This window comes from Leuciscus leuciscus (assembly GCF_965113295.1).
Source record: "Leuciscus leuciscus genome assembly, chromosome: 6".
Taxonomy (NCBI): domain Eukaryota; kingdom Metazoa; phylum Chordata; class Actinopteri; order Cypriniformes; family Leuciscidae; genus Leuciscus; species Leuciscus leuciscus.
This window is the reverse complement of record NC_138730.1, coordinates 12001255-12071305: the sequence shown is the minus strand read 5'-3', so window position 1 is coordinate 12071305 and position 70051 is coordinate 12001255. Positions and strand designations below refer to the sequence as shown.

At 39.1% G+C, this 70051-nt stretch overlaps 3 protein-coding genes across 3 annotated transcripts; 2 read left to right on the top strand and 1 right to left on the bottom strand.

The window, feature by feature from the left end:
• Nucleotides 1–11557: 11557 nt before the first annotated feature.
• LOC309501359 (putative inhibitor of apoptosis) lies at nt 11558–13741 on the bottom strand (the record flags this gene model as incomplete). The annotated part of the gene is made up of 2 exons (XM_082173407.1): nt 11558–11589; nt 11672–13741. One exon carries the CDS (start codon nt 13739–13741, stop codon nt 12176–12178), a length of 1566 nt encoding a protein of 521 aa, XP_082029533.1. The 3' UTR covers nt 11558–11589; nt 11672–12175.
• Nucleotides 13742–19947: 6206 nt separating this feature from the next.
• Nucleotides 19948–22686, top strand: LOC309500237 (putative inhibitor of apoptosis). Its single transcript, XM_082171802.1, has one exon. The coding sequence runs from the start codon at nt 20504–20506 to the stop codon at nt 22067–22069; it is 1566 nt and encodes a 521-aa protein (XP_082027928.1). The 5' UTR covers nt 19948–20503; the 3' UTR covers nt 22070–22686.
• An 8373-nt stretch (nt 22687–31059) lies between these two features.
• LOC309501784 (uncharacterized protein) lies at nt 31060–42864 on the top strand. Its single transcript, XM_082174046.1, has 2 exons — nt 31060–31266; nt 41424–42864. The coding sequence occupies exons 1-2, from the start codon at nt 31221–31223 to the stop codon at nt 42686–42688; spliced, it is 1311 nt and encodes a 436-aa protein (XP_082030172.1). The 5' UTR covers nt 31060–31220; the 3' UTR covers nt 42689–42864.
• Nucleotides 42865–70051: the final 27187 nt, after the last annotated feature.

Sequence of the window (70051 nt, the reverse complement as noted above, 5' to 3'; positions counted from 1 at the left end):
AAGGGTTTGTTACCCAGGTTCGAGAAGTTGCTCAACTCATTTTTGGAAATAAGAAAATGTCTCACGTTAAAAAATGGGAATTATTTAAGTTTAAAGTTAGACAGTCAGCTGTTTATTTTAGTAAGAAAGTTAAAAATAAAAATTTGAATAAGGAAAAGGCTCTTATGACAGAATTAGACTTTCTTTTGAAAAAAGTTAATCTTACAGAAGTAGAAAAAGTCAGATTGGAGACAATACAAACTGAAACTGATCTTATATATATTAATATAGCAAAAGGGGCATTCATTCGTTCAAGAGCCAAGTGGTTAGAAAAGGGGGAAAAGAATACTAGTTTTTTTTTTTCTCTAGAAAAACGAAATTATAAAAGACAAATGATCTCCTCTCTTAAAATTAATGATGTACTAACTTCAAATCCAAAATTGATTACAAATTATGTGGAATCATTCTACACTAAGTTATATGAATCAGTTTTTGAAACTGATAAGTGTTCCGACTTTTTTGTGTCAGTTAAGCAATCTGTCTCATCTATTTCTATTCAGTTTCGAGACCTTTGTGATGAAGAACTAAGGAAACAAGAGTTGTTTACAGCTATTCGTTCAATGAAGAAGAAAAAATCGCCAGGCACAGATGGTCTCTCAGTTGAATTTTATCTCTGCTTCTGGGATATTATTGAAAACCCCTTACTCGAAATGTATAAGGAATGTATTGATTCGAATGAGTTATCGACTTCGATGAAACAGGGATTAATAACCCTCCTTCCGAAACCCGATAAAGATCCATTGATCCTGGATAATTGGCGCCCTATAACATTATTAAATGTAGATTATAAATTGTTATCTCTTGTTTATGCAGTTCGTTTGAAAAAAGGTCTAGACGAAATAATTAATGAGTGTCAAACTGGATTTATGGCTGGACGGCACATAAGTTGGAACATTAGACTAATTTTGGACTTATTAGACTACTCAAATTTAGTAGATTCAGAGGCTTTAATTGTTTTCTTAGACTTCCACAAAGCGTTTGATACGATTGAGCATCAGTTTATGTATAGGGCTTTTGAATCCTTTGGTTTTGGGGAAAGATTTATTTCTATAATTAAAATGTTCCATAAAGGTATTAATAGCTCGATTAATTTATATCCTAACACCTCTAAACGATTCCCCATCTGTAGAGGAGTGCGCCAAGGTTGTCCTATAGCCCCTTTCTTGTTCCTCATTGTAGTTGAGTTTCTTTCTATAAAAGTCTTAAATTCTCCAAATATTCAAGGACTTACCATCTTCAATAAACAGCTTAGACTAACTCAGCTTGCAGATGATACTGTTCTTTTTTTGAAAGATAAAGAACAGTTGCCCGCAGTACTGCAGCTAGTAGGTGCATTTTCTGATGCCTCAGGATTAAAGCTAAATGTAAATAAATGTGAAATAATGTGTCTCTATGACTCAAAAGAAAAAAATATATGTAATATCCCAGTAAAAAACAAGGTTAAGTATTTAGGAATAAATGTAACAAAAGATATAGCGGAAAGACAAGAATTAAATTTTTCCCCCAAACTTAAAAAAACTCAAAACATCTTTAATAATTGGCTTCAAAGAGACTTGACTATCATAGGCAGAGTCCTATTAACCAAAGCAGAAGGGGTATCTAGATTTGTTTATCCAGCTTTATCTCTTGCTGTTCAAGATTCGATTTGTAAAAAAATCAATGACTTATTTACAAAATTTGTTTGGAAGAATAAACATCATCATTTAAGAAAGGAGGTTCTTCATGGTCCAAGAAATGAAGGTGGTTTTGAGCTTTTGGATTTTTTCGATTTAAATTATACTTTCAAAGTAAAATGGCTCAGAAACTGTCTTCTTAAATCAGACTCAATATGGTTTTTTATTCCATATAATATTTTTAAAAAGATTGGAGGTCTAAATTTTTTGTTAGTATGTGATTACTCTATTAGCAAACTGCCTGTGACATTATCCAACTTTTACCAACAAGCTCTTAAGGCCTGGAAGTTATGTTATGTACATAACTTTTCCCCACATAAAGCAATCTTGTGGAATAATACTTATATTACAGTAAACCGGAAATCTCTTTATTTACAGAGTTGGAAAGATAAAGGAATTTACTTCTTATCTGACCTTTTAGATCAGTCAGCTCAGTTTCTTTCTTATGAAAATTTCATGAATAAGTGGGCATTTCCTATTAAATATAAAGAGTATTTTTCTGTAATAAAAGCCATTCCTACTGGTTTAATGATGTTAATGAGAAGTCATATGATGTCCCTTAACATTTGTAGAATTGATCCCATTCTTTATTTAAATGGTGTAGACTTTACCAGTAAAAAGTGCTCAAATAAATTCATTAGAAATATATTTTATAAAAATACATTTGTTCAGCCTAGAGGGAACATTTTCTGGAATATTTGCTTCTCAGAGATTATCTGGAAAAAAGCTTGGTTGCTTCCCTTTCGGTTTTGTATATTTAACAAACTTAGAGAAGTACATTTGAAAATTCTCCATAATATTTATGTTAGTAATTATACTTTATCAAAATTTATGGATATTGATGAAAATTGTACTTTTTGTTTGGATCAGCCAGAAAAAATTCTACATCTTTTCTTTGAATGTTATCATTCTAAAAAATGTTGGGATGATCTTTCTAGGCACTTTCAACAGAAGTCTGGTCATAATTGTGAACTTGCATCCAAAGGTGTTATCATTTATTTTGAGTCGAAAATTGCTTCTGTTAATTTTATGATGAATCTTATGATATTGTTAGGTAAATTTCATATTCATAAGAGTAAATGGAGTAATTCTAAACCATGTTTGAAGGTTTTTTTGAGTGAATTTGAATTGTATATTGAGTCTCTCAAATGTATTGATAACAAAATATGTAGTGATACAATTATATTTGCTAAAGAATTGAAGCTAATTGAAAATTGATTTAATGTTTTTTTTTTTTTTTTTGTAAGTAGTACAAATTATTGGTTTCTATACATAACAGATTGGTTTTATCCCCTTACTTTTTTTTTTTTTCTTTTCTTTTTTTTTGGATTTTTTCTTCGAAAAAAATTGTTTTTGGATGTCTTGTTATTGTGTTTTTTGATGTTTGTTATGTCTAATGTCTAATAAAAATAAATAAATAAATAAATTTAAAAAAAGGCGTGAGACAGATTTCAACAATCACCAGTCAGAGACAGCTGCAAAGCTAAAGCACAATGAAATAAGGCAACTTATGATTTCGGGGGTTTACATAGGCTATTGTCTGGATTCATTTTTGTCAGTCAATTTTTCAAAAAACATTCAAAATGGTTGCCAGTAATGACTCACGTGTGCGACCTGGCCGGTCGCTGGTGCATGCGCAAATAACAGCTGTCTACAATCTCCTCAGACACTGAATGAATCACTGCTGCGGGTAGAAACGTTGCCCACGGGACAAAAACGCTTTCCATTCATGGAAATTCCGCTGATATTTTGTTTTCAAAGAAGAAAATGCAAGCAACATGGTTGTACCATTATGTCCTTTCTTAATCTCTTCTCACTTAAAGGGATGTTCGCTGCCTAGGTAACGTAGGGGAACTCCCACTGCCAACGCCCCAAGTTTAGTCAGGCAAATTAAGAAAGATCACGGCTTTAGTCAACATGTAGCCTAGGCCTATTTTAAAATAAACGAATATTTAGATTGTGTAGAAATTTAAAATGTTGTGTTTTTTGTTTGTTCCTTGTACATGTTAGTTAAAAATAAAACAAAAATAATCTGTAATACCATACAGTAGCCACTAGATGTCTGTATAGCCCTTTACATAAATATTCAGGGCTGTCAAGTCAAGTATATTTGTATAGCGCTTTTCACAATACAGATTGTATCAAAGCAGCTTCACAGTATTAAATTAAAATAATACAACAAGGTTTGTTTCTAGTGGAATTTATTGATTGATAAAATTAAATTCAATATCCCCAAAATATCCCCATTTTTGGCTGTGTGTTCCCAAGTTGTGGAAATGAGACATGATTGCTTAGTTTTAATAGGTTTTTAGCTACAACATAGTTACTTACAGCTATATGACATTTTCTTAAATAGTTTATATTTTGCAAATATTTTACACCGGACCAAATTCTTAAAGGGTAACTAAACCCTAAACCAACTTTTTTTAGTTAATGATCTGTAAGAATGGGGCTTTATTAGTGCTGTTCATTGATTCAAGTAGTTTTTTTGACATTTGTGTTTAAAGTGTTTTAATTTTACAAAATATGGTGTAAAAACGTCTGAGTGCTGCCCTCTTCAGGTTGAACAGTGGCTACTGCAGACTTTATTTATATAGGCCTATGTGACCTTGAATTAATCCAAAAGTAATCAGATTACATTATTTTCATATTGTGGTACTTGGATTACGTTACTGAATACTTTTTTCATGAATTAATTTGTAACTGTAACAGAATACATTTTTAAAGTAACCCTCCCAAGCCTGCATATTATACAGTGCTCTACTGGCTGAAGTAGTGAGCGTTAAAGAAGCGGGTCAAGTCTTCGAATTGTTGTTAACCTCTATATTGCTATGTTTTCTCCAGGTCATTTTGAATGGACAGCTTTGTTGCTGAAAAGCTAACTGAGTGGCGGCTGTCTGAACTGATAGATCATTTTAGAGGTGAGCATTTTACTATTACTGCCCTTATATCATCTCTCTAACAGTTATACCTAAACATTTTTCTTTAATAAGGCTTAAATGTGTCAGTGCAAGATTTTGTGAAAGTAACGTTACAACTTCTTCGATAGTGGGGTATGCATATATAACCCTAAAAGATACTTGTGCCTTGTCTTTAAGCTGTTATGCATATGAATGGGCCAGATATTCACCTTTGCATTAATGTCATTACACTTGTTAATGAAAGAAATGATGGACAGTATAGACTGTCATTCACACAAAATGGGCAATGCTGCAAAAGAACCACATTAGTTAACTGGCAATTTGGGACACCTAAAAAAATAAAATAAAAATAAAAAGCCACAGCATTCCCTTAAAAGTGATTATTTGTTAGCTTGATAATGAAAGAGTGTCTGGTGAGTGGTTCACAATTGTCTCGACTTATTAACAATACTCATGGTTGTCTTGTTTTCTGTCTTTCAGATGAAGACATAGATGAGGAGGCATTTCTTCTCTTTGATGAGGACACAGGAGGACTCATTCCTCTGAGGCTCTTCAGAAAATTGTTGTTTATTTTTCTATTTTTTATTTTAATATTGTTATTGCAGTGTAACCTAAAATAAATAGGAAAATAAACATGTCCAAGTGTGTGTTTTTTCATATAGCCTATATTTGAATTTAATGCAATAAAAATGTAAAAGTGCTTGAAGTGTGTAATATAATATAAAACAAAGTTTTATTTTCTGAAATAAGGCATACTGGGATAGTAACCCAAGTTAGGTTATTTTTGACCCAACTTCTGGGTTAAAAAAGGATCAACTCATTTTTGGGTTATTTCTACCCAGATGTTGGGTTTTTTAAACCCAATATTTGGGTCAGGTATTTAACCCAGAATTTGGGTCAAAAAGAATAACCCAATTTTCTGGGTTGAAATTACCCAGAAATTAGTTGGTCTCTTTTTGACCCAGGAGTTTTTAGTGTGTTTGGACCATGAAGCTGCATGTGCCGAGTCAGGTTGGACTTCACAGAGAAACTGCCACATAGTGTACACTCGTGTCCCTCCAAATCCATGCTTTTTATCTGTTGTAATAAAACAGAAACAGATTCAGATTAGTTTCTTCTTTTCAAACTGTACAGGGGACTAAACACTGGAAGACCAGGAGATGCAAAATGTACATGTACACAAGTAACAGTACTGCTATTACTATTACTTAAAGTAGAAGTAAAAAGGGATTTTGTAAAATAATAATAATAAAAATAAAATACTACACAAGTACTGAGTAATCTTTACGGATGTTATCCGATTTACCTTTTAATGTGACATTTCATATGATTAGCTGAAAGTTCAAAAGGTAATGGTTTTATAATTTTAGACTATATTTTTGCTTGCCTTGTGTTTTCAATGTTTTAACATGTTATTGACTGTTAATGGCTTATCAGTTACTATGAGACAAAATTGTTTCGATTAGTGGAGATAGCTGGACAAAACAGGCCTAAACTATTTAAATGTACAGTATGTAGTCAGTCAATTCCAACAGGACAAACTGGCAAGTGACAGTAGTGGGTAACACTTAACTTGAAGGGGTGTGCATAAGACTGACATGACGCCTTCATAATCATGACATGACACATGTCATGAATATGAAGGAGGTTTTATGCATGTTAATGACAACTGTCATTAAGTTTAATTCACTCAATAAAACTAATTTTTAATGCAAAGATGACATTGTTTGAGATGTCTTTGTTATGACAACTTGACATAAACCAATACATCATAACCTGTCAGTGTCTTTGTCATGACAACTTGACATTACCAAGACAACATCAAACTTAAGAAACTACTTAGCTTTATGGGTTAAGATTACATTATATCACTGACCACTTTTTTTCCAGTGGTACAAATTTAATTTGTCATTAAAATGTCATTAAGTGTTAATACTGTCAAATTATTTGGGGGGAATGGTCAGAAATATATTCATGACACAGTTATAATGACCTCATGACAGCCAATGTCAAAACCAACAACATGACAGTTTAATGTAATGTTAACCCATAAAGCTAAGTAGTTTCTTAAGTTTGATAATTATTCTGCTATGTCATGTTGATGACACATTTATGACAGGTTATGATATATTGGTTTATGTCAAGTTGTCATAATAAAGACATCTCAAACAATGTCATATTTGCATTAAAAAAATCATAATTGAGCGATTGACACTTAATAACAGTTATCATAAACATGCATAAAACCTCCTTCATATTCATGACATGTGTCATGTCATGATTATGAAGGTCTCATGTCAGTCTTATGCACACCCCTTCAAGTAAAGTGTTACCCAGTAGTGTTACTAACCATAAGTAAAATCTACCTGTATTTGGATAGTAGGTTAGTCCTAATGTCCAGTCCTGATTATGTTTGGGTATTTCCAAAGTATTTACTTTTTAGTAAAACATTAGACTATCAAGAATTACTGCAGTTTACGATTCATGTTAGTAGTTAGATGGGCGATTATATTTTCCCTATTAATGCTTTTAAAACTTTAACAGTTAATAACTTTGTAATTAACGTTACTGCACGTAAATCCATGCAGAAAAAAACTGTTAGAAAGCATTTATATGAATATTGGAGAATATACAGGACTTACCTCTTGTTTGCTGTCACTGATCTCAGTCCATTGATGATAGTAGTGTTGTTTACGCTTGTCACTCACATGATGCACTTGACCCGGTCAGTCAATCAAAGCAATGGGGCCATCTGATTGGTGGGTTGAGGAAGCAGCCTGCTCAACAGAGCTCAGTGATTGGTAGATTGAGCTGCTCAACGGCGCTCAATGATTGGTCAATAATTGGTCAGTATAGGTACTTAGAGGAGAGTGCGCCTGGGAATACCAGGTGCTGTAAGCTTTTTAGTTTACTTCACTAATGTTCTAACCTTTTAAATAGCCTGTTTTTCCAGCAGATTTCACTTACGGCCATACCACCTTGAGGGCGCTAGCGAGTTGCACGTTCCAGGAAGTGTTTGGCTGTAGTGGGTGAGAGAGGCTCACCAAACGTGTGTGTGTGTGTGTGTGTGTGTGTGTGTGTGTGTGTGTGTGTGTGTGTGTGTGTGTGTGTGTGTGTGTGTGTGTGTGTGTGTGTGTGTTTAACTAAGTCTTTATTTTCATCAGTGGTTGGTTTGTTTTTTTGTTTAGTTTATGATCTTCCTCCCAGCAGCTTGCACTGTTTGGCAGGAACTTCTGTGTTTTTTGCATCTTTGTTTTATTTGTATTTTTGAAGGAAGCGACGGTGGAAGTAGGACAAGTGAAAGATGTGAGGGCAGCAGATATTATCAAAGCAGTGACGGAGCGGATTGGTGAAGGAAGGATACTAGCGGTCAGACCCAAACAAACTAAGGAGTACGAGGTGACGCTGGAACATGAAAACGACACAGAGATTTTAATGGATGGATTGACAATTAATGAAGTTAACTTGGAGGTAAAGAGACTGCAAAACCAAGACTACGTTGTCTCCTTCATGCATCTGCCCGTCTACATTGCTGATGAGGAGATTGCTGATAAATTGGAAGGATGGGGAGTTTTCCCAATATCTAAAATAAAAAGACGAGTGTATCCGGGCACCAACATCGAGGATGGGACAAGGTTTGTCAAAACACGTTTCCCAAAAGAAGTTGTCTCCCTCCCATACAGTACAAGAATGGAAACGGCAGAGGGCCCACAATATTTCCAGGTGATGCACAGCCACCAGGTGAAGACCTGTCGGCTGTGCATGAGCCCGGACCATGTGGTGAAGGATTGCCTGGAGTTCAAGTGTTTTAAGTGTGAGGAGAGGGGGCACTTCGCGAGGGACTGCAATGCAGTAAGGTCCCCGGATTGTAATTTGGTTTTAAATAAGTGTGAGTGTTGGTTTAGAACTGAATCAAAGAATGGGAATGGGTTTAATGAAGTTGATCTACAAGCGAAAAGGGGAAAAGAGAGTTTAAGAACTACAGACCAATTACGATGCTAAATACTGATTTAAAGATCTTATCTAAAATTTTTGCCAACAGATTGAAGGAAGTAATGCCGAGTATAATTAAAACTAACCAAGTGTACGGATTGAAAGGAAGAGACATACAGGAAGAGATACAACAATCAGTATAAAAGATACAATAAGATACATACATTAAAAGAACAAAGATGGGTTTATAATCAGTTTAGATTTTGAGAAAGCGTTTGACAGGGTAGAACATAGTTTTTTTAATTTGATGTTTTAAAGAATTTTGGTTTCGGAGAGAATTTTATTATATGGTTTAGGATTTTATACAAAGGTGCAGTAACACAAATTAAATGTAATGGGTTTTTAACAGAATGTTTTAAAATAACCAGATCAATAAGACAAGGATGTCCGTTGTCAGTTCTTTTATATTTTCTAGTTGCGGAACCATTGGGACTCACTATAAAACAAGAGGAGGGAATAAAAGGGATATGCATCGAGGGAGAAGAGAAAAAAAATGTATACGTGGATGATACGACGTTATTGGTAAAAGATCTGGAGAGTGTAAAAAAAGCAATGCAAATTATATGAAAATTTTGTATGATTGTCCTACTACGTGGGAGGAAATTTTAGTAGGGATTGAAAGAAGATTGACTTTTGGAAAATGAGAACATTAACTTTGAAAGGGAAGGTTTTAGTTCTGAATGTTTCTAAACTATGAGTAGTTGATATGACGGACCACCTGTCAAAAAATGATTGATTGACAGGTGCCCCGCCCCTTCCGGTGACAGGTGTCCTGCCCCTTTTGGCATAGGATAAAAGGGATCAAAGGGCTTTTGACAGCTAGTTTTGACTTTTGATTGACTGGTTGACAGTTAGTATGACTTTTGATCACGTTTTGACAGCTAGTTTTGACTTTTGATTGACAGTTTGACAGCTTTTGATCATGTTTTGACAGCTAGTTTTGACTTTTGATGTCTTTTGAAGGCTTTTGAAGGCTTTTGATATTGACAGAAAGTGTTATAACAATATGTCATGGTATCTGACAGCTAGTTTGATGTCTTTTGAACATGACAGTTAGTGTTTTTGAAGCCTTTTGATCGTTTGAAGACACTGTGATTAAATAATACGTCATGGCTATATGACAGCTAGTTTTAATTGTTTGAAGTCATTTAAAGCCTTTTGAACATGACAGTTAGTGTCTGTGTGTGTGTGTTTTTGAAGTTGGTATCACACACACGATCCTCCCTACATATTCCTGAGCGTATCCGGGCTGTACTGTGAAACTGATAAGGGGAAAACTGTGGAAGTTTATCTCACACACACACAAAAACATTCTATCCTTTAAAATAATGATCTTGCTCATTTAACTAAAGTTGAAAAAACATACTGTTCTAATGATCATTTAACTAAGGTTGAAAAACTGTGGAAGTTTATCTCACACAAACGTTGAAAAACCATTCGGTTCTTTTAAAAGAATATAAATGAAATGCTTATAAAATATATCTTACTAAAACCTCACACCAAAAGTTTGAATAAAATGAGAGTCACAAAAATTGCAATCAGTTAAATGTTTATATAGTTAAACAAGTATATGAATGGGTTCAAAATTGTTTTACACAACTTGTTTACTGAATTCATATAGTCATTCCTGAATGACCTCACACTGTCTCAAAACATAGGGAGTCATAGCGTGTCTCTCTCTCTCTTTGTGCGTGTGTGTGTGTGTGTGTGTGTGTGTGTGTGTGTGTGTGTGTGTGTGTGTCAGAGAGTCACACAAATTCAGTGATCAGGATATCAGGTGCTGAGTTTATTTATAAGAAGTATAATAAAGTTTCAATGATATATTTTAAAAACAAAAGACTGTTTAAATAAAATCTTTAAAGTTTGAATACATACACATCTTCTATTTATCTTTTAGAAGATTACTGTGACCTAAAGTATTATTGTTACTAAACAATGTCTGTTGAAAAACCGTACTTAGTCGTCTTAAATCTCATTTCAATTCAATCATTCAATGAATCATTTCAAGATTCAATCAGCATTTTTGTCCATGCGGAGTCTCATTTTTTGTGGCTTTCCACAGCCATTATGATTTTTGTACCGTAACTGCATATTCTATCATCCCTTACACCTAAACACGCTGATCTTTCTGAATTTATTTCTAAGCATAATCGTAAAAGTTTAAATATGATATTTTAAAAATGAAAGATTGTTTTAGTTTGAAGTTTAAAGTTCTTAACTTTCTTGCTTGAAAAAATCTTTAAAGTTTGAATACATTCATATCTTCTATTTATCTTTTAGAAGATTACTGTAATGATTTTGTTTAAATTGAACCTAAGGTATAATTGTTATTAAACAATGTCTGTTCAAAAACTTTAGATGGTTGAAAAACTGTACTTAGTCGTCTTAAATCTCATTTATATGAAAAGATTCAATCATAATTTTTGTCCATGCGGGGTTTCAATTTTTATGGCTTTCCATAGCCATTATGATTTTTGTACCGTAACTGCAAATTCAGCAATCAGGATATCAGGTGCTTAATTTATTTCAAAGTATAATCTTACAAGTTTAAAGGATTTCTTTTAAAGATTGTTTAAATAAAATCTTTAAAGTTTGAATACATACACATCTTCTATTTATCTTTTAGAAGATTACTGTGACCTAAAGTATTATTGTTATTAATTAAACAATGTCTGTTCAAAAACTTTAGATGGTTGAAAAACTGTACTTAGTCGTCTTAAATCTCATTTATATGTAAAGATTCAATCATAATTTTTTGTCCATGCGGGGTTTCAATTTTTATGGCTTTCCATAGCCATAATGATTTTTGTACCATAACTGCATATTCTATCCCTTACACCTAAACACGACCATCACAGAAAACTACATTTTCAAAAATGAAATAAATAAATAAATAAATAAATAAATAATTAAATAAAATGTAAAAAAAAGTTTTAGCTAAATAAATATATAAATAAAAACACCTTACATTTCCAGAGAGGTGAAGTAGTTCTTTATGCAACGATAAAAAACAATCCAAAAAGCAAATAGTTTAAGTTGTCAAACAAAACACCCCCAGATCCTTCAGAGATAAACTACAGTGTGAACTGAAGCTTCAGGATATAGGGTAACAGACCAGATGAGTCTCGGGGGACAATGTCACAGTAAATCTAGTCCGCGTTCCAGAGTACATCCAGAGTTTTATACTAAATTCATTTAAAAGCATAACCTTAAAAGTTTAAATTAGATATTTATATATGTCAATAAAAGTTTTATTAAAATCATATCTTCTATTTATCTTCTTAGAAGACTTATGTATTATTTTTACTAAACAGCGTCTGTTCAAAAACTTTAGATGGTTGAAAAACTGTACTTAGGCGTCTTAGATCTTATTTATACAAAAATATTTCAAACAGTATTTTGTCCATACAACATGTTGTCAAAGTTTGTCACAATGTTTTGTTGTTGCGTTATTTTTAAGAAATCCGAGGACTCTACGTTGCTCTTATTTAGACTAAGTTGTATCATCAAGTTAAATGTAAATTTGCAAATCCAAATGATAGGAAAACTTTATGATAGGAAAGTACGGACAGCGCCTTTGACCAAGCCTCTACATATGGGGCACTTGCGTAGAGAAGGCGCACATTCTTGGCACACAACTAGGTGACCACAGGGGATGAAGACAATGTTCACTTCCTTATCCATGCAAACTTTGCATGTGCGCTCCTCTTGAAGTCTTCTTAACTGTTCCTCCATAGGCAAGTCTGAAAGATCTTGACTCGGTGATGCAGCTTCATTTGTCTGGGCCATCAGTTCTCTCAGCAGGCAGACATCATTCTTCTTGATCCAGTTGCGGAAGACCTCTGCTGCTGCATTTCCTTTCGACAGGACTAACTCAATGAGCTGCCCTGTCTGCTGCTTGACTGTAGTGTAGTTACGAATAATGTCATACTCTTTCTGTGAGATGACGTTCTCCTCTAGAAGATGGTCCATTAAGCACTGCACACTTTTTAGCCGCTGTGACACGGCAAGATGATGTTTCTTAAGAAAAGTAAGAAACTTACTTTCTCGCTCCTCCTCTCTCTTCTCATCTTCCGCACGTAGTAAATCAGACACCAATTCTTGAACGGTTTTGTAATTTTCTCCACTTGCGAGAATTTTGCTTTGAACGGTTTGCTTCACCACAGGATTGTTCATCATCACTGCATCTTCTCCAGGACCCAGGTGTACAACAGCTGGATCAACAAATTCTCTTGAGTCGCTGTCTCCATTAGTCAATAGCTGTTCAAATAGTCTTGGAAATCTTGCTTGAATCTGATGAACAAACTCTTGGCCCTTTTCTTGCAACAGGTATTCACATCTTGGAAACCACTTAGCATGTTCTCTCCATGGATCATCACCAGACTCCCAACATCTGAGTCCACCATCACAACAAAAGCACTTCACGTCATCATTACGACCAACATAGTAAAAACCAGCCTTAGCCAATTGGTCTGGTCGAACAGTTATTCTTGAGGGCCAGTTGACAAATGTGAGCAACCTTTCTTCACACTGTTGCATTGCCGATCCATTGGAAAGGCCGCCACCAGATAAAGGTACATTATCTGCACGGTCACCTTGAACAAAGCGGCAGTTGGGGTAATGCCTCTGGTGCTCTGATGCTGCCCGATCTCCCGGTTCCCAGTTGCTAAGCTGGCCTCCACAACTGAAGCAAGCCACTCTGTCGCCCTGGCCAACGTAGTAGAAACCACTTTTGGCAAGCTCAGCTGGAGCTAATGTAGCAAGAGTCCAATTCTGAAAGGTGTCAAGGCGTTCCAGTTCCCGACGCATGCCAGGATTGTGACAAGTCGGAGGTCGCTGGTGAGACATATCCTCAACTCCACGGGAGGAAATGGGGCTGGAGAGGGCCAGGTTGCTGAATGCCGTGTTTAAGTAACCCACCTGCTCCTCCATTTGGCCTGAAAAAGATGCCGTGGCGGTTGATGTTACGGCTGTCGCAGGGTTGGAAAGCTGTAAGATGGCTACGTTGCGAAGCGGGGGAAAAGGCAGAGTGAGAGGACGACAGGAGGTTTGCGGTGGCGGGTAAAAATGTGACCACAGGGTGTGTCCACTCAAGCCCTTCTCTCTGCTGGACATCCCATGACTAGTGTCTAGTCGTCCATGACAGAACACATAATCTTATTAAACTTATTAAATACCCTCTATGATGCAGGAACCGATGCTAAAAACAAAATCAAACACCACAATTTCAAAAATTGAAAAATCACCACACAATTTCAGGTATTCACATCTTGGAAATGGTTGCCACCTCGGGAATACAGTCATTTAAATGCAGAAATCAAATATTTAAATATTTAATCTTTTAAATCATGTAGTATTTTTAATTATTCTAAATATTATTATTCTAAATATTATCATGTATACTATTATAATACTATTATTATGAGCTCAGACATTTTTTAACCAGATTTTTTTTTTATTTCAACATTATACTTTCGAGTATACATTGAAGTAGTGAAGAAAATGATAGATCGGCAGTACATAAAGTAAAACGACGTTTACAGATGGTCTAACCAGAATAGAAAATCTCTGCAGGCTATCATGTTTTGCTCTAGGGTATAGCTGACCAGACTTTCAACTATTTCACCAACGTCAGTTTTTGCATTTTTTGACACCAGTGACACGCAGAGATCTGTTACAAAAGTCCATATAGCGAGTATCTCTGTGATTTCGAATTCGTCACAACATTCACGCAGCACATCCAGAACTTCGTTCGGCTCTTTGCCGTTAAAAAACATGGGTGTTACATCAGGCCATGGCTTTGTCAAGCCTCTTACGACATCCATTTCATTTTTGAGATGTGTCACACGTTTGGTATCCTGCGCACAATCGTTTTTCATACCACAGGCAGCATCGATGATCCTGTGCATCAAGCCAACCATCTGACCTCTAAAATGATCTTTAAACATAGAGTCTAGCGTAGCTCTTAAAGGACACTCTTTGCCCGTGTAGCACTCACACGCCGGATGATACTTGTTCTCCATCCGTTTTTGCGTCGCCATTTTTTCAACTTTTCGAATAGTCCACTATTCGATGATGAAAGATGCTTTTCGTTCCTGGAATGTTCCTGGAATCTCCTGAGCGAGTCCTTGCGGCACAGTCGTCCAGGGTTTGTGCGTTAATGCTCGGAAGTTTGTGTTTTTGGGTCAGAAGCGTAGTTTACGTCAGGTTCAGGCAAACAGGACTTTCAACTTTTTCCTTCATCCTTTGATCAATGCGATGATGTAGTAGCACAGCAGTCCGAGGCTAGTAGAGCTAGAAGTAGAGCTAGAGTGTGCAATGTCCTGAAATATTTATCAGGACAGCGATTGGGGTCCGCCCCCTCGCCCCACTGGAGGGGTTGAATAGGGTGTCGTCATCAGGAAAGCCATAAATAACTATGTAAATTATAATCACGATGCAACAGAAGTAGCGTCATGGAGAAGTTATGTCTTAAGTTACTTAAGTTGAGCCACAGATGCCTCTCAGTGGCCACCAGGGCTGCCATAGAGCGGCCGATGGATTTAGCCGTCTCCTTGGTGGCCCTGAGAGACAAATCTGTGGCTCTACGTAGTTCAGACACAGTATCAGCACTAATACCCCTGCCCTCTTCAGAATCACCCAATAATTCAGCCTGGTAAGCTTGCATTATAGACATTGTATGTAAACACGCTGCAGCTTGGCCGGCGGCGGCATAAGCTTTATGAACCAGAGAAGATGTAAATTTTACTGGCTTGGATGGAAGTGCAGGAGCCTTCAGAGAAGATGCCGTTGCTGGAGAGAGATAGCTCGCGAGCGTCTCTTCCACCTTCGGCATTTCCCCATAACCATGCTCTTTATAATTGTGAATGGATGAATAGTGTGATGTTTGTGCAGTATACACTCGATATGACACTGGTTTCCCCCACGATCTCGACACCTCGGTGTGGAGATCGGGGAAAAACGGAAGGCTTCTGCGCTGAGGCTGTGCACGAGATGGCAGGAAACGCTCGTCGAGCTTGCTTTTCGAACGAGCGCCCTGCCTATCTTCTGGCCACTCAATAGATAATCGCTCGACCGCTCTAGTGATAACGTCAAGCAATTCCTCAAACGCATGAGACTGAGGTGGCGAATCCTCAGACTCAGCGTCAATACTAACAACGTCCAACTCCTCAGAGCTGGACAATTGCAGTATTGGTGCCTCCATCGGGGGGGAAGAAACCGCAACGCGTGCTTCCACACCCTGATGAGAGGCACTGGATCTATCAGAAGGAGGCTGAGATAAGGCAGAGCCCGTCTCAACATCCACTGCGAACCCCAGGTCTGAGATCGCCGCCGTGCCTCAGCAGCGGCGGGACCCAAGCCCTGGGGAACGTGATCGGGATTGAACCGAGCCAAGCGGGATCGGAGCGTACGCAACGGAAGCGCCTCGCAATGCACACAGTCACCACCCTCGAGTGCTGACTGGGCATGCTCCTCACCCAAACAAACAACACAAAGAGTGTGAGTATCACCTCCCGTTAAATAACGCGGGCAGGGATGGACACACACTCTAAACTGCTGCTTGCTCGCCATACTGAATATATATATATGATATAGACAGACAACACCAAATATACAGACAGATTTCACACAGAGCGCAACTGAAGACGCTCTTATAGCTTCCTGGTACGTGACGTCACCCGCCTCTGACGTTCCGCCACACCATTGGACTGATTTTACATGTGCTTCAAGACGTCATCACGCAAAGCGTTCCCCATAGCGTCAATTCGACGCAACGCGAGTTCCCTTGAAAGGGAACTATGTAAATTATAGTCACGATGCAACAGAAGTAGCGTCATGGAGAAGTTATGCATATGCCACCAGAGAGAAGTTTATTATCTTCACTCATTCCAGTTACAAAATCTGATTAAACACTGTATTCAGTTGGCTTTAAGTTAATTTTACCAACTATGAAGATATTAAAGTTCATAGACCTTTAGCGCATTCAAATGTATTGAGTTAAAATCAATATCGCATTAAACACATCATTACTGTGTTTAATAACTTCATTAGTTATCAAGCACCAGCTGATTTAAGTTTTTCTTCAAACAAAAGTAATTTTCTGATAAATCATCGTACACCTACATGTGTGTTTTGTTGTATGCACAGATTTTGAGGGTCGCTTATAGAAAGATGCGTCCTTGTCTTTGTTTCGTGGTATTTTAAAAAACATAGAACCAGAGAACAGAGAACCTTGTGCGGAATTCTATATCCGCATAAAGGGTTAAAATATAAAATATACATTTTAGCGCTATTTAAAAACTAGGACGGTATAATAATAATATAATGTAAATGTCTCACGTGAAGATGATGGTTTAAACCATCATTTCATCAAAGTTTCACCGGACCATACCGACTCTGAAACAAGACCAAATATTAACGCGTAACATTTATTTGCATTTCTTCTGAAACACCCTGTTTTGAAATTGTTTAACAATTTTTAACATCACTAGCGTATTGCCGGGTGTGATTGTAATGTTTTGTATGGCGTTTTCTTTACACCTTCCCCCGGATATCGGTTTCCTACTGTTACTGTAGCTGTAGTGTTAGTGAACTCTAGGTCTTCTCTTTGTTCATATACGACAGTATTCACATGAATTGGCTTGATTTGATAAAATGATGGTTTAAACCATCATCTTCACGTGAGACATTTACATTATATTATTATTATACCGTCCTAGTTTTTAAATAGCGCTAAAATGTATATTTTATATTTTAACCCTTTATGCGGATATAGAATTCCGCACAAGGTTCTCTGTTCTCTGGTTCTATGTTTTTTAAAATACCACGAAACAAAGACAAGGACGCATCTTTCTATCAGCGACCCTCAAAATCTGTGCATACAACAAAACACATATGTAGGTGTACGACGATTTATCAGAAAATTACTTTTGTTTGAAGAAAAACTTAAATCAGCTGGTGCTTGATAACTAATGAAGTTATTAAACACAGTAATGATGTGTTTAATGCGATATTGATTTTAACTCAATACATTTGAATGCGCTAAAGGTCTATGAACTTTAATATCTTCATAGTTGGTAAAATTAACTTAAAGCCAACTGAATACAGTGTTTAATCAGATTTTGTAACTGGAATGAGTGAAGATAATAAACTTCTCTCTGGTGGCATATGCATAACTTCTCCATGACGCTACTTCTGTTGCATCGTGACTATAATTTACATAGTTCCCTTTCAAGGGAACTCGCGTTGCGTCGAATTGACGCTATGGGGAACGCTTTGCGTGATGACGTCTTGAAGCACATGTAAAATCAGTCCAATGGTGTGGCGGAACGTCAGAGGCGGGTGACGTCACGTACCAGGAAGCTATAAAAGCCGGCCCGAAACAGAAAACGAAAGCTTTCTGAGTCTTCAGTTGCGCTCTGTGTGAAATCTGTCTGTATATTTGGTGTTGTCTGTCTATATCATATATATATATTCAGTATGGCGAGCAAGCAGCAGTTTAGAGTGTGTGTCCATCCCTGCCCGCGTTATTTAACGGGAGGTGATACTCACACTCTTTGTGTTGTTTGTTTGGGTGAGGAGCATGCCCAGTCAGCACTCGAGGGTGGTGACTGTGTGCATTGCGAGGCGCTTCCGTTGCGTACGCTCCGATCCCGCTTGGCTCGGTTCAATCCCGATCACGTTCCCCAGATGTTGAGACGGGCTCTGCCTTATCTCAGCCTCCTTCTGATAGATCCAGTGCCTCTCATCAGGGTGTGGAAGCACGCGTTGCGGTTTCTTCCCCCCCGATGGAGGCACCAATACTGCAATTGTCCAGCTCTGAGGAGTTGGACGTTGTTAGTATTGACGCTGAGTCTGAGGATTCGCCACCTCAGTCTCATGCGTTTGAGGAATTGCTTGACGTTATCACTAGAGCGGTCGAGCGATTATCTATTGAGTGGCCAGAAGATAGGCAGGGCGCTCGTTCGAAAAGCAAGCTCGACGAGCGTTTCCTGCCATCTCGTGCACAGCCTCAGCGCAGAAGCCTTCCGTTTTTCCCCGATCTCCACACCGAGGTGTCGAGATCGTGGGGGAAACCAGTGTCATATCGAGTGTATACTGCACAAACATCACACTATTCATCCATTCACAATTATAAAGAGCATGGTTATGGGGAAATGCCGAAGGTGGAAGAGACGCTCGCGAGCTATCTCTCTCCAGCAACGGCATCTTCTCTGAAGGCTCCTGCACTTCCATCCAAGCCAGTAAAATTTACATCTTCTCTGGTTCATAAAGCTTATGCCGCCGCCGGCCAAGCTGCAGCGTGTTTACATACAATGTCTATAATGCAAGCTTACCAGGCTGAATTATTGGGTGATTCTGAAGAGGGCGGGGGTATTAGTGCTGATACTGTGTCTGAACTACGTAGAGCCACAGATTTGTCTCTCAGGGCCACCAAGGAGACGGCTAAATCCATCGGCCGCTCTATGGCAGCCCTGGTGGCCACTGAGAGGCATCTGTGGCTCAACTTAAGTAACTTAAGACATAACTTCTCCATGACGCTACTTCTGTTGCATCGTGATTATAATTTACATAGTTATTTATGGCTTTCCTGATGACAACACCCTATTCAACCCCTCCAGTGGGGCGAGGGGGCGGACCCCAATCGCTGTCCTGATAAATATTTCAGGACATTGCACACTCTAGCTCTACTTCTAGCTCTACTAGCCTCGGACTGCTGTGCTACTACATCATCGCATTGATCAAAGGATGAAGGAAAAAGTTGAAAGTCCTGTTTGCCTGAACCTGACGTAAACTACGCTTCTGACCCAAAAACACAAACTTCCGAGCATTAACGCACAAACCCTGGACGACTGTGCCGCAAGGACTCGCTCAGGAGATTCCAGGAACATTCCAGGAACGAAAAGCATCTTTCATCATCGAATAGTGGACTATTCGAAAAGTTGAAAAAATGGCGACGCAAAAACGGATGGAGAACAAGTATCATCCGGCGTGTGAGTGCTACACGGGCAAAGAGTGTCCTTTAAGAGCTACGCTAGACTCTATGTTTAAAGATCATTTTAGAGGTCAGATGGTTGGCTTGATGCACAGGATCATCGATGCTGCCTGTGGTATGAAAAACGATTGTGCGCAGGATACCAAACGTGTGACACATCTCAAAAATGAAATGGATGTCGTAAGAGGCTTGACAAAGCCATGGCCTGATGTAACACCCATGTTTTTTAACGGCAAAGAGCCGAACGAAGTTCTGGATGTGCTGCGTGAATGTTGTGACGAATTCGAAATCACAGAGATACTCGCTATATGGACTTTTGTAACAGATCTCTGCGTGTCACTGGTGTCAAAAAATGCAAAAACTGACGTTGGTGAAATAGTTGAAAGTCTGGTCAGCTATACCCTAGAGCAAAACATGATAGCCTGCAGAGATTTTCTATTCTGGTTAGACCATCTGTAAACGTCGTTTTACTTTATGTACTGCCGATCTATCATTTTCTTCACTACTTCAATGTATACTCGAAAGTATAATGTTGAAATAAAAAAAAAATCTGGTTAAAAAATGTCTGAGCTCATAATAATAGTATTATAATAGTATACATGATAATATTTAGAATAATAATATTTAGAATAATTAAAAATACTACATGATTTAAAAGATTAAATATTTAAATATTTGATTTCTGCATTTAAATGACTGTATTCCCGAGGTGGCAACCATTTCCAAGATGTGAATACCTGAAATTGTGTGGTGATTTTTCAATTTTTGAAATTGTGGTGTTTGATTTTGTTTTTAGCATCGGTTCCTGCATCATAGAGGGTATTTAATAAGTTTAATAAGATTATGTGTTCTGTCATGGACGACTAGACACTAGTCATGGGATGTCCAGCAGAGAGAAGGGCTTGAGTGGACACACCCTGTGGTCACATTTTTACCCGCCACCGCAAACCTCCTGTCGTCCTCTCACTCTGCCTTTTCCCCCGCTTCGCAACGTAGCCATCTTACAGCTTTCCAACCCTGCGACAGCCGTAACATCAACCGCCACGGCATCTTTTTCAGGCCAAATGGAGGAGCAGGTGGGTTACTTAAACACGGCATTCAGCAACCTGGCCCTCTCCAGCCCCATTTCCTCCCGTGGAGTTGAGGATATGTCTCACCAGCGACCTCCGACTTGTCACAATCCTGGCATGCGTCGGGAACTGGAACGCCTTGACACCTTTCAGAATTGGACTCTTGCTACATTAGCTCCAGCTGAGCTTGCCAAAAGTGGTTTCTACTACGTTGGCCAGGGCGACAGAGTGGCTTGCTTCAGTTGTGGAGGCCAGCTTAGCAACTGGGAACCGGGAGATCGGGCAGCATCAGAGCACCAGAGGCATTACCCCAACTGCCGCTTTGTTCAAGGTGACCGTGCAGATAATGTACCTTTATCTGGTGGCGGCCTTTCCAATGGATCGGCAATGCAACAGTGTGAAGAAAGGTTGCTCACATTTGTCAACTGGCCCTCAAGAATAACTGTTCGACCAGACCAATTGGCTAAGGCTGGTTTTTACTATGTTGGTCGTAATGATGACGTGAAGTGCTTTTGTTGTGATGGTGGACTCAGATGTTGGGAGTCTGGTGATGATCCATGGAGAGAACATGCTAAGTGGTTTCCAAGATGTGAATACCTGTTGCAAGAAAAGGGCCAAGAGTTTGTTCATCAGATTCAAGCAAGATTTCCAAGACTATTTGAACAGCTATTGACTAATGGAGACAGCGACTCAAGAGAATTTGTTGATCCAGCTGTTGTACACCTGGGTCCTGGAGAAGATGCAGTGATGATGAACAATCCTGTGGTGAAGCAAACCGTTCAAAGCAAAATTCTCGCAAGTGGAGAAAATTACAAAACCGTTCAAGAATTGGTGTCTGATTTACTACGTGCGGAAGATGAGAAGAGAGAGGAGGAGCGAGAAAGTAAGTTTCTTACTTTTCTTAAGAAACATCATCTTGCCGTGTCACAGCGGCTAAAAAGTGTGCAGTGCTTAATGGACCATCTTCTAGAGGAGAACGTCATCTCACAGAAAGAGTATGACATTATTCGTAACTACACTACAGTCAAGCAGCAGACAGGGCAGCTCATTGAGTTAGTCCTGTCGAAAGGAAATGCAGCAGCAGAGGTCTTCCGCAACTGGATCAAGAAGAATGATGTCTGCCTGCTGAGAGAACTGATGGCCCAGACAAATGAAGCTGCATCACCGAGTCAAGATCTTTCAGACTTGCCTATGGAGGAACAGTTAAGAAGACTTCAAGAGGAGCGCACATGCAAAGTTTGCATGGATAAGGAAGTGAACATTGTCTTCATCCCCTGTGGTCACCTAGTTGTGTGCCAAGAATGTGCGCCTTCTCTACGCAAGTGCCCCATATGTAGAGGCTTGGTCAAAGGCGCTGTCCGTACTTTCCTATCATAAAGTTTTCCTATCATTTGGATTTGCAAATTTACATTTAACTTGATGATACAACTTAGTCTAAATAAGAGCAACGTAGAGTCCTCGGATTTCTTAAAAATAACGCAACAACAAAACATTGTGACAAACTTTGACAACATGTTGTATGGACAAAATACTGTTTGAAATATTTTTGTATAAATAAGATCTAAGACGCCTAAGTACAGTTTTTCAACCATCTAAAGTTTTTGAACAGACGCTGTTTAGTAAAAATAATACATAAGTCTTCTAAGAAGATAAATAGAAGATATGATTTTAATAAAACTTTTATTGACATATATAAATATCTAATTTAAACTTTTAAGGTTATGCTTTTAAATGAATTTAGTATAAAACTCTGGATGTACTCTGGAACGCGGACTAGATTTACTGTGACATTGTCCCCCGAGACTCATCTGGTCTGTTACCCTATATCCTGAAGCTTCAGTTCACACTGTAGTTTATCTCTGAAGGATCTGGGGGTGTTTTGTTTGACAACTTAAACTATTTGCTTTTTGGATTGTTTTTTATCGTTGCATAAAGAACTACTTCACCTCTCTGGAAATGTAAGGTGTTTTTATTTATATATTTATTTAGCTAAAACTTTTTTTTACATTTTATTTAATTATTTATTTATTTATTTATTTATTTATTTCATTTTTGAAAATGTAGTTTTCTGTGATGGTCGTGTTTAGGTGTAAGGGATAGAATATGCAGTTATGGTACAAAAATCATTATGGCTATGGAAAGCCATAAAAATTGAAACCCCGCATGGACAAAAAATTATGATTGAATCTTTACATATAAATGAGATTTAAGACGACTAAGTACAGTTTTTCAACCATCTAAAGTTTTTGAACAGACATTGTTTAATTAATAACAATAATACTTTAGGTCACAGTAATCTTCTAAAAGATAAATAGAAGATGTGTATGTATTCAAACTTTAAAGATTTTATTTAAACAATCTTTAAAAGAAATCCTTTAAACTTGTAAGATTATACTTTGAAATAAATTAAGCACCTGATATCCTGATTGCTGAATTTGCAGTTACGGTACAAAAATCATAATGGCTATGGAAAGCCATAAAAATTGAAACCCCGCATGGACAAAAATTATGATTGAATCTTTTCATATAAATGAGATTTAAGACGACTAAGTACAGTTTTTCAACCATCTAAAGTTTTTGAACAGACATTGTTTAATAACAATTATACCTTAGGTTCAATTTAAACAAAATCATTACAGTAATCTTCTAAAAGATAAATAGAAGATATGAATGTATTCAAACTTTAAAGATTTTTTCAAGCAAGAAAGTTAAGAACTTTAAACTTCAAACTAAAACAATCTTTCATTTTTAAAATATCATATTTAAACTTTTACGATTATGCTTAGAAATAAATTCAGAAAGATCAGCGTGTTTAGGTGTAAGGGATGATAGAATATGCAGTTACGGTACAAAAATCATAATGGCTGTGGAAAGCCACAAAAAATGAGACTCCGCATGGACAAAAATGCTGATTGAATCTTGAAATGATTCATTGAATGATTGAATTGAAATGAGATTTAAGACGACTAAGTACGGTTTTTCAACAGACATTGTTTAGTAACAATAATACTTTAGGTCACAGTAATCTTCTAAAAGATAAATAGAAGATGTGTATGTATTCAAACTTTAAAGATTTTATTTAAACAGTCTTTTGTTTTTAAAATATATCATTGAAACTTTATTATACTTCTTATAAATAAACTCAGCACCTGATATCCTGATCACTGAATTTGTGTGACTCTCTGACACACACACACACACACACACACACACACACACGCACAAAGAGAGAGAGAGACACGCTATGACTCCCTATGTTTTGAGACAGTGTGAGGTCATTCAGGAATGACTATATGAATTCAGTAAACAAGTTGTGTAAAACAATTTTGAACCCATTCATATACTTGTTTAACTATATAAACATTTAACTGATTTCAATTTTTGTGACTCTCATTTTATTCAAACTTTTGGTGTGAGGTTTTAGTAAGATATATTTTATAAGCATTTCATTTATATTCTTTTAAAAGAACCGAATGGTTTTTCAACGTTTGTGTGAGATAAACTTCCACAGTTTTTCAACCTTAGTTAAATGATCATTAGAACAGTATGTTTTTTCAACTTTAGTTAAATGAGCAAGATCATTATTTTAAAGGATAGAATGTTTTTGTGTGTGTGTGAGATAAACTTCCACAGTTTTCCCCTTATCAGTTTCACAGTACAGCCCGGATACGCTCAGGAATATGTAGGGAGGATCGTGTGTGTGATACCAACTTCAAAAACACACACACACAGACACTAACTGTCATGTTCAAAAGGCTTTAAATGACTTCAAACAATTAAAACTAGCTGTCATATAGCCATGACGTATTATTTAATCACAGTGTCTTCAAACGATCAAAAGGCTTCAAAAACACTAACTGTCATGTTCAAAAGGCATCAAACTAGCTGTCAGATACCATGACATATTGTTATAACACTTTCTGTCAATATCAAAAGGCTTCAAAAGCCTTCAAAAGCCTTCAAAAGACATCAAAAGTCAAAACTAGCTGTCAAAACATGATCAAAAGCTGTCAAACTGTCAATCAAAAGTCAAAACTAGCTGTCAAAACATGATCAAAAGTCATACTAACTGTCAACCTGTCAATCAAAAGTCAAAACTAGCTGTCAAAAGCCCTTTGATCCTATGCCAAAAGGGGCGGGACATGTCACCGGAAGGGGCGGGGCACCTGTCAATCCATCATTTTTTGACAGGTGGTCCGTCATATCAACTACTACTATGGTATATCTTATATACGTCACTGATGCCGTTGTTTAGAATTTTTATGGGAAGGGAAGCCACCAAGAATAGCATATAATACTTTAGGAGCAGTGGATTAATTGATGCGGAACAAAGTTTAAGAGTGAAAATAATAAAAAAGTACTTGGATGAAGAAAACAAAGCGGCATGGAAAAGAACAATGGGGTTCTTTTTAAACAAGTGTAGCAATTTTAATCTTGGGGACAACATATTGTGGATGAGAACAAAAAAACTGGATGATGGAGGGTGTAGCGACAATGGGTATGAACCAAACGCAGACTAATCTTCTTCCAGAAGATTAATTCAAACTTTCCACTTCCTGCCGAACAAAGAGGAAGATTTGGTCAGGACTTTTGCATCCTCATCCATCTTGTCACAGGATCCAGGCGCCAACCAGTCGGGCTATTTAAAAGAGCCCCCAGCACTAACACATAACTGGTCAAATGCTAGCTTTGTTGCCAAATTACTGATTGGTTAAGAGCTATAAATCACCCAGGCTCCAGAGAGTCTGTAACCAAAGACTTTTATTGGTTAACTGAAGGCAGAACTGGTCAACTTCGATAGTTTGCAAGACGGATCGATACCAGCAGATGTTGTTTTCCCCCACAACATTCCTGACCCCTTCCCCCTTAAGACCTCTGAACGAACAAACAGAGTCCATTTCTCTCTAAACCAGAAAACTTGAGATTTTTCCTACAGTATACATAAAACTCATTCAAGAACAATTTTCAATGGACTTACAATCAAACATCATGCAACTACATAACTCTATTTTGTGTCTGCAACTTATATGTGTTTAATATGCTTAGATACCATATAACTCATGTAATGTTATAACTGTTAGATGTGTGAATGAAAGTGTGTTGTGTTTCATATCAGTATGATCCTATGCTCTTGATTCAAAAGATGGCTTGATTGAAATCTGTGTAAAATGTTTCGTATTCTTATAATACTGATCATGTCTAAACTGTTGCATCTGGTTTTAAATAGAGAACCCCCAGGGAAGACATGATTTATGACTTTGCAAACAAAGCCAGTGTCTAATTGGTCCGCTCTCTTCAGGAGGGGGGACAAACTTTGAGTTTAAAATCTTAGACCAAAAAACAAAGTTTTCACTTAGCTCTTAACTCTCTTAACTCTCTCTAGACGCTCTCTCGGCTTCTCTCTTCTCTCTGCTCTCTAGCTCAGAGCTCGTTCAAAATGTTGTGATAGAGAAGAGCTCTGCTCTTCTCTCTTCGATCTGCTCTCTAACTCTAGCTCTCTGGGTTCACCCCCAAGAAACGCTCTGCTACCACTCTCAAGAGAGATGGGCAGAAAAAGGATGAAGATCTCAATCAGACGAGTAACCATGTAAACGCAGAGACAAAGAACCCAAATTAAGATCAGAAGAACGGGTTCAACAGTTTTATTCAAGCCATCTTACTACTCTCGTCTAAGTTGTGTTTTCTTTTCTAAGTTTTCCTTTATTTTCCGTTGTGAGTCTCGGTTCTAAGTTAAGTTTTGCGACAAGATTTCGAGCCACGTGTCTTCTGCAAAGCCAGCTTCAAACAAAGACTTTCATTCCGCCAGCACACCACGTGACTGGCCGCCCCAGACCCAGGCACAAGGACACCAGCCAACGGACCGGGAAAACCCCTTTGACGCTCAACAAAAGGGAATCCCCAAAAGCAAAGACCAGCAAGTATACCTCCAGACTAAAACTGAACTGGTGTAGGCTACTGATATAAATGTAATAACCTGTCAAAGAAACGATAGAAGGGTTAAATTAATGATTTAAGGTTCGTTCCAGGTCATGCCTTATAAGTGCAGAAACTTGTGATTTCATCATCTCACTCTTAAACTCACTCTTAAAACTTAATCTTTCCTTACTCTTTTTCCTTCTGCAACTCGTATGAATGTGTGTGTGTGTGTTTGTGTTAGATATTAGCTTTTATGTTAGTATATAATCAATAAAGTATTGTTTGTATTTGAACAAAGAGATTACTTGTGTAAATTTGCTTAATACATTTTATTGTCTTGAACTTCGATCTAAGCTACCGATGCTTTTACCCGTGATTATTTCTTAATTTATTGTTAGCTGGGGATTAATTCTTTCTTGGCCAGGAAGATATTATATTTCCTAGAGTTAATAACTGTTTATGCTTTCTGTTCATGGGATGAACTGATGGACTAATCATACAATTGATTCTGCTACAGTAAATTCTGAAAATAATTAAAAATAATTGAATTATTAATTATTGATCATAATTCGTTATGAATAATAATTAATTAGATTTATACGTGGGCGTATAAACGCTGCAAGGGATTACCTTTTTTTTTCTTTTTTTTTTACAAAGAGGGGCAAATTTTTAACTAGTGTACATACTAATCCACAAGGTAGAGAGAACATTTTAAATCAGCCTTTATTCTTAAACAACGGCATTTTAAATCGGGGGAAAGAGATCTTTTATAAGAAATGGTGGGAGCTGGGGATTACAAAAGTAAGAGATGTTTTATACGAATTCAAAAAGGGATTTTTACCAATACAATGTGGATGTAATGGAGGAAGCAAAGGAGGATTTTAGCAGACAAGAGATAAACAAATATGATGTAATTAAGGCCACTATACCTCCAGTGGATAAAGAGAATTGAAAACATGGAAGAGAAACAAGAAAAATATGTAAATGTGAGGCTGGAGGAAAACAAATGTTTGCTTTTAAAGAATGTACTGTGAGAATGATTTACTGTTTTTTTTAGAGATGGTGTTTTAAAGAGCCAATTGTAAATGGATACTGGGTGCAGAAATTCAAATAAAAAAAAAGAGTATATGGAGAAACATAAGGGGGAAGAGTGTGGAACGGGAACAGACTCTGGCTCGGGCTCGGGAACAGACTCTGGCTCGGGCACAGTCTCGGGCTCGGGAACAGACTCTGGCTCGGGCTCGGGAACAGACTCGGGCTCTGGCTCGGGAACAGACTCGGGCTCGGGCTGGGGAACAGACTCGGGCTCGGGGCACAGATTCTGGCTCGGGCTCGGGAACAGACTCGGGCTCGGGAACAGACTCTGGCTTGGGAACAGACTCGGGCTCTGGAACAGACTCGGGCTCAGGCTCGGGAACAGACTCGGGCTCGGGAACAGACTCGGGCTCGGGAACAGGCTCGGGCTCGGGTTTGGGAACAGACTCAGTCTCGGGCTCGGGCTCGGGAACAGACTCAGTCTCGGGAACAGACTCAGTCTCGGGCTCAGGCTCGGGAACAGGCTCAGTCTCGGGCTCAGGCTCGGGAACAGACTCAGTCTCGGGCTCGGGAACAGGCTCAGTCTCGGGGGCGAGACGAAGGGACGAGGCGAAGCCAGAAGAGTGTAATCCCAAGGCGAGGGCAGGCCGACGAACACCCAAAGGCGATGCCAGAGGGATGAGGGAGCCCGGCAGAGCTGGTGGACTGATGGGCCATGGTGGAGATGAGGGAGGTAGGAGCCAAGGTCGAGCTGATGGATCGACGGGCCGAGGTGGAGTCCTGATCGCGGAGGTTGGAGGAGGAGACCGGGGATCCACTGACCATGCTGGAGATGAACACTGGTAGACCCGCGTAGAGCTCACCTCACTGAAGGTGGAATGTGGGTTAGCTGTGGGGCTAGCAGGAGGTGGTGACAGTGTGGTTGAGGAATGGATGATGGGAGAAGGTGGGAGAGAGAGGCTGGGAGGGAGTTCAGAAACAGGCTCAGGTTCTAGAACAGATTCAGGCTCGGGAACAGACTCAGGCTCGGGGACAGATACAGGCTCGGGGATATGGAAGTAAAATAATGCCAAATGTTTTTGAAACAAAAAAGCCGGTTGAATTGCACTACATGAAAAAAAAAATATTTACATATGGTTGAATATTTAAGCTGTGAATATTTCAGTTCAAAACATTTCAAACACATTTTCATTATTAAAAATTCAATAATCCATATTCACCTTTCATATCACTTCCAAAAAGTTTATGAATGAATGGCTTGCTCTAACTGTTGCTTGGTCTTCGTCAACAACACGCACTTTTGCACCAGCTGCTGGTGAGGTAGACTAACAGCAGATGGAGAGTATGCTCAGTAATCTACTGCTTTTCCTGCAGTTCCTGGATGTCAACGTAGAATTGTCTGTCGAATTTGAACCACTGAATTTGTGGAAGTGAATTTGCAAAGCGAAATAAAATGGCCCGAAAATTGCCTGTTGAATATTACAGGTTGTATTTTTAAACAGGAACAGGTCTAGGGACAGGAACAGGAACATGCTCTGACGTGGCGGCGGCTATCCTGGCTGAGGGCTCAGGTGGTGTGGCGTCGGCGGCCATCATGGCTGAGGACTGAGGCGGCGGCCATCTTTGCAGAGGGCTCAGGCGGTGAGGCGGCAGCCATCTTTGCCGAGGGGCATGACGTGAAGAAGCTCTGGAAGGGTGGTCTCAGCAGGACGAGACTCTGGAAGGGTGGTCACGGCGGGACGAGACTCTGGAAGGGTGGTCACGGCAGGATGAGACTCTGGAAGGGTGGTCACAGCAGTACGATTCTCTGGAAGGGTGGTCTCGGCAGGACGAGACTCTGGAAGGGTGGTCACGGTAGAACGAGACTCTGGAAGGGTGGTCACGACGGGACGAGACTCTGGAAGGGTGGTCACAGTGGTACGAGACTCTGGAAGGGTGGTCATGGCAGGAAGAGACTCTGGAAGGGTGGTCACGGCGGGACGAGACTCTGGAAGGGTGGTCACGGCGGGACGAGACTCTGGAAAGGCGGCCATCTTAGGACGCTGATCAGGGCTGGAGCCATCACTGGGGTGATGGAGATGCGGTGACCTCTCTCGATCAGGTGGTCAGTCAGGTCATGGCCAGCCAAGTCCATTTTTGAAGGTCCAGTATTCTGTAACGCTGATATCCACAGAAGACAAAGATGAATCCATGGTTTATTAAACAAGTACTAACAAAAGATATTTCCGCTATAAATTGATTTCCTGGGGCATTTTTTAAAACCTGATTAAATAGTAGGCTATATGCATTATCATGTAGCCTATAAGTTAAGTTTAACTGATCAATTCAGTTAATAAGGCACTACTATAGGGCTGTTACCAGTCAAATAAAATCAGTTTCAACAAAATCCATCGTCGCACTGCAGATGTTGGACGTGCAGACGCTGACTCTGAATGGCATTAGATATTATTTACACAGACTGTTAATGCAGATCCATGGACGCATTTACACTGCAATTACAATTGCATAAATAATGTTATGAGATAATTTTTTTTAAATATAACATTTTGAATATTGAAATATGAAATGATAGAATCGATGAAATTATACGTTTAAATATGAAACTAAAACAGCCAGTAGGTGGTGCCAGACTTATTGGCATTACTGAATGTATTGATGTCCTATTAAATGCAGATACAAAATTATTTGTCCATATTAATATAGTCCATAGAATAATGCTTCCATAAAGAAATGAGTCATGGCCATTGTGTCACTATTGTCTACACATGATCCATTGGGGCTTGAACTTTGATAATCGCCGCATGTGTCTATATTGTATTATTTGTCATTTATAATTTCATTGAAAATTAGTGTAAAATAGTTTTTTTTTATGGTTAATAATTTATAGTTTTTAATGTCACACGCATAAATTAGTAAACTATGAAATTTTGCACTTATTTTTTACATGTATGGAAAACCAATTTATGTATGCTCTGGATTTTGGCTACATCTCTGTGATTTTTGAGGGTCATAGCAATTCTGGAAATTCAGTAGCGTAGCCTAACATTAAATATGATCTTCTCAATGTTTTCAGCCCTATGATGAGCTCGTAATATGGTCTATGATTGTCCTTCATGTCTGCTCATTTAAAATCCAAGTCCATATAAAAATCCAAGTATTTTGGCTACATGTAGTAAAGCCACGGATGGGGACAGAGTGGGCTTTTTTCTTTTTCTTTATATTTCAACAACAAATTGGAGTAGAAAGAATTATTACATTTAAAATGTTTATAGAGCACCTATATCGAGGTCAGTTACCTTAATTTATACTGAAACTTAATTTTTGATAACGATTTTAGCTGAATGAAAGTTTCAGTTTTTAGCCCTCCATACAGCAAGGTGGCGCCAATCCGCCATTAACTCAAAGAAGACGACGACGACGAAGAAGAAGAACAACAACAATAACGTACAAGCTCCGAAGCACAGATTGTAAATAAACATTTCGTAAAGGTTTCTAAGTTTTACGGAGCCTTAATAAAACATCAGGTAGGCTATATTGCTTTTTAAAAATTAATCATAATAAATTGTAGCTCGTGAACATGAGTGAAGCAGAACCCTCCAGAGTGAACACTGAAGAACGAAGAGGTTGGTGATCATTCTTGAGTCTCCATTAATTACTGCTGGTAACATAAAAAACATCCGTTCACTAGACTTCTTTTTAAAAAATATGTGACCTGTGAAATAACATTAAAAAATGTACAGCTAATCGTTTTGCTAACTTTCAAGAGAAACTGTCAAGAGAAAATACCAGCTAAAGTGGCCACCATTATCAAAAATGATATGACATTTTAATACATTCTCAGTCATCTTTTATGGAACTGTGATAAATTAAGTGTTAAATGTCCAACTAATTCAGCTATAAATAAAACAAATTAATGATGTTCAATTATTAACTTAATAATAACCTATTATTATTATTTATTAATTAACAGTTAATTAAATGTAAGAAATTACATTCAATCGGTTTATTATGCATTAATGTGTTTTCACATTATATAGTAAGATATGCATTTTAAATCAATATCATTCGTATAGGATACTCATAAAATTACAGTTTGGGAAGACCCAATTTTGAGGGAGGACCCGATTTGTCAGGACACCTGTGAGACCAAACACAGCGAGAGATGCAGTGAAGAAAGCTGTTGAATTAATAACATTGCTGCGAGATATAGTGAGAAGAAGCAATCAAATTTAGTGCAGAATTCTCTGTTATAAATCAGAGATATCAGATCAAACAGCGCTGACGTGGAAACCAGGAGAAATAAGAAGACTTTCAGTCCAAAATTAAGTAAAGTTTCAAGATGTCGCCTAGGATATACACTTATTTAAAAATAAGAAAGACATTAAATTACCATTGAAACCAGTAGGTGGTTGCAGAGGAGCGCTTGTTAGCTATTTTCACTGCCTAATATATATATATATATATATATATTTCACTTGTTTTTCTTTTGAATGAATATTTAGACATTATGAATGATAATAATTAAAGTTAACTTTATCCACATCTCAACTCAAGCTCAGTGCTTATTGTCAGCCCACCAGCGCTAGCGAATCAGGGGCTGGCGCAACTTTCTGGCTTCGGTGCTGCTGCCCTCAAATGTTAGTCTGGAGCCCTGTGAACTTAAAATAAAACTGCACATTGTAATTTCTGTAAGTTAAGTCTATTTATTACCAAGTCATTTGTCAATAATACAGTAAAATGCGGGAAAATGTGAATAACTGCGTTGCAGGTTGATTTAAGGTGTGCCTCTAAATTTTCTACTTGTGCTCCTAAATGTTTCTGTAAGGGGCTACAGTGCTCCTAGTAAAAAAAAAAGTTAGTCTGAAGCCCTGATTGTGATATTCAGAGATATTAATAAGTTAATATACTTATTATTGTGATATTCACAAAGCCACTGAATTATTTGTTGGAGTGGCCAGGTATTTAGTATCTTTAGCATCCGATTTAACTTTTAAAGACAGAAAAATTATCATACTAGGATACGAATAAATGAATTCAATAAAATTACTATTACAATCTAGAATTCTACAATCAAATGGCTGAATCTAGTTTTCAGCCATTTTTTACTCTGACTTGTTAATTGTTGGTTTAAATAAAAAATGTGCATGGTTGCTGCACCTGATGAATATCAGCCACCTGGCAACATTAATAATTACAGGGAATATATGTTGAATACTGAATTTTTTTATTTCCATTACAAAAAAAATAAAAAAATACAAATACAAGTGAAATAAAAGTAGTAAATTCATATAAAAGTAGTACATTTATCAAAAACAGAATAAATCACATGCAATCACATTTTGTGAATGAATAATAAAGTCATGTTTTATATTGATACAAAAATAATAATCAACTTTCCATTGAGTTCACTGAGATTTTGCATTTACAATATCAACACTATATAATAACTAGAACTACTAAACCAAACGGGTTGGCTTGAAATGTTAGTTCAGCATGGTTCAGGTGTGCATACAAAAGCAGTCCCAGTCTGCATGTTTTAGCCGTTTCTGATTGAAAACAGTTCAGCACATGTTCCAGTTTGTGCTTCTTTGACAAAATTGATGTACAGACTTTCAGACGTTTGCATTGAACAAATCAAACAAAAGTAGCCTAATTGAAATAGCTCAACACAACAAATGTTTCAAGTGCTTTCCCCAAATTCAACTGAAATTATTCAACCCCTTCATGACAAGCATCTTTAGTACTTAGTAGAACACACTTTTGCTGTTATGACCTGCTGCAAATGAGATGTATAACCAGGCACCAGCTTCTAAAGGAATCTTAGCCCGTTCCTCATGAGTAATGGCCTCCAGTTCAGTAATGTTCTTGGGTTTGCGTGCTGCAATACCTTCTTCAAATCCCACCAGAGATTTTCTATAGGGTTCAAGTCAGGTGACTGTGATGCCACTATAGGATCTTCCAGGACTTCTTCTGCAACCGAGCCTTGGTGCAATTTGAGGTATGCTTGGGATCATTGTCCTGTTGGAAGGTTCAATAGCCACGTTTCCACTGTTGGGCCAGTGTGAGCCAGGGCTTTAAATGGGATGTGCTGGGCTAATATCCTCGGACCTGTAACACAGAGCCCAAAACCATGCTGGGTTTCCACTGTCGGGCCAGAAGCTCCGCAGCGCTTCACTAAAACCCGCCCGTAACACGCCTCTCTGGAACAACGTCTCACAAACCCATTGTTTCATCAACAAATGGAAGTTTATCAGAAAACTAATCAGAAAGAAATCACTGGAAACTAGCGAGATCGCAACACAAACATGATAAAAGTGAGAAAAAAGAAAATCTGTATAGGAAAAAAAGATGCATCGGTAAACGTTTTACTTAAAGGGGACATATCATGAAAATCTGACTTTTCTGTGTTTAAGTGCTATTAATCGGGTCCCCGGTGCATCTACCAACCCAGAAAACGTGAAAAGTGACAACCCAGTAACTTTTGTTTTGGTAAGCCTTTCTCTGCAAGCATGTCAAAAAATAAGCCGATCAGATTTTGCTCCCTTTCTGATGTAGGAAGGGGATATTATTATAATATTACCGCCCCTTAATCTGCATGTTTCCACCCACGGCATCACCATTTGGTTTTCACAAGCAACAACAGTGTAACCAGTTCTAACGCAATGACAAATGTTCCAGCAAAGCATGCAAACTGTTCTGTCGTTGCTGCACAGACGAGCACAGAACACTATTTGACCAAAAAATGTCACAACTGTCTTATAAAGACCTCAGGGAACTGTGTCAACTTGTGTAAAAGTTAAACATGACGGTACATGCAAGTTGATGAGATGAATCAATGTAACTCCACAACAACTAGCTACATAAATGTATCCACTCAGCATTCAGAAACGTCCAGTTATGTCTAAAAATGGGGACTGGGAGCAGCAGCTCATTTGCATTTAAAGGGACACACAAAAACAGCGTGTTTTTGTTCACACCCAAAAAGGGGCAAATTTGACAAGGTATAATAAATGATCTGGGGGGTATTTTGAACTGAAATTTCACAGACACATTCTGGGGATTACATTTTGTTAAAGGGGCTTAATATGTCACCTTTAAAGGGACTGTGTGTAGGAATTTCTCCCATCTAGTGGTGAAATTGTATTTTGCATTCAAACGAATAATGCTCTCCAGCGCCTCACTTTTTCAAATGCGCGTTGCATCTACGGTTGCCGTTATGTACCAAAAAGCTATGACAGGATGTCTTATAATAGCACTTCGAGTTTTTCATCGGGTGAACAGGTTTGTTATTTAAAACAAACTGAAACTTGAAACAACGAAAAAAAGAATGTTACAGTTATCAATTACTGACTGTGAAAAACATTAACTATGGTAATTAGTAGTAATGCCGCCTTTACTCGTTATATTTTTTGAAGTACGTGCATTGTTAGATATCATCATCATCATCAGAGCCTTCTCTAACGTTCCTTTACTCAATAGCTGCTATTCATCAAAGAGCCTGTTTAACTTTTAACTATAAATGTTCGACTGTCTATATAATAAAGTACACAACCAAGCAATGAAAAAAAAGCTTGTAATTAAGACCATAACATTGACTTACCTGTCGAGAAGAAAGCAGGCAACTTCAGCGTCTCTTTTGAAAGCTTTCTCCTGCATTAGCTATCCCGACATTAACCCTTGTTTTTGTAATCTCCGGTCACGTTTCCTTTTACGGTCTATTTTTGACTTTTTCGACGACAAGGACTCCTTATCCTGTGACTCAGCATATGTATGAATGAACGGTGTATAAATAATCGTGCAGTGTGCATCCTTTTAAACTTGCCGCGGCAGTGACAAGCGCCTCTCACTGCTCTGCGCCTCCGCTTCTGCTGGCTTCAGTCACGTGACGCTGGTTCTGAACGAAAACGCGTTGTGGAAACGCCTTGGCCTAGTACTTTTTGTCCCTCTCTGCTATTATAGTTTTTCAAGATGGCGGAACTACATGGAAGCCTCCGTGGACCTACCCGTCCTATGTATATAAAGATAATAAATTCTTCGTTTACGAGGATTAGTCTGATCATTGGCATAGGTATTTGTACACCATTGAGGGCATATTTATGAATAAAAATATTGATTTTAGATAATAAAATACCTAAAAAGCTACACATAGTCCCTTTAAAGATTTAAAACCCAAGCATCGATGTTTGTTTTACCACAGATTTACAGTAAAAAGTGATACATTGATCATAATGAATTAATTTGTGTAAAAATAAAGTGGTTAATAAATAAAAGTGTAATTAATAAAGTGGTTTACCATTATTTCACAAAAGAAAGCGAGTACACGTACTTATTCAGTCACGTCTGTTTCTGTTTATTTGTAGTCACAGAAGTCAGGACAGTATGTTTATATCACATTTAGAAAGAATGATAATTTCTACAAATATGCCACCAAAAATATGGCCTGAGGAGCTTTAGCACTCTCTCCCAATACAGTTATATTTTCAGTCAGAGAAACTTCTGTTACATACGAGAAACAGCAAACGAAACGAAAGTGAAACGATACTGCGCTATTCGTTTGAGCGGCGCTGCGTGGGACGTTTAGTGGTTTTAAATCATGGGCTGATCTCAATCACGTGACACGACACTGTTATTACACAGCGCTGGGAGATCCAGTGAGAAAGCGTTTGAATTCACTAATAACATCGCAGCGAGATCTAATTGGAAACAAATTCGGCGCAGAATTCTGTTATAAACCACACATGTCAGATCAAACAACGCCGAAGTGGAAACCAGGACAACCTTAAAAACTTCCACCCAACTCGAAAAAGGCAAAGGCTTTAGAAGGCTTTAGAATAATTACAAACTCTGTCGCAATATTTATTGCCAAATCACTTACATTTGTTTAATTAATAAAATATATTGAAAGTAAATTCATTATGGATCATTACAAATACTTGCTTTAAAAGTACCAAGTACATTTACATTTTACATTTAGCTGAGGCTTTTATCCAAAACGACTTACAATTGCTATATATGTCAGAGGTCGCACGCCTCTGGAGCAACTAGGGGTTAAGTGTCTTGCTCAGGGACACATTGGTGTCTCACAGTGGATTCGAACCCGGGTCTCTCACAGCAAAGGCATGTGTCTTATCCATTGCGCCACCACCACCCACAAGTAGTCTCTCAGTGAGAAAAAAGAAAATCTGTATAGGAAAAAAAGATGCATCGGTAAACGTTTTATCATCGAATGGCAGCCCTCTGAATCATAATTGAATCGAATTGTGAGGTGCATAGAGATGCCCACCTCTATTATTTTATGACATATGCGGAGCTAAATGTGGATATCAGATAGTCCGGTATAAAGAGAATTGACTACTGACGGATAAAATAAAAACATGATTGTGATAGCCTATATGATTTGTCTGATTTCTTCAAGCGGGCGCGCTTAGTCTTTTGCATCGCGTCTAAATATTTCTGCCTTAAATGGTGATCAGAATCCACATCGGGTCACAAACAGAAGTTATTGTAAACACTCGCTGCTGTCTGAAAGTGAGTTTTGAGCTAAAATATTTTAAAAGTCTATAATGCTGATTAGCTGGTATATGGAATCATTCGGCGCTGCCGTCTCCAGACTCAGATAAACTCCGCCTCTGTTCATGATCACTTCTCTAGCCCGAGTTGGCCCACTTTGGCCCAAGGTATTCGGCGGGCCAAAAAACCCTGGCCGTTGGCCCAGAGGAAGACCCAACTGGGCCCAATCAAGCCCCGGAAGAGAAAGTGGAAACGCGACGGGCACTGGCATGCCCGCTTTTTGCCCGACAGTGGAAATGTGGCTAATGGCCAAGCTTAAGCTTCCTCACTGATGGCATGATGTTTTCTCCAAGGATTTCCTGACACTTCAGTGAATCCATCTTGCCTTCCATACGCTGCAGGTTTCCAGTGCCGGAGGATGCAAAGCAGCCGCAGAGCATCAGAGAGTCCCACCATGTTTATCTATAGGCAGTTTTCTTTTCAGCATATGCTTAATTCTTCTTCCTCCAGACATACCGCTGATCCATAGGGCCGAAAAGATACAGTTTTGTTTCATCGCTCCACAGAACAAAATCACAAAACTTCTGTGTTTTTTTTTTTATTATTTCGAGCAAATTGTAGCCGACTTGTGGTTTTGGGTCAGTAGTGGTGTACGTCATGCGTTTAGTACGTGCCTTACTGTTTAGCTGAAATCTCAGTGTCTGTTCCCACCAATCTTGCTGCAGGTCTTTTGCAGGCACTCAAGGGTTTTTCTGAACCTGCCTTTTCAGAAATCTGGTTGCATCCATTGATAGCTTCCTTTTTCTCCCCCGTCCAGCTAGTGTAATCTTTCTTCCTTTAACTTTGAACTTGTGAACTATGCATCCGACGGTGTCTCTTGGAACATTTAGGCTACGTTCAGACTGTCAGCCAAATCTGATTTTTTTTGCATATCTGATTGAAATCCGATCATATTTAGCAAGAGTACATGACAATTTGTTTTTTACAAATCTGTTTCAAGCTACATTCATATGTGGTTTGAAATCCTATTCAAATCGCATTTCTGAAAATCCGTTTCTGTCTGACTGCTCTGATCGGATTTTGCGTGGTTTATGTGAATTTCTCACGGCACGTGAAACGTAAACGTCAGACGTTGTTATAGTAAACATGCTAAAAGTGGCTATCAAAACAAGGCTGTATTGTTGTAAAGTGCAGGACAAGCAGAAAATGACAATAAAACGGAGAAATGTTTGTAAATCGACTGAGACAACAGCGTGGAAAAAAGCAGACAACATCTCTATTGCAAACCCCTCCTTGTTGCGGTTGTTGTTGTATTTGGCGTATTCCTACCAATGCGACGTCATTGCCATAGAAACCAATGCAGATATTTTCCTGGAAAACGAAAGAGCTGCATGGACACACGATACAGTGTGGACGTCAATAATTTTAGGTCAGATTCCAATCGGATAAACAAATAATAGGATTTGGACGGACTGTGTGAATGTAGCAATAGTTCTTTTGCTATCTTTTTGTATCCTGTTCCTTGTTTGTGAAGGGCAATGATATCTTCTCTAAACTTTTTGGGCCATTCTTTTGACTTGGCCATATTTCTAACATGCAGTCAAACGTGACTCTCAACAAACCTAGCCACTTCAGACATTTCATGTGTTCTAGCTCAAGCACACCTGGTGTAACTAATGAAGCCCTTGATTAGTCGCATCAGGTTTGCTTGAGACAGCACTTGGTTTGAACATTTGTGCTGTCGAGAGGGATTCGATTCAGGGTGTTGAATCATTTTGAGTCATTAAAAGTTGAATTTTCATTTGAATTTTGGAAAACCATTTGTTGTGTTGAGCTATTTCAATTACTTTTGTTTGATTTGTTCTAGGGCTGGGATAAACGATTATTTTTTAAACGATTAATCTAGCGATTATTTTTTCGATGCATCGATTAATCTAACGATTCATTTTTCCAGTCCGATCCGATTTCGATTCGATTATCGATTATCTCCCCAATCCCCATTAATTGACTAATAGCAATTTATACATGTTAATTTACATATCTGAATGAAAAAAACATGAATTCCTTAACATTGCAATATATGTTTATTGCTCTTAAAATTCCAAAATAAAAGACTATACAAGTGCATAGTAATGCATTCTTAGTCAGAGGTAGCATTCAATAAAACCTTAAAGCCTTGAAAACACATAGCTTACTGAAACAAGCTTACTGAACACATAGGGCCTAGCTTACTGAAAAAAAGTTCTTCTTTCAGATGAAAACAACAACTTGATGTCTAGCATTCAATAAAAAAATAAAAAGGTCACCCAAAATACTTGTTTAGAGCAATTGAAAGAATACAGTAACCAATGTAAACTTGGGGGCTTTAAGCTAATACAGAGAGTGCTTTTCCAACAAAAAATAAATAAAAATGAACAGTGGGAGCCAGCAGCCTGTCATGGCGTCCTGAACCAACAGAATTGAACATTTATGTTGAAAACACATAGGTCTAGTCCTAGCTTACTGAAAAAAGTGCATCTTTTAATTCTTCATTCACATAAAAATAACAACAACGGATAGTAATACACTCTGCCACTCACCTTTTTCTTAAAAAAAAAAAAAATATACGAATAAAAAAAAGTACTTAACTAGAATTGAATAAATGGAACATTATTGTAAAGTGTTACCGATTTGTTATACACCGATTCAGACGTCTCGTGAGTTCAGTGTTGGACAGATCAGTTGTTTTAACCATTCATTAAAGTGAATCGGTTCAAATGAGGACCTGTCATTAGTGGACGTGTAGCCTACGGCAAGCGTTGTGTGATTATCCCGGCAGTTTATTTTTTACCACAATTCACACTCCGCGGTAATTCAAAAGAAAAAAATCTCCGAATGCTCCACGTGAAACTTTGGTCTTCCGCCCTTTTTCTATCGTGTCTAAATATGATTTTGATTAATATGCACGAGGGAGAGAGAGCAAGACAGCGCTCGTGTTGTTTGAAGACGGTGAGTGCGCGCGCGCGCGGCCGGGGCTCTCTCTCGTACTTACATGCGCCCTGTCAAGCGCAGTCAGTCATTCTATTCAATCACCGATCAAATAAGGCTTTGGCGGCCGCCCAAAAAAAATTCAATGCAGGAAAACCCCTGGATTGGTTATATACTGTTGGATAGAATGATGGCCATCGCGTATCAGCGCACATAAGGTACACACTGTGAAGTAATTTGCACACGTTTTTTAGAGAAATGAAAACAGGTCGACGAATCGACGCGCATATTTTGCGTCGACGTATTTTTTGCGTCGACGTCATCGATGACTTCGACGCGTTGTCCCAGCCCTAATTTGTTCATTGCAAACAGCTGAAAGTCAGTAAATTTTGCCAATAAACCTGATTTGCAATGGGGGTTGTATCATTTAGATTACAACTGGATATATATAATTGTACATTGAACAAGCGTCTACTTGGATTGCCTGTATTAGCTTTTGCCTATGTTAGCCAGTTCAAACATGTAATTTTTTTATACAATAAAGAGGTTTATGATAAAATAGCATTTCCCTAGTTTTACATTGGTTGTACCACCTGACATGGAAAGGAACCAACCTACCCATTACTTAAAAGTAGCTACCTTTAGATTTCAAACATAAAATTATGCCATGGTATTTTATTTTGAATTTCTTATTAAAACAGCATTTTAAAGAGTTTTCTTAGTCTGTTCATTTGTGCGAATGGTTGTACCACCTAACGGTTTAGAGGTTTAAGATGCCAAAAATAATATTTATTATTTGATGTACTGAAAATGTATTCAAACTAAATAGGTTTTATAGAATAAAGTGTAGTGTTTAAAAAAAATTCAAAATTCACAAAAAAATCCCAATATTAAGCAGTCCAAAACAACACTTACAGATAGACATACAAATGAATGAGGACAGAGTTATGAGAAGGCTCAGAACTCATTATTAAATGTGTAAAACACAGGAGTAAATGTGTAAAAAACAGGAGTAATCCTGATGAATGCTTTAATAAAGACCTCTATATTAAGTTTCTGGGTGAACATGCACAAGTGTAAGACCTCGATTGAAATCGCGTTGAAGCGCCGGTACGCAAGAAAAAGTGAGGTTACGCTACAGATTAAAATATAGAAGTGCCTGTACTGTGAAGTGCCAGAACTACCGGCCCACTTCGAGCACTGATTAACATGAAAATTAAAACTACAGAATTAATTTGTCAATTACTCTTATTTCATTCTGTCTCTTTTATTAAATTTTGACATTTTAATGTGTTCACTTTAGGTCTGATGGAGGTGAAAGAGGAATGTCAAGAAATAAATGAAGCGGAGGAGAAACATCAGTATCCGGAACCTCACAATTTTAAACCTGAAGGAAAATCTTTGACTTTTGTGAATTATTATTTTCAGTTTTTGAAAAAAAGATCTCAAAGAAAAGAGGTACAACATTCTTTCACATGCAATCAGTGTGGAAAGAGTTTCATTCGTAAACAACTTCTCATTGACCACATACGAATTCACTTAGGGTTGGAGCCCTTCACATGTGATCAGTGTGGAAAGAGTTTTGTGCGTAAAGCACTCTTTAATGATCACATGAGAATCCACACTGGAGTGAACCCTTTCGCATGCCTTCAATGTGGAAAGAGTTTCTCGAATGATGGAGATCTTAAGCTTCACAAGGAAATTCATATTGGAGCGAAACCTTTCAGCTGTGATCAGTGTGGAAAGAGTTTCAGACGTAAAGGACTTCTCAATGATCACATGAGAGTTCACACTGGAGAAAAACCTTATTTATGTGCACAGTGTGGAAAGAGTTTTATCCGTAAAGCACTCCTAAATGATCACATGCGAAGTCACACCGGAGAGAAGCCTTACAGATGCTCTCAGTGTGGAAAGGGTTTCTCACTTAGAGGAAACCTTTATTGTCACATGAGAATTCACACCGGAGAGAAGCCTTACAAATGTGATCAATGCGGGAAGAGTTTCACATTGAAAGGAAAACTTAAGCATCACTATAGAATTCACACTGGAGCGACACCTTTCACTTGCAATCAGTGTGGGAAGAATTTTGCACAGTCAGACAGCCTTACGTATCATCTGCGCTCTCATGCTGGAATAAAGCCATTTAAATGTGATCAGTGCGGTAAAGCATTTATTTTGGGATCACGTTTAAAACAACACATGAACGTTCATGCAAATGAGAGGCCTTACATTTGTTCTGTTTGTGGAAAGACTTTTTCACGTCTGGACTGTTTTAAAATGCACCATAAAGTTCATACTGGAGTGAAATCTCATGTGTGTTCTGAGTGTGGGAATAGCTTCGGCAGAGCCGGCGACTTGAAAATTCACCAAAGAATCCATACTGGAGAAAAACCGCACAAGTGTTCACATTGTGACAAGAGTTTCAATCAGTTAGGGCAGCTGAAAATACATGAGCGAGTGCACACTGGAGAGAAGCCGTACCAGTGCCCTTCATGTGGAAAGAGTTTCAGCTCATCAAGTGCTCGGCAGATTCATGTAAAGAAGCATTGTCCAAAATTGTCAAAGTGAGCTATCTGATCTACAACAATGAGCAGATGATGAGTGAAGATGAGGAGTTTCATTCAACGAATATTTGCTTAAAAAAAATCATCTGTATTGGTGAATATTTTGCTTGTTTAACAAATAGGAAAAAAATTATTAGTGGAGCAAAACTGATCTAATTAAAGTTATTTTTGTCATACTGATATTTCCACGGTGTCGTCTATTGCAGTTTCCCAAACTTTCTCCTAAAGTTTTATTGCACTACATTTTATTTTTTTTATGTTTATCTGGTCTGATACACCCGTTTCAAGTCTTGCAGTCTTCACTAATGGGCTGATGAACAAATCGGGTTTATACAAAGACAGTGGGAAAATGTGTTGGGAAAATGTGACTACTTATGACTTCTGAATATCCTTAATTACAGTTCCTTAAAACTACGCACACACACACACACTACAAGAATTTTTGCCCAGTGCACACTTAAAAGATTCATTGGGTCTCATTCTCTAAAAACTGTGGATTATTTTGTGTGCATGCACAGGAGAAGTTGTCACAAAAATATTCTGCCTATTTCACAACGTGTGTATGCACGTGAATTTCTCCTTAACCTTGCTCTAAGGTTATCAATTTTTATATAACACCCCACATCATCTCCATTGAAGGGCTTTCCACACAAACTTTACAGACATTCATTATTATCATCAATACAAGCTATTGAATCATGGGGTGTACTTAGTTCTTCACACATGGCTTCTCCATTTGGGCCTAGTTTTTGTTAAAGGCCCACTTCAGTGCCTTGAAACGCTCACGTTAATATTTTTTTATTCTGATACAACACCAGATAAATTCTGCTCAATTATTGTGAACTAAAACAAGCAAATAAAAAAATTCAAGTAGTCAAGTAATATTCAGTGCATACAAATAAGCACCCATCAAAATGCAAAAATGGCTTAAGAAAAAGCAAACAAATACAGTGGGGAGAACAAGTATTTGATACACTGCCGATTTTGCAGGTTTTCCCACTTACAAAGCATGTACAAGTCTGTAATTTTTATCATAGGTACTCTTCAACTGTGAGTGACGGAATCTAAAACAAAAATCCAGAAGATCACATTGTATGATTTTTAAGTAATTAATTTGAATTTTATTGCATGACATAAGTATTTGATACATCATAAAAGCAGAACTTAATATTTGGTACAGAAACCTTTGTTTGCAATTACAGAGATCATACGTTTCCTGTAGTTCTTGACCAGATTTGCACATACTGCAGGAGGGATTTTGGCCCACTCCTCCATACAGACCTTCTTTCGGTGCTGTCACTGGGCAATACTTTCAGCTCCCTCCAAAGATTTTCTATTGAGTTCAGGTCTGGAGACTGGCTAGGCCACTCCAGGACCTTGAGATGCTTCTTACGGAGCCACTCCTTAGTTGCCCTGGCAGTGTGTTTCGGGTCGTTGTCATGCTGGAAGACCCAGCCACGACCCATCTTCAATGCTCTTACTGAGGGAAGGAGGTTGTTGGCAAAGATCTCGCGATACATGGCCCCATCCATCCTCCCTTCAATACGGTGCAGTCATCCTGTCCCCTTTGCAGAAAAGCATCCCCAAAGAATGATGTTTCCACCTCCATGCTTCACGGTTGGGATTGTGTTCTTGGGGTTGTACTCATCCTTCTTCTTCCCCCAAACTTTGGTGGAATTTAGACCAAAAAGCTCTATTTTTGTCTCATCAGACCACATGACCTTCTCCCATTCCTCCTCTGGATCATCCAGATGGTCATTGGCAAACTTCAGATGGGCCTGGACATGCGCTGGCTTGAGCAGGGGGACCTTGCGTGCGGTGCAGGATTTTAATCCATGACGGCGTAGTGTGTTACTAATGGTTTTCTTTGAGACTGTGGTCCCAGCTCTCTTCAGGTCATTGACCAGGTCCTGCCGTGTAGTTCTGGGCTGATCCCTCGCCTTCCTCATGATCATTGATGCCCTACGAGGTGAGATTGACCGTTATCTTGAACTTCTTCCATTTTCTAATAATTGCGCCAACAGTTGTTGCCTTCTCACCAAGCTGCTTGCCTATTGTCCTGTAGCCCATCCAGCCTTTTGCAGGTCTACAATTTTATCCCTCATGTCCTTAGACAGCTCTCTGGTCTTGGCCATTGTGGAGAGGTTGGAGTCTGTTTGATTGAGTGTGTGGGCAGGTGTCTTTTATACAGGTAACGAGTTCAAACAGGTGCAGTTAATACAGGTAATGAGTGGAGAACAGGAGGGCTTCTTAAAGAAAAACGAACAGGTCTGTGAGAGCCGGAATTCTTACTGGTTGGTAGCAAGGTTATTTTCGTAAACGAAAACTGAAACTAAGACTAAAACTATTGGTCAAAAAACATTTTCGTAAACTGAAATACAATTAAAAATTCATAATAAATGAAAAACTAAACGAAACTAACAACAGTTACTGAAAAACTAACTGAAATAAAATAATAATTAGCAAAAATAAATAATCGTTTTAGTATTTAATTAGCTCTTTACTTTGGTGGAAAGTCTGACCTGTGGCTGTTTAGGGAAATGCCTGTAAATGGCGCTTCACACGCGTGAAGTTGCTGAGGCGATTAACCGCTGTCCTGTGACGCGCTCAGTGAAGGACCAGCGAACACATCGCTAGTCCTAAGTGGCTGTTCATAAAGGATGCGTCTGTGGCAGTGGAATGGGAAATAATAACTCAAGGTAATGAGATGTAAGTTGATCTTCTTTTAACTTGAGCGCAGCGTTTTTAGAATGTCCTTTCATTTGCGAGACGCGGGTGCAACAGCAAAACAAGTCCGTCAAGCACAAACATACCCGTACGCCGCTATGTAAGCCTACCGTATGTTTGAGATGTCATGCTTTCATGAAAGGTTGACAGGCTGCAAGGTGCTGTTGTTATCTTTGTTTTTACAAAAGATTTTCTGCTAATAATATTATTATCCATGTGGAGACATGTCCCGGGACACTACACACACACACACACTCACACTCTCTCTGGTCCACTATCTTTGTTGCGACTCTCCATAGACGTAATGGTTTTTATACTGTACAAACTGTATATTCTGTCTCCTTACACTAACCCGACCCCTAAATCTACTCATCTCTCACACACACACACACACACACACACACACACACACACACACACACACACACACACACACACACTAACCTGACTCCTAAACCTACCCATCACACACACATGCTAACCCGACCCCTAAACCTACCCATCACACACACACACAAACCCGACCCCTAAACCTACCCAACACACACACACACACACACACACACACACACACACACACACACACACACACACACACACACACACACACACACACACACACACACACACTAACCCGACCCCTAAACCTACCCATCACACACACACACACACACACACACACACACACACACACACACACACACACACACACACACACTAACCCGACCCCTAAACCTACCCATCACACACACACACACACACACACACACACACACACACACACACACACACTAACCCGACCCCTAAACCTACCCATCACACACAACATTCTGCATTTTGACATTTTCAAAAAAACTCATTCTGTATGATTTATAAGCTTGTGTACCTCAGTTTAGGTCCCCACAGTGACACGAGTCCCCGTGAGTGTGTGTGCATTCAGGTTTAGGCCTAAGTCCCCACCGGGATAGAAAAACATGTACACTCTCACACACATACACACACACATACACACACACACACACACACACACACACACTCACACACACACACTCACACTCACACACTGCATAGATACTTCATTATTTAATCACACTGGCTTCACAGCAGGTTGTCAGATTAATTTAGATGTTTTTTGTTGTTGTATGTACCAGTGTCATTCTGCTACATTGAAAAAAGTAAACTATGTTTAACAAGATTTCATCTTTAATATGAATTAGTTTGTCTGAATTTTTCATCGTTTTTTTTTTTTCTTGTATACTTTTAAGTTCCATTTATTTGGTGCTTTGTTCAATCTCAAACCATTATTTAAATTTTTATTATTAAGATGTCTGCACTAGAGTTAACTGTAATCTCGGCAAACATTAAACTTTGCTGAAATTATGCGTCTCGCTTTGGTCTACCCTGGAAGTGTTCTGTTTGCTCTGCTAAACTATAATTACTAAAACTAAAACTGAAACTAAATAAAATAAAAACTAAATAGAAATGTGTTTGCAAAATAAAAACTAAACTAAAACTAACAAAACCATTAATGAAACTAACTAAAACTAAACTTAAATTTAAAGCAAAATTGAAAAACTAATTTTAAAAAGTAAAACTATAATAACCTTGGTTGGTAGGTGATCAAATACTTATGTCATGCAATAAAATGCAAATTAATTATTTAAAAATCATGCAATGTGATTTTCTGGATTTTTGTTTTAGATTCCGTCTCTCACAGTTGAAGTGTACCTATGATAAAAATTACAGACTTCTACATGCTTTGTAAGTGGGAAAACCTGCAAAATCGGCAGTGTATCAAATACTTGTTCTCCCCACTGTATAGAATTGACTTACCTGTATATAAAATACAAATCTAGTCTCAAATGAGGCTTCAGCAAACATTAGCCCAAAAACAGTTGCACTAAAACAAAGTAATTATTTAAAATAATTAAATAAAAAAATAAAAAACCCTCTTAAATCAGGCTTTAAAAAACACCAGCCCTTTTTAATATCTAAACAACTCTGTATAAACAAAATATAACTCACCAGGCCACCATGTTTCTGAAAACAAACTGCATTTGGGGGGAGTGTCAGCTACATTTTAAATGAAGTGCCACTCAAAGTCCATAAGTCTTTTTAAAAGATTTTATACTTTGGTACTGACGGTTATGGTCTTCTTCTGCACGGTTTTCCCAGATTTTTTGGACATCACTTTTCCCCTTGCAGCCTTGGTCCCCTTTTCTGGATTAATTCCAACAAATCGTCTGAAAAATAAGAGGAGAATATCTTCAGTGAACAATGATTTAAAAGGAATAGTTCACCCAAAACATAAATTTATCCCATAATTTACTCACTCTCAAACCATCCTAATTGTATATGGCTTTCTTCTTCCAGTCGAACACAATCAGAGTTATATTAAATAATATCCTTCCCAGCTTTGTAATGGCACTGAACAGTGGCAAGTTTTTGAAGCTCCAATAAACGCATCAATCAATCATAAAAGTAATCGATATGAATCCAGTGGGGTTAATAAATGTCTTCTGAAGAAAAGCCATGCGTTTTTGTAAGAAAGATATCTGTATTTTTGTATAACTTTATAAAATATAATCACTGGCTTATGGCATGGCCGTATGCGTGTTCATGATTGAGTTGAGTTCTGGCGGAAGGGTGACCTCTGACCTGACGCATGACGTATGGCGAAGACGTAGCGAAAGCTTAGGTTAGAATTGACGAACGCGGAAGTGCAGAAGGATAGAGCAAAACACAAAATGCCGGTCATGAATTATAAGTCTAAAAAGAGACATTTTGAAAGAAAAGGACTTTGATATAAGATTTCATATGTCGGGTCAGAGGTCATTCTTCCGCCGGAACTCGAATCTCTCATGAACTCGCGTACGGCTGTTGCCAGAAGCCAGTGATTATAGTTTATAAAAGTTATAAACATGGATATTTTTCTTACAAAAACCCATCGCTTCACTTCATTAACCCCCCGGAGTCGTATGGATTTTATGATGGATGGATGCGGTTTTTGGAGTTTCAAAAACTTGGGATCTATTCAATGCCATTGCAAAGCTTGGAAGCCAGTATATTATTTTATATAACTCCAACTGTGTTCGGCTCAAAGAAGAAAGTAATGTACACCTAGGATGGCTTGAGGGTGGATAAATTTAAGTTTTGCGTGAACTATTCCATTGTCAGCATACTAATACTAACATATTAATTAGTAATAAATAAAATAAGTCCAAACTTGTTACCTTTGAAGGAATTCCAGTGTGGATGCTGCTTCCTTTTGGTACTGCAAATTAAAGATGTAATACAAAGAGAACAATGCAGCAAGTCCAGAGAGAAAAGTTGGCTGCACACCCTCGTAGATTATTCGGCCTTCAAGGCTGATCATCCATCGTTTCATCCATTGCCCCGGATTATCACCTGGACCATAAAGGAATGGATGAATTAATGTTTATTCTATGATCTCTGGAGAGCTTGGTGTAGAAAAGGTAGTGAGAAATGAATACATTATTTTATAACCTGAAAAAAGGCACACAATGTCATGTCTTACAAGATAACAAAACCTACAATATCGCTATAAAAATCAAAAAAGGAAAAGGAAAGCTTGTTTTAGTCTGTTTTTAACTTAACGCTAAGCCAGCTTCCGAGAGGGAAAAAAAGTTTACAATACAATAAAGTGTAGTGATTGTGTTGTAAAGACTCAAACTTGGCTTTGATGAATAAAAATGTCCTCAAATTCAAACCAGCACAGTGCAATAAAACATGATTCAAAGACAGTAAACTCTAGAATGAAGCACATAAATGTGAATCCTCTCATAATAGTAAAAGTTGTGTGAGCCTTGTTTTAGTGAAACAAATGGCAGACATGTATAATATGATATACTTACCAAGCATCAAACGAGGACTCACAGGCAGGTTACCCGTCTTTTCGAGGTCAGCAGGAGTGGCAGACATCTATTGTCAAAGATAACAATTTAAAGGTCCCGTTTTTCCTGTGTTTTTGAAGCTTTGATTGTGTTTACAGTGTGCAATATAACATGTGTTCATGTTTCGCGTGTAAAAAAACCACAATATTTTTCACACAATTTACTTATCTGTATACCGCTGTTTTCACTGTCCTAAAAACGGGCTGATGACTTCCTTGTTCTATGAAGTCCCTCCTTCAGAAATACGTAACGAGTTCTGATTGTGCCAGCGGTTCCTGTGTTGTGATTCGACAGCGGCTTAGCGCACGTTGCCCGGAAAGGTCACGCCTCTTACCATAACGTGAAGATGCATGCGCTCTAAGTACAGCGTCCCTGGGAAGGTGATTTGACTCCAGGATGAAAATAACAGCGTCTCGACGACATGGCGACAAACACACTCTACAAACGCAACTCTTCCTCTTCTCCGTGGGAGCGCAACAAGACCACGCCCCCTTTTTTTAAGTGAGAAGCTCAAAATGTGCGAACAGGCTTTTCTGAAAAAAGAGGTATGGCCACTTTTCCATCAACTCCACAACAGAAGGTGCTGGCACACTATTTATTTGGCTTCATTGCAGGCAGAAAGTTGTCTCCATCATTTTTTCTACTTCAGCTTTCTCAGCTCCCTTTGCACCTTCTCGACAGTAGAGATGCTCCAGCTTCTGACGTTTAGTCTCAATGGAGACATCTGTCTCCTCTAAAGGAAGATCAGGCTGAAACCGGGTGCAACCATATGTGTCAGTGGGTCCTCTTTTAACACCACTGCCAGATGACCGGTGCTGTCGGAAGCTAGTGGTCCGACTGAGGTTCTCTATTCTTGTCTTGATCTGGGCCAAAAGTGAGCTGTAACCTTCCCCTACAACTCGGCCAATCATGAAGCTGATCCGCAAAGCTCTGGGGATATTGATGGACAATCGCTTTACAAATGGTAAGACACTTTGCACGTGTTGGGGTTGGCTCAAATTTTCTCATTTCATCTGCAAGAACCCTGACCATTTGTCGTCTTGCTGGTGGTGAAGGTCTCTTTCCAGAGGAGATAGCAGACTGAATTTCTGCAGGCATGAGCTACCATGGTATCTGAAAGGTATTTGACCATGATTTCCTAAAATGGGATGCAGATGGCTGACTGTCTTCAAGACTGCTTGATTCTCCATCAGTAGTTACCGACATATTAGAAGAGCATGGCTGTGGTGAGGAGCTCCCAGCTGATAAGGAAGGAGTGTGCTGCATGCTGGTGAGATCCAAAGGGACAGTTTCTGACTCTATGAGTAATACAAAATATTGAACAGGTAGTTAAAATCCACTTGATCTGTACAGACACAACTTGATATATACAGAATAAAATTGATACAATTCCACACACGGTAACAATGGCCGGTTTTCTACAAATGTAGACATTGTTTACATTGTTTATTTGTTTACAAAACTATTCACATTGTTCATGTTACTACCGGGGTGAAACTGAGTAACAATGCTCATATCTGATGAATTGAAAATTATAACCCCATTAACATCTCTCAACAACCCACTTTTACATCTTCAGCCATTTTAAAATGAATAGAAATATAGATGAAGATGTGAGATTATAATTACCCATTTTAAAAGCATTGAGAAGTTTTCTGAGTTTTATAGTTGGTAGTATGTCACTGATGTCTTGTTGTTGAACAAACTGAAGATCATCTTTGGATTCCAATCCAGAGTCTACAAGTCTGTCAATCAAAAGCTGTGTGGTGTTCTTATCATTTGACGGCAAAGCCCTGAGGATGAATTCCTTCAGTTCTCCCACCATTGCTCTAAATTGAGACAAAAGAATGATGAAGAACTATTACAGACATATCAAACACTGTGTACTTTGACAAGGGATAATAATCCAGAAGGTCATTCTGATTAACACAAGAGTAGGATCCATTCATTGGTGTCAAGCAGTGAACACCCGTCAGGGATACTGCAAGTTTGGAAAAGTTCTGTGATGAAGTACACTGAAGTATTGTATATGACTGTCATCACAATCCTCCCCACAATAAGCCCCTCATCAGTTTCATGAATGACAACATGCATGTTTTTTTGTTTTTTTTGTATGTTGTGCCTTTCACAGTTGCCTCATGAGAAACCAAAGAATTTTCAGGCTGAAAATCATATCCAGATACAGACTCTCTTATGACATCATTGTAGTCACTCACCACAAACTCTTTTCTGCTACAATAGCAGGAGGGAAGAGCTCACCAGCATGAAGAAACACCTGCAGAAGCTGATGCCTTTCTGAGAGAATGAAGCACAGATTTTTAAAGTTATGTAGTTTTCTTACACACTGTTTGAAATACATGTGCTTACTTTCGAATCTTAATGTCCACAAACGGATGAGTGGTCCAAAATGAATAATGAGCTCTGGGTAGTGGCTAAGGTAATGATGTTTAGGTCTGAGAGAGTAAGTGGGAAACGTGTGTTTCCTAAAATGTAGGTACTCATCAATCAAAACTCTCAAATACCCTATCTGACCACTGTAAATGGCTGGTGCACAAAAGTGCAACAATTTCCCTTAACAGTAAAATTAGTTGCCAAACTTCATTCACACCAGGTGATTCAATTTTGTCACCAATTAACATTGGCAGCATCCTCAAAAAACACCAGTTCTGTACAGCATCCCCACTTAGCTTCTCACTTCCTGGGTTAATCTCACACGGTCTGTCACAGTTGTCATTACCTAGAAACTTGAACTGACTAATCCTTCGATTCAATTCCAGGTACGTAAACTGTCTGTCAACCTTTACAAGATGTTGTATACATAAAGCAAGGTCATACGACACGACACCTTCAAACAAATCATGTCCAAGGCACAGGGGCAACCCTGGCTGAGAGACATGATAGAAGGAGAGCTCATTGAACAAAGAGTCAAACTTGATGCCTCCACTATGGGCCAAACCCTTATCAAGGTTCTCAACATGATGTTTGTAATACTCCGCTGTACGAAATGTGGCTCTGGAAAGTGGATCTTCCTGAAAAGTATATTTGTCAATTTCACAATATCTGCAAAAGTATCTACTTCCGCTGAAATTCTCCAGAAACCCACCAATGCTATGTGAGCCTAAATTGTCACCAGCTATTGCCTGCAAGATTCCTTTAACGTTCAGTCCGTCTGGAAAGGTCGTTGACTAAGCACCTCATGACCAATTCTTGACCAAAGTACTTAAAGTCTTGTTCCCTTAAAGTCTTGCAACACCAGTTGCATTTGGTCAGTACTTGACCTATTATGAGGAAATAGATCCGCTAATGTGAGGCACATAGCTAGAATTTTATGCTTTTTCTTCCCAGACCCAAGAGGGTTCACAACCTCAAAAGCATCTTGATATAAGACCAAGCCTAATGCAGATTCATCTGCGTGATGCAAGTTTGCAGTTATGTTTTCTTTTCACCATCTCACACATCCTTTAAAATGTCCTTCAACTGGACACGACTGTGCACATCACTGTACTGTTCTCTTACAGACTTGCAGTGAAGAAGAGATTCAATTGTTTGTTTTTTTACTGGTACATACTGCACAACACACTCTTTACCTGCTTCATTCTGTCCTAGGCGAATAGGCACAGGCTCAACATAATGAAAGCTTTTCTTGAAAATTTTTTTTCTTCGCTGATCTGATCTTAATGTATGGCTATTACAGGATGTAAGAAGATCTTCAGCTTTAAGATCGTCAAGTACCATTTTTATCATTGCTTCTGGAACATTAAGTGAGATTACCTTTTCCCGAAGTCTGAAAAGCAAATGGGACTGATTGATTTCATGTATTGACTGCATGTCTTCAATGATTGTCTGAATGACTGAGGCTGGAAGCAATAGCTTGGCTTGCAATTTCAAATAGAACAGAGCAAGATTCCTTAAAAACAGTTTTGTCAACATTTTCAGGACTAACATCTGGTTCCTCATAATTTTCACCAGCATCAGTCTGTGAATCAGACTGAACATCAATGTCCTGAATCTGACAGCAGCTGGCTTCAGGGTTTGCTGTAATGGAGTCAATTAGGCCTCCTATATTTTCGTTATGTTTTCTGGACAAATGAGAGGTAAATGTTGATTTAACAGTAATGTTTTATCACACTGCTTGAAAGGGCATGTGACTTTTTGCATTGTGACATGAGAAATAAACTCAGGTAAAGAAGAACTTTTGGCCCTACACAAACCAACATGACATTCCAAGTGCACATTGTGGTTTCTGCCCTATATCCTTTATGGTATCTGTACACGCTGAAACAGAAACAGATGCAGTGCAAGACGCTGTCATGCTGCTAATAGTTCTGCGATCAAGCCAGCAGCGGTTTGCATAGGCAGGTTTACAGTAATTAGACAAGAATTAAACATTTTGTTCATACCTCACCATTTACTGACAAAAAAGATTTGCACATGTGCCCGTTTCATAAACACTCATAATTCAAAACTTAAACTTCATAATTCACTTGCATGCTTGACAGTACAAACGCGTAATGAGTGTACGTGCAAATCTTACCCGTTTACTAACCGGCTTCTAATTAAAATTACAAAGGATTCACTGGATCTTTATATATTGTTATTTTATAAGTACTTGATATTAGGGCGATTAAAATAAGCGCGGAGCAGCAAATTACACCGGCAGATAATAAAAAATGTCTCTCATGGACTGAATGTGCACGTTCACATTATACCACACAAGAAAAAAAACTATTGATTTTGTTCATTCCCATTCATCTTTTACTTGGATAAAGTTTGGTAAAATATGCAGGTTGAATGACAATTAGGGATTCTTACCTGTGTGTGTGATAAGACGGCTGTATGACGGCAGTCTGAGCTCAATCTCACTCGGTTGATCAATTATTTGCCTAGTTAAAACATATAATTTAATGGAGGCATCTGATTCAAATCACAGAAGCTTCATTAGATGTTTAAGATGTTATATTTTAAAGTAATATGTCATTTAAAGATAATACAATGATAAATCGTTGCAAACCTCATTCAGATAATCCAAAATGCCGCCTTGTGCACATTGGACGGAAATAGGGTATAATACTGTTAAATAACAGCGACAAACTGTTGCTGGTCGACCACGCAACCCGAAGTGTACAAGTCTTCCCATAATGCATTGTAAAAAAAAAAAGCATCTTGCTGTTATTACATGAAGACAGCATTTTGCTGTTAAATTTCCATGCAAATTTCCAGGAATTTTTTACAGTGTATGTTTTGCCACATAACCTGCTTTAGTAACACTAGTGTTGCATTTTAGGTGCTATAAATCTGGCTCATTTGTCAGATCCATCGCGTTTACCGTTTTGCAAGTCCTCACACAATTATGTAGAATTGGTTCAGATTTAGCTGATATTTGTGAATGTATATGTTACTGTGCCCTTTATTTATTGAATTATTATCTTGTATTTGTTGGTGGTGTCATTTATTTAGAATTGTTCCGTGCCAAGCATATATGTTCTAATGTAGTAAGTAACCTGACCTGTAGCAAATGAATTGCAATATTTTTTGTGTGTTTTTGACAGTTAGGGCCTTCATTGTACTACTAATGAAATGTAAGTTGTCAGTACAACCGTTTTATTTTAGTTTTATCGTGAATCGGTCATTCATGTGAGGCTGTGGTTTACAGCAGGTAACGTTAGCTTAGCGCAGTTTTTAAACAATTTTAATACTGATGATTGGTGCCACCTACTGATGATTGGTGAGCGATTAGATAAGGCAATTTTATCGTTATGTTGACTTGCAGTGTTTGTGAATTCAAATTCGATTCCTTGTCTGAATATCTGAAGCACTGCAGAACCCACATACATGTTAACAATGCATTTTTCTCGTGTGGTCATAAAGATTGTGGAAGAAAGTTTTCCTCATTCAACTGCTTTGCTGTTCATATGTCAGGAACACATCCAGACAGGAGGGCCACACAAACTTGGAACCGGAATGTGTCTGTTCAATTAAAGTGTTCAACAATGAGTTTGTGCAGTGCAGAATATGCAGATGTTAAAGGGCTTGTGTCTCACTTGAGTAGCCACATACAAGAGGGGCTGACTGTAACTTGTCCTTTTGATGGATGTTCTAAGACTTTTAATGTAAAGACATCCTTTAACATCTCATATTTCCAGATATCATAGAAGGTGGGATGTCACCCAGATAACACCTGTTCATCTATCTGAAGTTGCAGAACAGTCTTCTCCAGGTGATGGAGTACATGATGTTGATAGCGTACCTGAAGAAATTGATGTGATTAATACAGACCAAAGTAACAATGAAGTGCAAGATGCCTACACAAACAGTCTAGTTCTGTTTTATTTGGGTTTGCAGGCAAAGCAATTAGTTCCAGCTTCCACAATTACAAAGATAGCAAATGAAATGAAAATTCTTAAGGATATTCAACAGGAATGTACAATTGATGTGCTGTCTCGGGATCTTGAACAGTATGGTGTTTCTGCTGAGATCTTAAGATGTCTTGGGGAAAGTGCATATAGCAGAGTCCTATGCTCAAGGCCTTACATGCTAATGGTCCTTAAAGGGAAATGAAGCAGTCAATCAAGTTAACATGATTTACAAAATGGATTTCCACTATAATCAACAATTATATAAGAAACATGACAAATGTAAACATATAAAAGAAAAAAGAAAAACCGTTATATCTTTCGCGGCCAGGGCGCCGCCATTGTGCAGTATTCTAAACATGTGACGTCACGGGGTTGGTTGGCTTTAAAGGCTCTGGGCTGAGTTCAGTAAAACGCAGTGAATGACATAAAACTTAACATTAAACTACGCATAAAAAGCGTGTTATGCATCTGCTATCATATGTCAAACCTCTCATACATGTTTGCATCACACTGGCTCGTTAACAAGATGCATGTGCTGGTCGAACCAGCGAACAACTAACGTTAGGTACAGTCATTGTTAGCTAACAGCTGTAAGCATGAACTAGCTAAATAACGCTAACTTAGTGTTTAGCTAGTGAAGTTTATTAGTACCAGACAAAAAGACAACGTCTAACGTTATGTTAACAAACTGCACACTGTAGATGTTTGTGAAAAATGTCTTTATTCAATATAATGTTTTACATTTTACAGACATGTTACAAACTATTTACAGGCTATTTGCTAACGTTATAGCTTGTGTGTGTGTGTGTGTGTGTGTGTGTGTGTGTGTGTGTGTGTGTGTGTGTGTGTGTGTGTGTGTGTGTGTGTGTGTGTGTGTGTTTAATCCGCTAAGAATACTCTGCATAATGTGCTTAATAACAACTCTGAAGGGGACCCTGAAAGAAGCCCGCAAATCTGGCAAAATATACATACAACAATGGCGCACCTATGACCCGGCGTCTCACCTGGTAAAAGGAATAAACAACCCGGGAGAGTTCGGCAGCTACGTCCAGCGTCTTTCCGATGGGGAGTGGTTGCGGTTTGAAGCGGAGGAAAGAGCTTTCCGAAAAATCCTGGACACGAAGCTGATCGACGATAGACAGAGGATAACATTTACTGGAACAGACCCGACACAGTGGAATAAACTTATGGCGATCTTAAATGGAATATACCACAAAAATGGCACGTTTTCTGCGCATCACCGAAACGGCAGACCTTACGGAATACCTTTTCTCAAATACACAGTGAGGATTCTTAACAAACTGCCGAACATTGACAAGCCCCCAACAGACAGAACATCGGAGGCTCTGACAGAGTGGATAGAGAAACAGTTCCGCTTTACGCGCGAGGTCATTCAACCAGCGCTCAACAGAACAGCGAGAACGCAGCAGAGACGCTTCAGAAAGGTGAGCCGTGATGAAATTGCCTATCTCTGGAATAACAACAAGACTAAAGCTATTAGAGTCATTCTTAATAATAGTATTTTCATAGAACCTCTGTCAAGTACGAATGATACAGAGCGAGTTTATAACTATTACTGCGATAAATATTGTGATGATTAAGAGGAAATTAAGTGATTGAAGCACACGCCCCCTTGGTCTGAACGAATGAATGGATGTGTAATTAAATCAATGCGTACAGGTGAAGGGGGAGGAGTGGAGGATTATTTATTGAGGTGTGGAGTTCTGCTCGAGAGAGAGGTGGGAGAGCTCTCACTTGGGTACCCGTTTGACGGCCGCTCGCGGTAACCAGTACCACCGGCGGTGAAGATAGCCAGCCAGTGGGGGGTAAATGTAGACAGATAGGGACTCTGCTTGGATTTAGGAGAGCTCTGGACACATGTACTCTGTTATCAAGTTAAAGAGACTGGAGAGGCTGATCCTGTCTATTTAAGGACGGTCCCCGATTCCTGTGTGCATCTATTGGATGCGAGCCCGTCTACGTGGACCTGTCGAAACTGAGGATTTCCGGTAATCCGCCCCTCCTCATCGGACGGGAGCTGGACTGTTTCACGGGACATTGTAATCAACAACCAAAGGGGGGTAACATGTTTGTTTAAGAGCCTATCATGTTTTAAGATTAATAAAGAACTTTGTACGTTTCACATACCATCCGAGTGTGTTTGATCTCTGCCTCCCTAGCATTTTGTTCGGTTGTTACACTGGTGGCAGCGGTGGGATTTAATCCCTTACAATAACAAAACAGCCGGACAATGCAGGGTGGCGGAGAGGGGCACCGGGATGCGGCGGTCATTCCATCTACCTCAGCAGCAGCCGTTGCTGCTCCTTCGACTCTGACCACAGCTGCTTTATCAAACATGTCTATTGTACGTCCAGTATTTATGCCGGAGACTTTTACCGGCACGGGTCGAGAATGGTCTGACTGGAAGGAGCAGTTTGAGATGGCAGCTGTGGTGAATAATTGGAATGATGGAATGAAATGAAAATTTATGGCACTTTTATTATCGGGGCGGGCTCGAGATATTTATAGTGGCCTTTCGGTAGAGGCTAAACGTAGTTATGTTTTATTGAAGGATGCGTTAGGTAAATGTTTTGAACCATGTGAAACTGCAGAATGGAATCGCGTTAGCTTCTCAACACGAAAGCGCATGCCGAACGAAACTTTACGCGAGTTTGGTAATGCGCTGCGAAGGCTGGCGACTAAAGCGTATTCTTCAGTAGGAGCGGATACACAGGATTTGTTGGCTAGAGATCATTTTATTGCGCATGTGGGAAATGGGGAGACTCGTATTCGATTGTGCAGTGTTAAACCTATCACTCTGGAAGAAGCAATTAATATTGCAAGCGAATATGAACTTATCCAGGGGTTAGAACAATGCACGATTACACCTGATGCTCGAGTGCGTGAGTTACACATTTCTGCGGCAGAAAGTAAAGTAGATGCGCTGACAGAAGTAGTGGATGTGCTGCGTAATGAAGTTCAGACGTTGAAGAAATCTGTACAACAACTTTGTGAGGCAGTCCCCACATTAAGGAATAGCAGTGTTGAACCGTTAAGTTTAAGTGGGGTGGGGAGAAGGCAGGGGCAACCTTTAGGAGGCGGTTGTTGGGAATGTGTATGTAATCGGCATATTAGGAGAGACTGTCCTTATGTGCAGGGAAACGGGAGGGGGCAGGCATCATAGGCCGAATGCCTGCCCCAATGCAAGATAATTTTTTTCAGTTGGCCTCACCGGTCCAAGGCAAGCCTGGGATTTACCTTGCTGCTAAATTAGGTGGGTGTGACGTTAAGTTGTTACTCGATACCGGTGCACAGGTCTCAATAATACCGAAACAGAGATGGCTTACTATTACGAATGGCGGGGCTTACCTTGAACATCATGAGGGCGTGGTTAGAGTGGCCAACGGGGGGAGGATGCCGATTTTGGGTCGCTGGCAAACGGTGTGCCAATTTGACTCCCTAACTGTCATTACAGAATTTCTTGTCGCAGATTTGGAGCCTCAGGAAATTTTACTGGGCTCGGACTTTTTGCTAAAATATGGTGTTATTATTAATCTCGATCAAAAAAACTGTCGGGTGATGGGAAAACAGATCCCCCTCTTGGTTGGAAATAATAATATTATACAGTCCTGTGATGTAACTGTCCACGCGGATACATCAGTTCCACCTCGTAGTGAAGCGTTGATTACAGGGGCAGTGCATGGGGCGTCTGATAGTTTGCAGGGTATGTTAGAGCCGTCTTCCTCCCTTTATAACCATTGTGACCTTTTTGTGGCCAGGGTAGTGTGTCGGGTGGAGCAGGGGGTTTTGCCCGTTCGGGTAATTAATGTCACTGATGACACGCATGTTCTAAAGCGTGGAATGAAAGTAGGCAAACTATTTTTTGATGTAGTGGTAGAGGGAGGAGGTGTGGCTATAGATAGTTCGCCTATACCCTCTGTGGACACGCTCATGGACCGGTTGAATTTACAGGAAAAGGGCTTTGGGGAGACTGAGACGCGCGCGGTGCGCGAGTTATTAAGCAAGAATTCGTCAGTCTTTAGTATGGGTGATGCAGACTTGGGGCGGACGAAATTAATAACGCATCAGATCGAAACTGGGGATGTTAAACCTATTAAATAACCCCCGCGCCGTGTACCTCTCCATTTACAAGATGAAGTGAATGAACATATTAAGAATATGCAGGTAAATGGAATTATACAGCCGTCATGTAGCCCGTGGGGCGCACCTGTGGTCCCGGTACGGAAGAAGGACGGGACCCTTCGCTTTTGTGTCGATTATAGGCGATTGAACAACGTAACACGGAAAGATGCGTATCCGTTACCACGTATCGATGATGCGTTGGACAGTCTTGCCCATGCCCAATGGTTTTCCACTCTTGACCTGGCCAGTGGATACTGGCAGGTCGAGATGGACCCTAAAGATAAACATAAGACTGCCTTTACAACACGACAGGGGTTATTCGAATTTAATGTTCTAAGTTTCGGCTTGTGCAACGCTCCGAGCACCTTCCAGCGCCTTATGGACTTAGTGTTAGCGGATTTACAGTGGACTACGTGCCTGGTTTATTTAGATGACATTATAGTTTTTGGGAGGACATTTGGGGAACATTTACAACGGCTGGATGAGGTGCTCGGTAAGTTACGCCATGCGAACTTAAAGGTTAAGCCATCTAAATGCACATTGTTTGCCACTCAGGTCCGTTATTTGGGGCACGTTATATCGGCTGATGGAATACGAGCAGACCCCGTTAAAATAGATGCAGTGAGACAATGGCCTGTACCGAATAATCAAACTGAGGTGCGTAGTTTCGTGGGGTTGGCATCTTATTATCGGCGATTTATTGAGGGGTTCGCTGAAATTGCGCGACCATTACATAGCCTCACAGAAAAAGGTCGGAAATTTAAATGGGATGAGGCATGCCAGCTGGCATTTTTACAGCTTAAAACGGCCCTGGTGACAACTCCAGTTTTAGCATATCCGGACCCGCACAAGGCATTTCTGTTAGACACGGATGCCAGTGATGTTGGCATTGGTGCAGTTTTGTCTCAGGAGGTAGACGGCCTTGAGCGGGTTGTGGCGTATGCTAGTCGAGCTCTAACTAAACAGGAACGTAGATATGCTACAACGAAAAAGGAGTTGCTTAGTATGGTAGTATTTACTAAATATTTCAAGCATTATCTGCTTGGAAAAGAATTTATATTGCGTACTGACCATAACTCCTTAAGGTGGCTCCATAATTTCCAGGGGCTAGAAGGACAACTGGCTAGATGGGTGGAACAGTTTGCCAGTTTCCAATATAAAATTGTACACCGCCCGGGAAAAAAACACGTTAATGCGGACGCGCTTTCACGCTTGCCATCATTTGGTGACAAGTGTGAAGATTTTTTAGATCCCCGTTTGCAGGTTGGTGCCTCTGTGTGCGCTGTATGTGAAACTCCTCCTTTGGGGGAGATTGAGGATGAGCTGGTGGGGGCACAGAAGAGGGATGCTGTTTTACAAGTTGTAGAACAATTGCTGTTGCGGGGGGAGGAGGGGTGTGCTGAAGCACAGACTAAAGGGGAAGTGGGTGGGTTTCTGCCTGTGTGGGATCAGCTGGAGTTGGAGCGCGGGCGATTGGTACGTAAACCGCCTCTTAATACAGATGCGGCATTAAAAGTCCAGGTGGTACTTCCGAAGGCGATGGTTCCAGAGGTTTTGAAAATGTTACATAATTCAGCAACGGGTGGTCATTTAGGTGTGCAAAAATTACAGGCGAAAGTAAAAGACAGGTTTTATTGGCCCGGGTGGTTCGAGGATGTAAAGAGGTGGTGCAGGGGATGTACAGAATGTGCAGTACAATAAGTAATAAGTACCTCGTAAGTCAGTTGCGCTAAATGTGCGTGCCCCTTTGCAACCCAACGGTTGTTACAATATCAAGCAGACGTTACCGGTGAACGCCTCGCCACGCCCCCCTGGCTTGATGCGCTAGAGTTAAATCCCCCTACCGAAACACCGAATACCTCGCTGTTTACATCTCAGGAGGTTTTAAGAGTGATTGAAAGCCTACCGAACAACAAGGTGTGCGGATCTGATGGCGTTACGTATGAAACACTTAAATCCACGAAACAATGGACATGTATCGCACTAACGCAAATATTTAATGTCTGTCTGACCAATGAGAAAATACCAAATTCGTGGAAAGGAGCCCTTATTCACAGAATTCCGAAAAAAGATAATATGCCTGACAACCCAGCAACATGGAGAGACATTTCTTTACTCCCTACCATCTATAAAGTTCTTATGAAGTGCATTCTGAATCGCATCCTGCCATGGCTCTGTGAAATGAACATATTGTCTGAAAAACAAAAAGCTTATGTTAATCGTCAAGGCATGAACGAGCACGTTTTCTGCCTGAAAACAGCAATCGATGATTTTAAGCATGAATCCACCAAGTTTTATGCAGTCTTTTTAGACTTCCGTGATGCATTCGGCTCATTGTCGCATGGTGTTATGATTAAAGCCTTAGACGAAATTAACCTACCCAAACCTTATATCAACATGATTAAGGATATCTACAGAAACTCCTTTATCCAGGTGATCTGTGGAGACCAACTGACTAGCCCAATCCAGCTAAGAACCGGCATCAAGACAGGCTGCCCATGGAGCGCAGTAAACTTTATTCTAGCCCTTAACCAGTGGCTCAAGTGGCTGTGCCTCTGCTCCCCCTCGCACATTAGATCGCCAAACCCTGTCCAGGCCTATGCAGACGATGTTCAGGTGTCATCCAGGGATGAGAAAGTGATTAAAACTATGCTCTCCCATACTGATAAATTCATGCGGTGGTCCGGACTAGAGGTGAAAAATACAAAGTGTGCTGTGTTTTATGAGAGACGCAGTGGAGGCAACAGGTGGTATCAAGCCAAGAAAGACAAGCCACCCTCTTTTTCCATCATGGGCAATGAAATTAAAGTGTATGCGCGCCATGAAACTTACTGCTACCTTGGACATCGGTTCAACATCGCGGGCGAATGGGAAGAGCAAATACACGAACTTAGCAGTGAATACTGCAAAAGGCTGGATATGGTGGATTCATCCCCCCTCCCTGTCGTAATGAAACTACAGGCCATAAGAGAGATTGCCCTTTCTAAAATACAGCATCTCTTTGCAAATATACATATCCCTAAATGTGTCTTAAATGAGCTGAATAATAAGACTGTAGGCCTGGTAAGACGCTGGATAGGACTAAATACACACTCGACAAGAGATTTCACAGGTCCAGAGAAGGAGGGCTGGGCATCCCTCACATAGAGTGGGTGTATGTTGCCGCCAGAATAAGCAACCTGTTAAGGATGTTAAATAATGATGACGCAGCCGTGCGTGAGCTTGCCCGAGCCTCACTTCTACTACATCTGGGGAAACGCAAGGTCCCTCTTTCTACATCAGATGACGCCAGCTTCCTCGGGTTCAGAAGAAAATCCAATGGAAAATTGGATACCAATACACCAGGCTTTGGCGTGCGCTCGGACTGGCTGGACCTGAATGACCTCTGCAACCGCACTAACATCCAACTGCGCTGGAGGAATACAGCAGGACAGTCGGCGGAAGTCAATGAGAACATTGTCACAGATTCAACCATCACGGCAGAGGCAACCATCACAACTGGCGACAACATCCAACTCCTTGACCCTCAAAACATCAGAAGGACAATAATCGATCACTTCCATTTGCATATGACACAGCACTGGACAGGCTTACGCCTACAGGGACAAATGGCCTGCCTGCCCTGTGCCGACCATAACGTATCACATACAGTTCTGAAAAATACAGCCCTACAAGACGACATCTACAGATTTACAATTAAAGCTCGTCTTCAGGTACTACCAACAAAGTCCAACTTAGCAACATGGTTTCCATCTGCACATGAGCCGTTTTGCCTACAACATCACAGCCGACAAAGAGAGACGATCGCGCACATCCTTAATGGCTGTTCTGCCTACAAAGGATTATACATCCTGCGCCACGACCGTATAGTTGCACTCTTAGTGAAGGAGCTCAGAGACAATGTCAACCTTACCACAATCCATTGTAACGAAAAAATTAAGACAGACTGGTTCTCTCCCTCACACGAACAGTGCGCTGCATTGGAAACTGCCATAAATCACTTACCAAATACACCTGACATAGTTGTAATTAATGAACACATCAAAGCCGTTACAATAATAGAAATTGGTTGCTCTTTTGATGCTTATATGGACACCTGCTATGCTGCAAAACTGTTGAAATATCAACCATGGTACAATGTCTTCAATAACTTTGGCTACTCCTGTAAAGTTATTGCCCTCATTTTTGGTAGTTTAGGCCATGTGCACAAGTTGTGTGTAAGAGGCCTGCAGATTTGCGGACTACATAAGAACAAGGCCAAAAAACTGACAAGATATTGCTCTGTATCAGCAGTAATTGGTAGCCTCTACATATGGAGGCGTAGGTGCCACCTTTACCCTTAATGTGCATAATGGACTGAGATATTAGCTGCTTTTGTACATCTTTCTGCCAAATTTGGATTATGCCATGATATATGCTTATCTTTTAATTCAAATAAAGAATTTATATGTGGACTACTCTTCAATCCTTGGCTCACTGAAATGACAAAATAAAAAAGCCGTCTTCCTGCTTCATTCTGTAACATACAGATCTGTATTATGCTATTGTTTTTGATTCTGTAACATACAGATCTGTATTATGCTATTGTTTTTGATAGTGTTATACATTTCTTACAGATAATCACGATGATCATTGCGTTTGTCTTACCGAATGTGGTATCTTCCTGTCAGCAATTACAGTTTTTCTATAAGCTTTTTTTTTATTAATGCCGACAGTAAAATGTTGCCAGATATTGCTACGAAAAAATTTTTTTTTTTTTATAATCCGAAATAAGTTCAAAGCTTGTGTTTTGGAAATAAGATTAATATATCACGAACCCTAACATGCAACTTTCCACTTTAATAACTTCCTAAAGTGTGACATTAAATCAGAAAAACAAGTCCAGAAGACCACTGCCACCTTTCCATTAGATGGATCTGGCAACACTGGATCGCACCCGCGCCCTCACAACGCGCTCTCAAGCCCCGTTCACTGCGCTAGATTCTCGCAGCAAAATGAATTGCAAACACTCATATGAGGTGGTTTAAACGGCTAATTAATCATTCAGAGAGCTTGAAATTTTATTTTTGAATGTAAAAAAATTACCGAGGTCCGGACCTCGGTGACCTCATAGCTGGCTACGGCCATGTATCACCGGCTGTTCGACATAGCGACAATTGCGTATTCAGTCCGGTCCAGTAACGCTTCACTCTCTTCACTCACCAGCGGAACCAACCAACCCCGTTATGTAGGCTGTGACGTCACTTCAAAATGGCGACTCGCTAGCTAGCTAGATAGCTAGAAATTACGAAAATAATGTTGTCATATCTGTGGTTTTAACAACTTTTTGAAATAAAATTTTTGGCAAGGTGATTTTTCTAATATATGTAGCTACTACCAGTGCCAAAACATGGACGTTTCATTTCCCCTTTAACTACCCACCATAGATGGCTGCACTATTACAAAACACATTATAACTTTGTTCAGCCTGTTGAAGTCACACTTGGTTATAATGATAGAGGCCAGAAGAGGCACTATCATTACATTCAAATACTGAAAAGCCTCAGTGCACTGCTTAAAGAGTGCAGTGCAACTCAGCATAGCTTCAACCATCTTCATGTTGAAGATGGTATACTCTGTGATTTCACTGATGGGCATGTCATTAGATTGAATGCCATGTTTGTGTCAGACCCAGACTCATTAAAGGTGATGCTTTTTCAAGACTCTTTTGCACAAAGTTTTAGCTGTCTACTTAACTCTGGGAAATTTATATCCACACAACCGATCAACTGTTGATCAAATACAGCTGGCACTACTCTGTATAGAGAAAGACTAAAAATATTTTGGAGTGGACATAATTTTCAGTAAGCTTGTGTCAGACTTGTGTGAGCTGGAGGTAAAGGGCATATCTGTTGAGGGAAAGATATATACCGGCACTGTTGCATGCATAATGAGAGAGTATTTCTGTAGATACTGTCTAATGACAAGAAATGAATTTCACTCTAACCCTCTCACAGTTGTCACTCAGAGAGATCCTGGTGATTATAATGAGTCTGTGCAGTTTTTGGAGAGACACCCTGAAGTGACCATGTATCAGGGCATTAAACACAACAGTGTTTTCAACAAATTGTCTAACTTCCACGTGTGTCACCCTGGATTACCACCCTGCCTAGCACATGATTTGTTTGAGGGTGTTGTTGATTATGACCCAGCGATGTGCTTGAACTACTTAATTAAAACGAAAATGTGGTTCAGTTACGAGTCACTAAATGACAGACTCAGATCATTTCCCGGTGAAAGCAGCAACAAGTCAAATGCTTTACCCAACCAAGGAGCAAAGCTTGGAGTCCATGCGGCCCAAAACAGGTGGCTATTGAGGTTCTTGCCTCTTCTGGTGCATGACCGAATTTCAGATGCTGAAAATGCAGTTTGGCAACTGGCACTACTACTGAGGGAGATTGTTGAATTTGTCTGTGCACCTAAACTTTCAGAGTCTCAGATTGCTTACATGAAAGTGCTGATCGAAGAATATGTGGAAATGAGGCAATGGTTATTTCCACATGTAAATCTCAGACCTAAACACCACTATCTGCTTCACTATGCTGACTTGACTTTACAGTTTGGTCCACTTATACATACTTGGACCATGCGCTTCGAAAGTAAGCATAGCTATTTCAAAAGGTACATCAGGTCAAGTCAAAACTTCAAAAATGTGACTAAGTCCCTTGCACACAGACATCAGTTGTTCCAAGCATATCAGAGTGCCGGCAATTTATTTAGCTTTTATCCACTAGCTTTTATCCAGAGCTCTATGGTAGTAGCATAAGAGAAGCAGTTGCAGACTTTGGACTTACATCAATTAACTCAGTTGTCACAGATAAAGCCCAAGTTAGAGGCACTTCGTACGCAAATGGTATGCATGTCTTACTGAAATACACCAAAAGATAGCTACAGTTAGGGCAAAATAGCTAGCATTTTTAACTATAACTAGATATAGTTGGGAAAGCTATGCCATCACTCAGCAATGATCTGATGGATTCACTTATGGCTAGACTGGAGTTGATTGGAGTAAACAGTGTAAATGACCTTAGCTTTGTCAAGATTGAGGACGTCGATGGAATTCTGCCACCGATTCAGTGTAGAAGACTAATTCAAGCTTTTAATTCAGGTGAGTTTTTAGATGTCTAACCCTAATCTAGTGCTGTCAGCAAATGTTATACATTTTTTATTTAATAAAGTTTAACAAGTGTAAAAATGGATAATATTCAAATTGATTGAATGCTTTTTATTCATGTAATCTTAAATGAATTGTGACAGCATTAACCTTGGCACTGCTTCAGTATCCTATAAGTAATGGGTTACAATTTAAACATTGACCTTAAATTTATTTGTGTTGTTAATTTTAGCTAATTTGATTTTACTTGTATCTCATTAATATTATTATTAAAAATAAATCTGCCCCAAATCTTGGTATATTATTTTGATCAGAACTAAAGTGATTAGAGCTTTAGAGATTAGAGGCCATGACATGTATTTGCATGTACCATGGACTGTATTGTTTTAGCTTAAATAATGTCCAGTGCTCATGTTGTAAATTTTTGGTTATGTAGGCTATGTTATACGTAAGGCAAGGCAAGGCAAGGCAAGGCAAGGCAAGGCAAGTTTATTTATATAGCACATTTCATACACAATGGCAATTCAAAGTGCTTTACATAGAAGAAATTAAAATAATGAAAAGAAATAAGAATAATTAAAACAGTTTAGAAAAATAAAATAAAATACAGTACTTTTAAAAAATAAAAAAGAATATTTATTATAGATCTTTCTTTCAAAGGATTCCCTTAAGACTTAAATCTTTCAACCTTCTTTTAACCTTCAATCTTCTTACGACTTCCATCTATCAACTTTCCTTTAACTTTCTTTTCTCCCTCATTTACTCACACGTTCTTTTCACTTTCTTTAGCACTTTAGCACTGCGTTCACATTCTTTCTCAGACGAAAACTTTAATATCGTCATTTAAATATTGTTCTACTTTCAAACCCACATTAATCACTTTCACATTATCACCTTCTGAGTGGGCATTTACAGTTTCGGGCTAAATGCCCTGCTGACATAGGAGAAATTAAAATAATTAAAAGAAATAAGAATAATTAAAACAGTTTAGAAAAATAGAGTAAAATACAGTACAGTACAAACAGTCGGACGAACAGCGGCACAGTGCTCATTCAGTAAATGCACAGCTAAACAGAAGTGTTTTGAGTCTGGATTTGAATGTGACCACTGTAGGAGCACCTCTGATCTCTTCTGGAAGCTGGTTCCAGCTGTGGCTGGCATAATAGCTAAAAGCAGACTCACCATGTTTAGAATGAACCCTTGGTATTTCTAGCTGATATGATCCTAATGATCTGAGTGATCTGTTGGGTTTATATTCAGTGAGCATATCTGCAATGTATTGAGGTCCTAGGCCATTGAATGATTTATATACCAGTAATAATACTTTAAAATCAATCCTAAATCTAACTGGGAGCCAGTGTAAAGACCTGAGGACTGGTGTGATATGTTCATATTTTCTGGTTCTGCTCAGAATCCTGGCGGCAGCGTTCTGTATGAGCTGCAACTGTCTTATGGTCTTTTTGGGAAGGCCAGTGAGGAGTCCATTACAATAATCCACCCTGCTGGTGATGAAAGCATGCACAAGTTTCTCTAAGTCTTGTCTGGAAACAAAGCATCTGATTCTTGCAATATTTTTCAGATGATAGTATGCTGATTTAGTTATTGCTTTGACATGACTACTGAAACTAAGGTCTGACTCTAGTGTCACACCAAGATTCCTGACTTGATGTTTAGTTGTTTTACCCCTAGAGTGAAGGTATGCGTTCACTTTGAGAACTTCATCTTTGTTTCCAAACGTAATGACTTCAGTTTTGTCTTTGTTTAATTGAAGAAAGTTTTGACACATCCAACTGTTGACTTCGTCAATGCATCGGCACAGGGAGTCAATGGGGCTGTAATCGTTAGGCGATAGGGCTAAGTACAGCTGTGTGTCGTCTGCATAGCTGTGGTAAGCAATTTGGACCGTAGGGTCGGGTCACAAGTAGGGTCGGGTCACAAGCTGTACTTGACTCTGATTCTACACATCCTCGTCAGGATATCCATGTGCCCCCAACACCATCTCTGACACAAAGTTCCATAGAGTGTTCCACAACCCATGAGGTATATGTTGTACCATGGCACAAAATGCCCTCAAACCTCATTCTTGTCCTAAGTGGAAAGAAAAGGCCAAAGCCCAGTGAGAGAAGAGAGCTAGTTCGCATTGATCATCATTGATGATGATGATCTACTCCATAAAGAGAATGGAAGGCCTGGAAGAGCAAAGCTGCGGGACATTGCAAAGCAGATTGTAGACAAATATCCCTGCTCTTTCCAAGACAGAGAGCTCAATGGAAAGTCATTGGAACAGGATTTGATGCTCTCTTTATACAGCTTGAAAACAGAGTTGAAAATGTTCGGAGACCCTTAACCACCAGCTCAAAGAGGCCAGCAGAGGATGGAGATGCAGTGTGGGGAAAATCCACACATTCAGATCGTTATGGATGTGTGGAGTGGCAGCCTGCTATTGAAGGTACAGATGAACTAAAATCTAAACAAGATGATTTGAAAAGTGCCTTTATATCCTATGATCTTCAGGAGTCCTGCATTAGAAAAATGATGGGTGAAACATATTGCATCCAGCGTGCAACCGCATCAACAAAGGAATCACTGTAAATCACTGTAAAAACTGTAATGGAAGAGTGGCCTTTCCTTTTTGAAGCCGTTATCCTGTTTGATCACACATGTACACTCGTTGGCTTCCCGGTGCAAACGAAGCTGCCTGAGGAATTAACAAAAAAAGGAAATACCATCAAAGACTTCCTTAATTCAAAAGGGATGAAGATTTTGATGAACTTTGTGATGATCCAGTACAGCTGATCTCTGGTATTGCCAATTTTTTTAAGGAAACGCCTGATCACCTTTACTGCCAAAACGTGGTGGGTTTACACATTTATTTATTTATGATTGCTTGTATATTTAAACCACAGATCTGTGTTTATCTTCCCCTTCTAGTCATTTCTTTTCCATTTTCCATCATATTGTCCAATCAAAAAAAAATTCACTTGCCCAATCAAAAAAATCCCAGACAAGCGTTAGTGTCAAGCCCTGATTAAATAAGTACTCAAAGTAAGAGTTTATTCAACCCTGCCTGCATG

What these genes read in the sequence shown, in the direction of transcription:
- LOC309500237 (XM_082171802.1), top strand. Translation starts at nt 20,504, where the DNA reads ATGTCCAGCAGAGAGAAGGGCTTGAGTGGACACACCCTGTGGTCACAT.
- LOC309501784 (XM_082174046.1), top strand. Translation starts at nt 31,221, where the DNA reads ATGAGTGAAGCAGAACCCTCCAGAGTGAACACTGAAGAACGAAGAG. An exon ending in GAACACTGAAGAACGAAGAG is followed by an intron (nt 31,267 to 41,423) that starts GTTGGTGATCAT and finishes TGTTCACTTTAG; the next exon opens with GTCTGATGGAGGTGAAAGAG.